Source organism: Acinonyx jubatus, chromosome E1 (assembly GCF_027475565.1).
Source record: "Acinonyx jubatus isolate Ajub_Pintada_27869175 chromosome E1, VMU_Ajub_asm_v1.0, whole genome shotgun sequence".
Classification (NCBI taxonomy): Eukaryota; Metazoa; Chordata; class Mammalia; order Carnivora; family Felidae; genus Acinonyx; species Acinonyx jubatus.
In genome coordinates, this window is record NC_069397.1 from 21,357,517 (window position 1) to 21,429,065 (window position 71,549).

The 71,549-nt window shown below is 49.1% G+C and overlaps 1 protein-coding gene and 1 long non-coding RNA gene across 3 annotated transcripts; both read right to left on the reverse strand.

Annotated features, from left to right (window-relative positions):
- Window positions 1-1,389: 1,389 nt before the first annotated feature.
- On the reverse strand, window positions 1,390-57,597 carry LOC128313506 (acid-sensing ion channel 2). 2 transcript variants are annotated; one of them, XM_053212465.1, is made up of 2 exons: window positions 56,501-57,597; window positions 1,390-5,362 (listed from the first exon to the last, which is right to left on the reverse strand). In XM_053212465.1, exons 1-2 carry the CDS (start codon window positions 57,053-57,055, stop codon window positions 5,354-5,356), a joined length of 564 nt encoding a protein of 187 aa, XP_053068440.1. In that variant the 5' UTR covers window positions 57,056-57,597; the 3' UTR covers window positions 1,390-5,353. The 2 variants fall into 2 exon arrangements, with proteins under 2 accessions (XP_053068440.1, XP_053068439.1); XM_053212464.1 differs by lacking the exon at window positions 1,390-5,362 and adding an exon at window positions 54,049-54,749.
- Window positions 57,598-67,375: 9,778 nt separating this feature from the next.
- Window positions 67,376-68,048, reverse strand: LOC128313507 (uncharacterized). Its single transcript, XR_008294327.1, has 2 exons — window positions 67,920-68,048; window positions 67,376-67,678 (listed from the first exon to the last, which is right to left on the reverse strand). It is a non-coding gene; the product is annotated as an uncharacterized LOC128313507 (long non-coding RNA).
- Window positions 68,049-71,549: the final 3,501 nt, after the last annotated feature.

Genomic DNA, 71,549 nt, shown 5'->3' on the forward strand with positions numbered 1-71,549 from the left:
TCACCCACTGTTACGTTTGTGCGACTCATCCGTGCTGACATGCGTAGCTGTGGTCTATTACTTTTCTCTGGTGAAACTTTTATTATTTGAGAACGCCATAATTTATTTACTCATTCCTGTTAATCGAGGCTTTTTCCGTAGTTTTTCTCTTAGAAAATGCTGCTGTGAACGTATCCTAGCCTGACTCCACGCACAAATGTGGACATGTTGCCTTCCATCCACGTCACTTTGTTTTCTAGGGCACCCCTTCACCCGGCCCCACACCCAAGCCACCCTGCTCGGGCTCTGGTCAGGTTCCTGTTATGAGACCAACGCTTGCCTGCTTCCTCGAGCTGGTCTGGGACGTGGCGCTCTGACTTTGCCCTTGGGAGTTCTTAGCCCTGCCCTCCATCTTCAGGAAGGAAGTGCTGGGTCAGTGACCTGCCACCAGCCCCACGAAGTCCTGTAGGACTTGTGCTAGCTGCATGAGCTCATCCCTGGTTCCTGTCTGGCTAGACTATAAGCTCCAAGAGGTAGGGGTTGAGTCTGACTCATCCAGTGCTATAGCCCCATCCCAGGCACGGGACCTAGAACACTGGAAAATGCCCTTTAAATATGTGTTGACTAGATGAAGGCGTGAACTGATGCTTTATGGAGAAGGGGTTCCAGGTAACCAGGATTACTTATACACCTAACTTGCATTTCCCTTTACCTAGATGTCCCCACCTACGGGTCCATGGCAATCCCAATGAATCCCATGCAGTCACTGGCCCCGGTGCAAAAACTGAGAGCCGCCTCTCACCTTTTAGTGAAGTCTTCTCAAAGAAGCAAAGCCGTCCAGTCTCTCCCACATGGGATGAATGCTAGCCCCCACCCACCCCAGTCATTTGGGCCATGTGACGGCAACCTCCTGCCATCTGTCGGCCTGAGGCACCCCATCATGCTAGATCCCTGGAACCCTCAGCCTGTAGAAGGCAGTGAAGTTGGCCTCCCTCTCCCTGGTTAAGGTCACTTTTTGATGTAAAACACATGCTAAGTTGAAGCCTCTGATAGTACTGCGTTCCTCAGAGCAGGTACTGACGGGAGGAGGGAGGAGCAGGTACCGACAAGAGGAAGAACAAAGCACAAAGCGCTCTTTGCAAAAGCGGGGGTGCGCCTGGATGGCTCCGTCGGTTAAGTGTCTGATTCTGATTTTGGCTCAGGTCACGATCTCACGAGTCATGAGATCGAGCCCCACGTGGGGCTCTGCGTTCACAGTGCAGAACCTGTCCAGGAGTCTCTCTCCATGTCTTTCTGCCCCTCCCTCACTCACATTCTCCCCTTCTCCTCTCTCTCTCTCTCTCAAAAATAAACAAACCTAAAAAAAATTTTATTTAAGGTGGGGGGAAGAATAAAGGAAAACTTTTGGTGTTCACCGGAAGGGGGATGGGACCAAGATGCAACCATGGGAAACTGAGGACACTCTCGTTACCAGGGTGCTGTAGTGCCATGAAAACCACAGAGTCTGCAGCAGGGGACCTGCCACCACTCCTGCCTCTGCCACTTGCTGACCTTCGACCTAGATGAGGTCAGCTAGTCTCATCCGGGAACAAATATGAGCCGACATTTACTTTGTGCCAACGACAGCCACGGACCAGAGGCATCGTATGGTGCCCCTGACCGAATCAGAGGATCACCCCACAGACCTCACAGCTGGGCAGGCCTGACCTCATGCACACACGGCCTCCTCATGGGGCATATGATCCAACGTGATCCCTGCAACGTCCCTGTTGGGCTGATGAGGATGATAAATGGAGAAACTGAGGCACACAGCTACCCAGTGAGTAAGGATGGTGCAATTCGAACCCAGCGTGGCCAGGTTGGGCCCAGCAGCACACATCACACAGGAATCATGAAGCAACTGCTAAAGCTTGGATACTCCAGCAAAAGCTTGAAAATTATCTCCAACGTTCGTGACCCCGGGCCTATCAGACTCAAATCCCTCCCTGAACCCATTTTATCATAGGCACATTAGAGGAAATTGCCATGTCATTGAGTTCATGCATTAGCAAACTAATTTAATAAATATTAAATCCCTGCTGTGTGCAAAGTACCGTCCTAGGCTCCACAAAGGCAGAGAACGAAAAAACACAGGGTCCCCGCTTTGGAGATTGCTCAGGCTGGGATATGCAAAGGTTCACAGTTCAACATAATAATGACTGGGAGGGATCTAGCCACAACGTGCGATGAGAACAATGAAGAAATTTCCTGAATTCGTCAGGGTCCTGGGTGAAGTCCCTGCTACGTGGCCTTGGACACGTTATAACGTGTGTCCCACCTCTGAGTCCTCAGTTTCCCCATACGTAAAAACTGTAACACAGGCTGATCGCCTGGTTCACCCAGTCCTGCTGCACTCTGGCTCCTGTTCCAGGGCCCTTTTCTACTGGTAGTGACCAAACCCTGGGTGCCATGAGGGAGGCCACCATGGAGTGAGGTTGAAGACTGAACAGGTGGACAGAGAAGCCCCAGACGGCACAGTGGACAGGGGATTCCACGCTGTCGGTCTCCTTGGCATGAGTCTACTCTCCTCTTGGCCTTTTTTTTGCAGGCACCTGGGATTTGAAGCTGGCAGCACCATCAAAGACAGGCTGGTGGCTGCATTATAAAAGGGTTGTATTCCCTCTTGTTGATAAATAAATCCTTTTTCTTCTAAATAGCCAAGCTGGCGGGTTTCACTGTAAGTGGTTTGCACTCAGTGGAGAGCCGGGACTGGCAACACGGCCTCCTTCATCTTTGCAATATTAATTAGTTTTCCAGGATGCTTTATTTTAATCACGAGGAAATGAGAAAAGCAGGAATCCCATCATCCAAGGGGCTGGGGGGAAGGGGGCAAACAAGACACAGAGTTAGAAAAGAAGGAGAGATGACAAGCAGGGGACGCAGGCAGGGACACAGAGGGGTTCACGAAAGGGAAGGCTCAACCTGGGAGGCGAGGAAGGGAACCGATGTTTCATAAACATCTACCATGTGCTGGGCATGACAGTAGGCTCTCGCCTGCCCTGTTTCAGTCAAGCTGAAATCAATATGCATTTACTTTCTTCATTTTATAGATGAGCAAACGGAAGCTCGGAAAAATCCAGTGTCTTTCCCAAAGTAACAAATCTAATATGTGGCAGATCTGGGGTCTGAACCTTAGTATTTCGTTTTGTTTTGTTGCTCCATGCCTGTATCTTTTTTTTAACTATATCCACTCAACCTCCCACAAATATTTAGCCATCAGTGTAGTGCCCAGGCACAGTACCCGGGATGTGCAACCTCCAGCCCTAAACACACACACACACACACACACACACACACACACACGAGAAGAACACTCGACTTCATGAAAATGATGCCATCATATCGGGGTGGGTTTTTTTTTTTTATTTCTTTAATGTTTATTTATTTTTGAGAAAGAGAGAGAGAGCAGGGGAAGGGCAGAGGCAGACACAGAATCCGAAGCAGGCCCCAGGCTCTGCGCTGTCAGCACAGAGCCCGACGCGGGGCTCCAACCCACAAACCGTGAGATCATGACCTGAGCCGAAGTCAGTCGCTTAACCGACTGAGCCACCCAGGTGCCCCCATCATATCTGTATTTTAAAAAGATCCCTCTGAGTGTTGGGCAAAGACTGGAAGCAGGACCATTACAACTGCCCAAGTGAGTGATCACAGAGGCCCCGGTTACAGGGGTGGCTGTCAAGATGCCTTAAGAAATATGGTCGGACCGCAAACTCTCTAAACTCATTTTCTCCTGGCAGCATCCTACAGGATGAGGCTACTTGAAACAAAACTGATAGCACCCCTCTAAGAACCCAGAGGAAGAGTTTTAGAGAGAAGGACAGTGCAGGAGAAAGTGTGGTCGATATTTTCTGCTCCTTTGCTACTAAACAATCCATAAATACACATGGAGACCTCAGGACAGGCCAAGCAGTCTCTCAGGTGCTAGAAGGCCATCTTTTACTGCTGTGCCTTCAAAAAGCTTCCCTCCTGGTTCGGAAAGGAGGGATTCTTTCCTAAAAAGATACCTGGCAGTTCGCATCAGAGAGGCAGGGGCAAGAAGTGAGAGGCAGGAAGGAGCAGGCTGAGTTGGCCTAACTGGGGGCGTAGGGGGTGGGAGGAAGTAATCATTCCCCAGAAAGTACTGTGTGTGCTATGGATTGAACTGTTTCCCAAACGGAAACTCAGAACGACCTTATTTGGAGATAGGGTCATTGTGGATGTAATTAGTTGAGCTGAAATGAGGTCAAACTGGGGCCTGGGTGGGCCCCTCATCCAATAGGACTGGTGTCCCTGTAAGAGAGAGAAGACGGCCACGTGAAGATAAAGCAGGGATTGTCACGTTCTGCTGTCACAGCTAAGAAACATCCAGGGCTACCGGAAGCTGGAAGAGACGATGAAGGATCGATCCTCCTTCAGAGGCTTTGAAGAAAGCATGGCCCTGCCAGCATGTGGATTTCAGACTTCTGGCCTCCAGAGCCTTGGGAGAATAAGTTTCTGGTGTTTTAGGCCACCCAGTCTGTGAAGACTTACACAGTGTTCGTCACACTTCCTCTTCCCCCAGAGCTGCACAAGGTGGGGGCCTGAGTGCCATGGGACAGGGATCAGAGCCCCCGGGATTGACACGGGCAGATCACCCCACCCGTGCTCAGCCATCCACTGTAGAGGTGAACTCGGAAAGACAGAGAAAGAGAAGTTGCCGGATCTGATCATGTGGAGAACCTGAGAGCTTCCCTCCATGATGTCATGCATCGTTTCAGTCCCCAAGAGAAATGAGTGCTCACTGGGTGTCAGGCACAGGTTCGAAGCTGAAGAAAAATCGTGGGCTGAACGGGACACGGTTGCCCTTGAGGAATTCACAGTCCAGTGAGGGAGAAAGATATGTGACCAGACACAATGAGGCGAGCGGCGCCTCTGCTGTGCAAACAAAGCACGCAGAAGCACAGGCCTCTGGAACTTCCTGCTTCCCTCACCAAGGAACACCGAGGTGGCGAGGCCCCTCCTGACTCGACACCAGCTTGCAGCAAAAGACAACCTGGCCGCATCACGCAAACACGTCACGGTCCACGCATCAGCACTGTAAATTAAATCCCCCGCGGAAAAAGCAAGTCAGGTGCGAGAGAGTGTGCATCTTACTGTAGGCAAATTCTATGACTTTGCCCCCGGCGCGGATGGGGAAGGTTCCCTCTAGACAATGGCATTTGAACTTGACACGGACTATGAGGGAAGATAGGCCAAGGAGAGGGCACTGGGAGACAAACTGCCCCTGGGCTGGTGATGCTTCTTTCCCTAAGAGTCCCTTAACCAAAATGCCAGCTCCACGAAAACAGGATTCAGGTTGCTTTGATTGCTGTTCTGCTCATAGCACCTGGAAGAGAACACAGTAGGTGCTCAATGTGTAGGCGGATTAATTAGTCCTATGAGGGTGAGACTGTACATGAATGTCTCATTTTTTTTTTAATGTTTATTTGTTTTTGAGAAAGAAAATGCACACGGGAGCAGAGGAGGGGCAGAGATGGGGCATGGGGGGGTGGGGCGTGGAGGATCCAAAGCAGACTGAGCTGTCAGCACAGAGCCCGACGCGGGGCTCGAATGCACAAACCACGAGATCATGACCCGAGCCGAAGTCGGACGTTCAACGGACTGAGCCACCCAGGCTCCCCTGCATATGAACATCTCTAAATGCTCCTTGAGTGTGGCCTCCACCATTTAGGAGCTCGTTGCTTCCTTGGTGAAGCACCCACTAGCCCGTGCCCCACCCTGGGTTGTTTTCTGGGAATACCAAGATGGGTAAGACAAGTGCTCCTAGGGCTCTGGGCCAGCCGAGATGATGGCAAATAAGCCATTTCCATATCCACTGTGTGCTGCAGGAGGCCGTTGGAAAGAACAGGGTGAGAGAGAGCAGGCAGGCGTTGGTGGAGGAAGTGACACGACACGGAGTTTTACAGGCTGAGCAGATTAGTCTGGCAGAGGAGGGGACGATGCTCTGGAAAGAACCTGTCAGCTCCTGGGGATGCCAAACAGTGCCCTGTGACCTAGAGTGTGACCTAGAAGCTTGGTCGGTGAGGCTGGCGGGCCATACTGGACCCCAACACATGCCTTGGAGGGGCCAGGATTGCATTAGGGAAGCAACTGGGGGCGGGGGGGGGGGCGGTAGAAGGCGCTAACAGATTCAAGTTCCCAGATATTTGCAGCCCGCTTTGCGAGGCTCCTCTGTCCAGAGCACCTTCTCTCACCCCGGCAACATGGAACACAGCCCCTGCAGGTTGTCCCAGGGCGGCGGCATCCCGCAGTGGCAGGATGAGGGAGAAGGCCTGCATGACATTACCTTAATTCAACAGCCTTCTTCTTCTTTTTATCAATTGGTGATTAATAGGTATTACATCTCCCTCCAATCCATTCTCAAGAGAGGTGTTATAATAACATGTCAGGGAGGTGTGGATACGCGGCATTACGGAGCCCGGTTTATAATGCAGTGTGTAACAGATGCTAACGTCCCGATTATGCATTCCGGCATCATTTATACTCAGCTGCATGGTACGGTAAGGCTCGTCACATCATAATTCTCCAAAGCAGTTGCTATTAATCACTCATTCATTATTAAAACGCATTGTATTCATTCCGCCTGGCAACAGGACCAGGGCAGGCTCTGTTTATCCAGGGAAGCCATCCCCAGACTTTGGCAGCCTCAGCCCAGAGGACCTCCGGCTCCCAGGATGGCTCAGGGCCTCGAAGAGATACCTCGAGGTAGCCTTGAACACGGGACTCAGAAGAGATGTATCTCAGGGCGCCTGGGTGTCTGAGTCAGTTAGGCGTCCAAGTTTTGATTGTGGCTCAGGCCATGATCTCACAGTTCCTGAGTTTGAGCCCTGCATCAGGCTCCATGCTGACAGCATGGAGCCTGCTTGGGATTCTCTCTTTCCCTCTCTCTCTCTGCCCCTTCCCTGCTCATTCTCTCTCTCTCTCTCTCTCTCTCTCTCTCTCAAAATAAATAAGTAAACTTGAGGAGAGGAGAGGAGAGGAGAGGAGAGGAGAGGAGAGGAGAGGAGAGGAGGAGAGGAGAGGAGAGGAGGAGAGGAGAGGAGAGGAGGGAGAGGGGAGAGAAGAGGAAAAGAAAGGAAAAGAAAGGAAAAGGAAGGGAAGGGAAGGGGAGGGGAGGGGAGGGGAGAGGAGGGGGAGGAGGGGAAGGGGAAGGGAGGGGAAGGGGAGGGGAAGGGGAGGGGAGGGAAAAAACATATGTCTCATCCAAAGGGATACACGTCCACAAGAAGGCTAGGGCTCCTGGACACCGAGACCATCTATTCCCCTGGACAGCATCTCCTATGCCCACCTTCCCCTCTACTTTGAAAGCCCCACTGCTTCCCTGGAAGACAACTGTGCTGGGCTCCTTCACGCTCACGTTGTCTCAATGTCACCTGGAGCCAGATCTGCCCCAGGACTGTCAGGACTCCACCTCCAAACTCACTTGATCATAAGAAGCCTTAGGGTCTCAGAGTCAATCAAAAGGTCTCTAGAGTCAAACCCAGTGTCCTCCACAGCTAGTTTGTGACCATGTGGCTTTGGAAAGAAATCTAACTTTTCTGTCCTTCCGCGTCATCAGCTGTGCAGCGGGGTGGATAATAATAGAACCAACCAATAGAATTGCTGTTAGGAGAAAATGAATTAATCTTGACGGAGCCTTTGTAAGATGCCTGAAATATAATTCACATCAGCCCTTGTTATCACTTATTAAAACAATCCTAGCCTCTCTTAGGTGTCCCCCACAGCTTTTGGGGGTGGGGGGGTGGGGACACCATCCATCCATTCATTCATTCCATGAATCTGGTGAGCACCCCAATTGTGCCAGAGACACGGAGACAGGTTAAGGCACAACCCCTCCTTCAAGGAGCTTTCAAGCTAGTAAATCGGTGTGCTAAAATAGTGCCTCGAGGTCTGCAAGCCCCTCCAGCTTTCCCCAAAAGTCTCTGCAATTGACTATGCTATACAGTTTACACAGTACTGTTTCTACTCAACATCCCATTGAGGGCTCATCCAAAAGGTGAGCAGGGCAAGGATTACATCTTTCACAGTAAACAAACATGCCCCCTCTCCATCGAAGGCTAGGATGCTGGATGGTTCCCACACTTTTCATGAAATATTGCAGTCTAACAATGTACAGATGATAATTTAATGAATAAATAGAATATTAGAAAGGCCTTTGAATCCTTCTTTTTGTGCCATCAAATGGTAACCACCAATCTCAAATCTGGTGTTAGAATTTCCATGACTTTTTTAAACCATTTACCACAAAAGTATATATAAACAAATGTATATTTCCGTATACATGCTTTCAAACTTGATATGAGTGATACTGTACTGTACATCTCCTACAGCCTGTTTTTTAAAGGATTTATTTATTGATTGATTGTGTGTATGTGGGTGTGAGAGAGAGAGACAGAGAGAGAGAGAGAGCATGAGCAGGGGAGGGACAGAAAGAGAGAGAGGGAGACAGAGAATCCCAAGCAGGCTCCACACTCAGCACAGATCCCGATTCAGGGCTCGAACTCACAAACCCTGAAATCATGACGTGAGCCAAAATCAAGAGTCAGATGCTTAACTGACTGAGCCATGCAGGTGCCCCATCCTGCAGCTTGTTTTTTTAAGGAAAGCATTTTTTTTTTACGGGAAAGTTCAAATGTATACAGGTAAGTGCAATCGCGTAATGTACCTATCACCCAGCTCACTCATGAGTACTCACTCAATGAGTACTCACTCAATGAGTACGTACTGATTCTTGATTCACCTGTACTGATGACACCCCTATCTCCCCTCACCCAATTATATTTTGCAATTCCATTTGGAAATAAATTCTACACACATTTGGATGCATAAATCTTAACTGTACACTTTCTAAAAATAGATCCATCTTGTATCGCTATTTCTATCAAGATGTAGAACGCTCTCATCTCTACAGGAAATTTCCTTCTTTTCCCAAAGTCTTTTTCCCCCTCCATCATCCCCGCATCCTAGGAAACCACTGTTTTGATCTTTCATCTTAGACTACATTTTTTCTAGAACTTCATATAAAGAGACCCACAGTATACGGCCATTTGTATCCCTTTGGGGGAAGGCACTACATCTCTGAGATTCATCTGCGTGTTCCCATGTATCAATAGATGGCTTTATTCTACTGCTAAGTAGTTTTCCACTGTCTGAATATCGTAGGTTGTTCATTCTCCTGTTGAAGAGCATTTGGACTATTTCCAGTTTCTGCCTATTGTGAATAAAGTTGCTATGAACATGTTTATGCAGTACTTTTTGTGAATACTTGTTTGCAATTCTCGGGGATAAAGGTGTGGAATTGCTGGGTCAGGGCATGGGTATTTTTTAACTTCATGAAAAATCACCAAACTGTTTTTCCAAGGTGCTTGCGCCACTTTCCTTTCCCCCCAGTGGTGTCGGAATGTTCCAATCTTTCCGCATCCTCACCAACTCCTGCTGTGAAGTGCATTTCATTGTTCAAGACTTTTGTCTCTTTCTGTCAAGCTGTCATTCCATTATTGAGTTGAAAGAGTTCTTTACATATTCTGAATAGAAGCTCTCTGTCAGAAATAGGTTTCAGAAACATTTTCCCCATGTCTGTCTATTCATTTTTCATAATGTTATATTTTGTTGACCGGAGTTTTTATGTTTTAATTTTTAAGAAGTCTTATGTATCATTTCTTTTTCTTTTACTGACCATGGGTTTTGCATTTGGTCTTAGAAATGTGTGTCTACCTTGTGAATCTAAAAGCTTTATAATTTCAACTTAAATACTTAAGTCTAAGATCCATCAAATATTAAATTCTGTGCGGTGTGAGGTAGGGGACTGAGTTCTTGTTTTTCAACACACAGATATCTGGGTATTTCAGCACCTTTTGTTGAAAAGACTTTCCTTTCCTCTTTGAGTTACTTTTGTTGTTTGTATCAACAATTAATCCACCACATATATGTGTGTGTAAGTATCTCTGATCTGTTGCACTGATCAATCTATGCATCTATCCCTATGCCAATACCACACTGTGTTAATTACTGTGGATTTAGATCAGTCCTGAAGACAAAGAGTGTGAGTCCTTCAGCTCTTCCTTTGCAAGAGTGTTTTGACAATTCAAGATCATTTGCATTTTTGCATTCCCATTTAGAGGTTAGAATCAGCTGATCTACCTCTATTTTTAAAAAGCCTCTTGGAATTGTGCTTTTAATTTTGTTGAACTACGGATCACAGTGGGAAATTCTGATATCTTAACAACTTTGGATATTCCACCTCACCAATATGGTATTTCTCCCCACTTATTTAGGTCTTCTTTAATTTTTCTTAGCAAAAGTTTTATAGTTTACAGCAGAGAGGGTTGGCATTGTTTTTGTTAAAATTTATTGCTCAGTATAATTTTCATACCATTGTGAATAAAATGTTAATTTTACTTCCCTGTTCTTTTCTGTCAATATATAGAAATATAATGCATGCTTATGCATCATGCAGCCTGAAATACAAGTAAATCCATTTCAATAGTTCAAAGTGTTTTCTTTGCTAATTCTTTAGGATTTTCTTGTAAAATAGTATGCTGTGAATTCAAATTCTTTAAATTATTAAATACAATCTTGCTTATCAATATAAATTAATAAGAAGAATTAAATTCTCCCTTTTGAATCTTTGCACTTTGTCTTTGTCTTGCATCATTGAACAGGCTAGAACCTTCATACAATATTGAAGAGAAGATTCAACATTCTTGCCTTTTTTCTAATCTTAAGGGAAAAGCACTCAGTGCTTCACCATTAAGTATTAACTGGATACTCTGTAGGATGCCCTTTATCAGACTGAGTATTGTGTAGTGCTAGAAGATATCTGTTCCAGTCTGCTGAGAATCTTTGACATGAATGAGTGTTGAATATTGTTAAATGCTTTCTTCCTCTATTTGTGAACATGATCATATAGTTTTTCTACTTTAGCCTATTAATCTGGCAGATTACACTGATTAATTTTTGAATATTTGAATCAAACAGGTATTTCTGAGATAGACTTTAATTGATCATGATATAGTATGCTTCTTATATATGGCAAAAGATCTATCACAATTTTGTTAAGGATTTTTTGCATCTAGTGGGGGATATTTCGTTCTCTTGCGATGTCTTTGCCAAGGCTTAACTTGTAAAATGAGTTCATACCTATTTCTTCCTCTGTTTTCTGGAAGAGTTTGTGTAAGATGTTTGACAGCATTCACCTGGGAAACCATCAGGGCCTGGAGTTTATTTGGTGAAAGGTTTTGAAATTCAATGTCATTCATAGGTATAGAGCTATTCAGAATTCTAGTACCATCTTGGATCAGTTTGGGTTTGCTCAGTTGAGTTTTTCAAGAAATTTATTCATTTCACCTGAACTGTAGAATTTGTTGGCATAATGCTTTTCATAATAGTTCACTTTTATCCTTTAAAAGCCTGTAGGATCTGTAATGATACTCACTCCTTAATTCCTGTGATGATATTAATAGGTAATTTGTGTTTTCTCTCTTTTTTTAGTGTGGTTAAGAGTTTATCAAATTTATTTTTTGAAATTTGACTTTTTCAGTTTTCTTTCTTGTTTTTCTGGTTTTCTTTAATTTTTTCAGACATCTGCTCTTATTTTTATTATTTCCTTCCATTTACTTACTTTAGGCTTCATTAGCTTGTGTTTCTTTTTGTCTTCCTATGGTGGAAATTTAGATAATTATATAACCATCTTCCTAATATAAACATTCAAAGCTACACCTGTTCCTCTAAACATTGGTTTAGCTGCATCTCTCACATATTTTTATTAATTAATAATAAAAATAAACAGTGACAAAGAGTTATGAAAATAAAGTAGTACAAAGAATATCCAAATATCCTTTATATAGATTCATCTTTATCAATATTTCTCTCCATTTGCTCTGTGTGTGTGTATAATTATTTTCTGAAACATTTGAGAGTAATTTACATTCATCATGGGCTTTATCCCTAAATACTTGAAAATGTGTTCTTCCACAAGTACAAATACTTGCTTACATAGCCACTGCAATTATCAAATTCATATATTTACATCCATGGGATGCTTCTAATACACCATGCATATTCCAATTGTGTCCATTTATCTAAAAATATCCTTTACAGGGGTGCCTGGGTGGCTCAGTCGGTTAAGCATCTGACTTCGGCTCAGGTCATGATCTCACGGTTCGTGGGTTCGAGCCCTACATCCGGTTCTGTGCTGACAGCTCAGAGCCTGGAGCCTGCTTCGGATTCTGTGTCTCCCTCTCTCTCTGCCCCTCCCCCACTCACGCTCTGTCTCCCTCTGGCTCAAAAATAAATAAACATTAAAAAAAATTTTTTAAATGTCCTTTACAGCATCATTCTCTTTTCCAGTACAAGATCCTGTCTAGTTGTCAAGTTTCTTTAGCTTCAGATAATCTGGAATGTTTCCTTATGTCTTATGACAATAACATTCTGAAGAATACAGCCCTTTTATCTTATAATAGAACGTTACCCACTTTGGGTTATGTGATGTTTCTTCATGATTAAATTAAGGTCATACACTCTCCTGGGATATCACATCTGGAGACACAATGTTCTTCATTGGTGATGTTAATTTTGATCACCCAGTCAAGGTGCTGCCAACTTTTTCAGTACATACTTACTGATTTTTTTCCTTTCCACTAATAATCAGTGTATGGGAGACATTTAAACATCATGTAAACATTGTTATCAAACCTGACCCCTAGATTTAATATCCACTGATGATTCTTCCCTACCCATCTTTAGTATGATGGTTGCAAAATAATGATTTCCAAACTCCGGCACTCTCTCCAGATGGACCAGCCTGCCCACAGTTTTCTTTCCTTTTTTTAATTTGTTTCTAATGTTTATTTATTTTGAGAGAGAGAGACAGAGTGTGAGTGGAGAAGAGGCAGAGACAGAAGAAGACACAGAATCCGAAGCAGGCTCCAGGCTCTGAGCTGTCAGCACAGAGCCCGACGCAGGGCTCGAACCCACAAACTGCAGGTTCATGACTTGAGCTGAAGTTGGGTGCCCAACCCACTGAGCCACCCAGGCGCCCCCTGTCCCCCCCACCCCCACAGTTTTCTAATGTAAGCAATTGGCCTCCCTTCCCATGCATAGATGTATGTACATATATATGTGTTAACCTGCGTATTGAATCCATTTGTCTATCTATCTATCATCACTTAAGAATGCAGATTCATGAATTCTTTTTTTTCCCCAAAGTTTATCCTTAATTATCTCAGTGCTCAACTTGTCTCAGATTTGGCCAATGGGACCTCATTCAAGCTGCCTCCAGGTCATTCAGTAACTCTGCTGTGTCATACATCAGTGTAGGAATATACCAGAATTATTTATGCATTCTGTTATTGATTGCCATTAGGTTCTTTACAATTTTTCACATGGACAAACAATACCAGAGTATGAATTTCTCTGCAGGTGTCCTAAATACATATATGTTCCAGGAAAGAGCTAAGCATAAAACTTCTGGCTCTCTCAGGATGTGAGAACCATCTATTTTTACCATGTAACTATTCACTCACATGACTGCGAAATAAGTAGTTTTGCCAGTGAACACTTTCATCAACCGTGAATGAGAGTTCATGTTGATCGACACCCTAACACACACACACACACACACACACACACACACACACACATATTTGCCATTTAATAGGTTTCAAGTTAATCTCACAGTTGTATGAATCTGCATCTCTCCATGTGCACATTGGCCACTAAGACTTCCTCTGTGGGCACTTAACCATTCATATACATCATTGTCATTTTTTAAGTTGAGCAATGAAAAATCAGATGCATTAGGTGAAGTACCCTACAAGACAGAGCTGTCATGGATGAGACAAGAATCCCCAGGTATTCTAACACTGAAAAAAAATTCTGTCTATCTATTCTGCTACTATATAGATTTATGACATAGTAGATATATCAGGGTGCGAGAGAGAGAGAGAGAGAGAGAGAGAGAGAGAGAGAGAGAGAAGGAGAGAGATAGGTTGGGATAGTGGTTTTTTTAATGTTTATTTTTTGAGAGACAGAAACAGAGCCCGAGTGGAGAAGGGGCAGAGAGAGGGAGACAGAGAATCCAAAGCAGGCTCCAGGCTCTGAGCTGTCAGCAAAGACCCCAAAGCAGGGCTCGAACCCACAGACCGTGAGATCAGCACCTGAGCCGAAGTCAGATGCCCAACCGACTGAGCCACCCAGGCACCTTCGGGATAGTGTTGTTTAAAAATGACATTCTGGCTTGAGGTTTTCAAAGCCATCCCTGGATAAATATAACATCCAAGGCAAACCACTCCAAATGTACCCTTTGCCTCCGATCTTTTTCCTGAATCAAATCAAATCGAAATGGATAAAAATCAAAACAACCCCAAAGAGATGTTCTAAGAAGACAGGCCCCCAGTACTGACCATCTTTCTATGTGGGTTTATAGACTGAACAAATGAACGTGGGCACCAAGTCAGCCTCAGAAACTGTCTCTTTGTCTCTCTCTGGCATCCTGTCTAGGATGCTGCCCAGGTGAAGATAGGACCTGAAGCGCTGGCCCGATTTATATCCAGGAACAACTCTGGGCCAGCTGCATTCTTTGACTGCCTTAGGAAACAACTCTTCTAGCCTGTGGCCCAGGCCACTCTAGTGGCCCGCAATGCCCCTGCCCTCTCCCCCAGCCTCACCGCCACCTCTGCCCCAGGACCGCGCATTAGCCTGGGATCAACAGCTGTGTCAGTAGCAGGCAGGGCAGAGCCCTCCTGCCCTGGGCTGTCGCTGCAGAGAATCGTCTGGGGAGGGAGGGCTCAGCCGCCCGAGTGCCAGGCACATGTCAAATCCAATTTGGAAGAGGATCTTGTTAAGCCTCCTTATCTGATGACAAGTCCTCCTTTAAAAAAAAAATCATCAGTTAAGAAGGTTTTGCAATGTCTCCCAGTCACCCGTGCTCAGGTCAGATAATGCTTCCTGTCAAGAATACATTCCTTATATCGCATCAGCCCCTTGATTCAAGGGGATTTGATTAGTCATATGGGACTTACCTATAAGCTTTGCCGGCCACTCATCAGTCTCTGCCCTTCAGAAGCTTTGGGACTCATTTTTGTGACTATAGAGCCCAGCATCTTGACTGAGCACATGGTTGGTTTTTATTCCTATCTTATTACCCTTTCAAGACTATGGGCACCGACAATCATCCAACCAATTGCTTGTGAGCCTGTGGTGAAAGAGTACACATTGCTGGTGACAGCCAAAGTTGTTCTGACCCCGCCGAGAAGAAATGTTGCACCAGGTACAAAGCTCACAAAAGCACATGGACTCAAACACCCCCCCTTAGGGGGTTTCCCAAACAGGAGAGTAGGGCTCATATTGATTAGATATCTGTCACGGGTTGGGAAGGTTTACTGTCACTGTGCTATCCATTTTGCATATCAGTCTTCTGACATGTCCTCTTACGCGCATTTTATAAAAGAGGAACACTAAATTTAATTCACTTTATTTACATATTTAACAGTCCTGAAGTATTTACTTCTTGCTTTGACCAAAAATGAAAGATATAGGAGTGTTGACTGACTCCTCTTTAGGAGAGAAGGGTTATATGTACAGCTACGGAGAGGTATGGTCCCTCCTTCACATACAAAGAAAAGTATTAATAAAAAAGTGTTTCATTGATCAGCAAGGGCTAAGAGCTGCAAGCATTTATTCACACTGTACATCCGACCCAAGAAACCCGGATCATAACCTCTTGGCACCTGTCACTTACTTGTCACCTGCCACTCTTACACCCATTTTATAGATGAGGAAGTTAGAACAATGGCTGATGATTTCTCCAGTGCTGCAGCATCATTCTGATGAAGAACCTTGCATTCAAACTCAGTCTGCCTGAGTCTCATCCCCTGTCCCTTCCTCTATAAAATACCGCTTCGGGAGGAGGAGTTTTATGCATGGACATCTTCAGTACAGCATTGTTCAAAAGAGAAAAAAGTGAGAAAAAGTGGCTCATAAGAGGAAAATGTTTTAGCAAACCATGGGAAATTAACCCAATGGGTTATTTTGCCTTCTTACAAATGATAATTTTCAATTTTAAAGATTATTTAGCAATACCAGGAAACACGTATCATATAACATCAAGACAAGAGAATAGAATACAAAAGTATTCCTATGTAATGATTATAACTATATTAAAATGCATATCCATATGGGAAAAAATGCTCCTGGGAACTTGGAAAACACACGACTTTTTTTTTTTAAGATATTAGTAACTTCATGTAATTTCTCAAAGAATCCATTATTGATATGAAGTTGTATTTGAAGAGAGGCACTCATCTGGTTGGAAAGAATAATATGTTCAGAAAAGAAAAGACTAGAATTTGACTACTTGCTCTTTCATATACTAAATTTGGGGAACAGAGCAATTTATGTATAATCTCCGAGTCTTTTTCATTTGTCAAATGGTGCTCTCACCATTAACTTCATGATGACATAATGCAAATTAAAGAAGGTAAAACGCACACAAACACTGAGCCCACTGTGATAAATTCATTAATGAAAACATCACCCATGATAAATTAACAAAACAAGAAAAATAAAGTTAAAGGATGGCACTTCTCAAGCCTCCGCCACCCCCAAGCTCTACTCTAGGTTTTCCAAAGCTGATCGAGAAGCAACATTAGCCCACACACATATACACGCTCCCAGGGAAGCCAAGGGAAGTGGGTAAATAGGGGGATTCACTCCTTGCCGGTGTCATCCTCAGCTCAACCCAGCCCCAGATCACCAACCCTGAACGCATTATATATTAATCCCTGGGCTCTCCAGTGAAGCCAGCCTGTGAAACTAAGCCTTCTTTGGTCCTCGGGGCATTTACAAGATAAGGCCATGTTACAGGCTGGGCACTGATGGTCCCTGAAGCCTCTTAGAATGAATGTCCTCATTCTCTGAGACCTTGTGAACTCTCGTCCACAGGGATGTTGTGGGAAGATTCCCCTAGCTTCACTACTGCTAGGCGCACAGGAGACACTTGACAAGATGGACCTACAAATGTTCCTACATGGTCTTCTGGTTGGGCTTCTGTGCTCTCTCGGCTTGAGGTTGCTCTGTCAGGTCCTCACTTCCCCAAGTCAAGTGCAGAGTCAAGTAGACTGGAGAATGGGAGAGAGGGGGGAGGCATCAGAAGTGAAATGCACATCCCCAGGAGCTAAGCAAGCACTGACAGGTTTCCAGTGATCAATGATGCTCTGGCCCACAGCATCTTGCCTGCGGAACCTCCACCTGGGCTCCGAGCAGCAGGCCCTAAGTGCACAGTGGCTGGTGAACCCTTGGCTGCAGCCAGCAATCTGCTCTCCCCAGGAGAGGCACTCCCTGCTTCCCGCCCAGGCCCAAAGAGGAGGGGTGAGGGGAGCGGAAAGTGGTGGTGGGGGAGGGAGGGAGACTAATATTAGCAAAGATTTAGAAAGTACCAATCACAGAAGAATAACACGAGCTTGCTGATTGTGTGCTCAACCACCCGCCAGGAAGATACCGTTACCCCCATTGTTTTAAAGATGAGGAAATTGAGGCTCCAGACTTGCATTTAATCATTCTTCACCTATTGGTTGAGCACTGACTACAGTCAAGCAACTGTGGCCCCAGAGGAGACATGAAAGATAGTCAGAAGGTAGAATTTCTCATTCGGCAGTGATGCTTGTTCAGAAGCCTCCTCAGAACACACTGTTCCCTTGGGCAGATGCTCTCGGATCAAGAAGAAATTGGCAGAGCAGTTGTCCAAGCTGTCTGCTCCGTCTTGCCTGCACCAAGTTGAATGAAACAGACCTGGTGCCAGGACCGGGGAACAGTGCTTTAAATGGCTGCACTTGAAGCTGTTCCTTAGAACAGCTCTTGGCTCACAGCAAAGGGAGGCACACCTGGCATTCACCCATCGGGAAGGCAGCGTGTTGGGCCCCGCTCGAAACTCAGGCAGGGAAGCCTGGGGAACTATGACAGCAAGGAGACGGGCTGCCGCAAGGGGCTGTCCCTTCTTCCCATGGAATAGGAAGAGCACCAGATTTGGAGTCCAGAAAACACACACACCCTGAACTGAACCTGACTCTGCCACCTGCCTGCTGTGTTTTTGTGGGCCACCTTCCTAAGCTCTTAGATCCCCGTCTACAGAAAAGATTTGGGGGGGGGGACAGAAAGTGAGCCAGGCACGTACAACAAGTGGCCCAGTGCCTGGCACACAGGCATCTTTCTTTCCCTCTGAACGATGTTTCTGTGTGAAGGACAGGGAGGGGGAGGGGAGGTGAAAACCAGGAGGCAGGCATCCTGAGAAGTGGGTGACAGGCTCGCCCTATAACCCCCAGGGTGGTGGCACAGACACGGACACTGCCGTTCCCCAGAGCTCCTGGGACAACTGCCAGGTAGGGCTGAGAGCTGTCAGCAGGAGGCAGAGGGAAGTGCAGGAGGCTGGACACCAGTTAAGACTGCGACGTCCAACAGTCATCAGGGCAATGTGAATAATTCTGTCCAACGTTAATTCTATAGCCTCAGGCTATGTCTAACGAGCACACCGTCCTCCCGATGATATGGCCTTACAGGCTCGGACACATAAGAGATTTCAAGGAACCACTTGGGACAGAGCGACAACTTTCTCTCAGATGCTCATTTCAGCAACCAGTCCCCCTTGTGGGTCAACACATTACTTCAAGCCAAATCCATTCTGTTTTCATTTCAGCCCTCTTCCCGTTGAGTTCTCTTGGGGCACGAGAAACAGCTAGCTTGGTCACCCCATTACGTGCCCTGGCCACGTTGCTAACAGAGAGCATAGCCACACATCGCATTTGCCCATCATCCAACAGTAAGAGCGTGCAGCGTCCTGCATTTGGTATTCTGGATGGCACGCAGGACAGGGCTGTACCTCTCCTTAGGGAGGTTTTAGACGTTTGAATTACAGTACGCTAGAACTCATCTTTTCCAATCATCCATTTAGTACTGGAACCCCTTGAATATTACTCATCGCAGGAAGCCATTCAAACTCCTGCTTGGGCTCTTCCCTTGATCGGAAGCTGGCCACCCAAAGCAGCCACTTCATTCAGGCTCTAGTGCTGAGTGTAGAGATGAGTCATTTCCCAATATGTGTTGAATATATGAAGGCCATTAATTGATGGCTCAAATGCTTTTTCATTTACTCATCAATCCATTCGTGAGACATCTTTCTCTCCTTGGGGTGCCTGGATGGCCCAGTCAGTTGAGCGTCCAACTCTTGATTGGGCTCAGGTCATGATCCGGGAGTCATGGGATCGAGCCCCACATTGGGCTCCACATGAGCGTGGAGTCTGCTTAAGACTCTCTCTCTCCCTCTATTTCTGCTCCTCTCCCACTCATACACACTCTCTCTCTCCTTCTCTCTCTCAAAAAAAATTTTTTAATTAAAAAAAAAGAAATCTTTCTCTCCTTAACCTCTATATTTTCACTCCAATATCTGCAAGTCTCTCCAGGCTTAATACTTCCAATTCCTTCAAATATTCCTCATACAGTTTTGTTTCTAGCCCCACCCTACCTCCACGATCTCAGTTTCTCTCCTCTGGACGGTGCTCCTTGCAAAACATGTCGTCTCGAAATTTCACAAGTTGAAAACACCATTATTTCGAAGGTGACCTGCGCCAACATCCCCCTATCCATGTATCTGTGTTTTCACTAATGTGGCCCAAACAGCACATCCAGGTATATACGTGGAAATATGTTCCATACACACAGAACGATTTTGCAGGAGAGCATGAGGAGCATTCCTCCCATGGATTCTGCGGCCCCGCACTAGAGACACAGGCCGAGAAGGGGGGAGAGGGGGCGGCAAGTCGTGTGAGGCAGAAACAAGCAACATAATAAGGTCAGCACCAAAACCACTTAGTTGGAGGTCACGTTGAAAGTCCAGGTCGCTCTCTGGCGAAGTCACGGAGAGAGCTGTTTGACTTGGAGGCCCCTAAGCCCCTGCGTCCCTCCTGATTCAGCAAAGTGGAGAACGGACCGACTTTCGATCCACACTGGCTTGGGCTTGAATCCTTGTCCTCCTCAGCTATGTGGTGTCAGACAAACGCCTTTCTCTCGCTGAGCCTCTGTTTCATTACCTGCGTAATGGGACAATGATGTCTCCCTCCCTAGGCAGCTATGATGATTAAGGAAAGCCACGGATAGGGTCTGGCACAGTGTGGGGAGCACATGGGGCTCAGAAGGGGTTGCGTACTCCCCAATGGGAGGGCTCTCCATCCTCCTTAGAGAAGTCTGCTTTGAGCAAAGGCCTGACATCAGCGACTTACACCTCAGTGTGGGCTAGTAAGGCAGTGCGATTCCTCCTGTGGGGGAGTTTGTCTGCTAAGGTGTTAAAGAAATCTTACGCTCTAGTCAGGGGGTGGCCGTGATGCTGGTGGTGGCATTTTATTTTATTTCTTACCAAGCAGCATTCATGAAGGCTCTGAAATAGCTTCTTCCCCCTCTCCCTCCCTATACCACCTGCTTTCTCCTTGGCTGGGATGGGGGTGGGGGAGTGTACATAAAAGATGCCATCTACAAGCTCATGAGTATTATCAGCATGTCTTACCTACTGGGCAGCGTTTTCCATGGCATAATCTGGTTAGAGACACAGACCTCTGAGCAATAACCAGAATTGCTGATTTACTAAGCCAATTTCAAGAAATTTCAATCCTTTGGTGTGTGTGTGTGTGTGTGTGTGTGTGTGTGTGTGTGTACCAACTGTATGCACTGTGAACCATCAATCTGCCAGCATGTTTTCAACCATTTATTCAACAACCCTTTACTTAGCATATATTATGGCCTAAGCACTATTCTAGTGGTGGAGAGAAAGGTGAATAAGGTCCTGTCTCTAGCGGAAGAGAAAGATGTAATCAGGTAAAGTATGGAACAGCCCGGTTTGTATTAGCCAGATACACAAAGTCAGTGAATTCAGAGCACAGAGCAAGGATCAGGGAGCATTCCCAGGGGAGGAGGAATTCAGAGAATGTACAGAGGAAGTGGCAAATGGGTAGGGCCTTGACGGATGAATAGGAGTTTTTCCAGCACTGAAATGACAAAAAGGACATTTGAAGCAAGAGAAACAGCTTGTGAAAGACTGAGAGTTGGGGCTAGGTGTATCAGGTAGGGGGAACGAGAGTGCCTGAAGCTTGGGGCTGGTGGAGTGTAATGGCAGAAGAGGTGACCTGAGGAATCTGGGTCTGGTGTGTGAAGGACTTCAGGGAAGGAACTTTCGCCAGAGAGAGGTGACAGTACTCACCCTGACCAAAGATGCTAAAGTCCTGTACTCAGACAGTGGTTGTGGGGTGGAGACAAGAAATGCCGGATTTGAGACACGTGTGTTAGATAGAATTGCAGGGCTGGTGACGGATGTCGGGGGGAGGGGGGAGATGAGGATGACTCTGAGGTTTCTGGGTTTGCCAATCGACTGGATAACGTCATCAGTAACCAAGATTGAGGACGCAGGAGGAGCAGGTTCCGGGGAAGGGGGGCGAGGGCGAGGTTAGGTAAATAACATCGAGGGGCACATCTTCCATCAGCTTCAAGGACATTACTCTGCCTGGGCCTTGGGATGAACATCAGCTCTACTGTGCCTTTAAATGACATCCTCAAATGCCACCTCTTAGCCAGACCATGGAGAGTTCCGCTGGAGAGGCTTTAGGGCACCTCGCAGAAGCCCATGTGGGTCATTTGGGGAGGGCCACACCAGCAAGCACAGAATAGAGCTTAAGAGCACATACTCGGGGACCAGGCAGCCCTGGGTCCGAATCTTCTCTCCTGCCACTAACAGGTTATGTCGGGCCTGTTACTTAATCTCAGGCCATTTACTTAATCTCTCTCAAGCCCTGGTTATTATCTATAAAATGGGAATACTGATAGTATCTACCTCATAGGTTACCAAGAGATTAAATGAGTTAAGTGTAATATAAGAAGCTCACAAGAACGTCAGGCACGTGGCAAGAACACTGTTGTCACTGTTAGGAGTATACTTTTCTTCTTCAAACATTTATTTGCGCGTTCGCTTTTGGTGTGAAGAACTCTTCCACAGACAAGGACCGAGTCCCCACAATTCCCTATGTCTAAGCTTCTTCCAGAAGATCTTGTTAAGGCTGACGCAATGCAGTCCTAAAGTGTGCCCTTTAGACGTGTAGACCACACTCCCAGCCACTGTCAGCAGGATGTGCATCTGGCCACGTTCCCGGATGTGGGACTCTGACCAGGTCCTCTGTCCTGGAGACAATGCTGGTTGAGGTCTGGAAACAGAGCAAGACTATCTGACCCTGAAGGCTGAGGCTTCCTGGGCACTGTGCTCCGGCCAGCTGGGCCAACTCTTCCCTGGAATGCAAGTGAGCATGTCCTTGCTTCTCTGGATCCTGGTCTTCTCTACAGGTCTCATGAGAAATGGAGACGGTCTGCTTCCATCCAGGGAATGGGTGCTCCAGGGCTGTGCTGCCCAAGCCCAAAATTATGGAGCAGCCTGATGTGACCTTGAGCATGGACAGGCATTGATCTTGCCCTGGCTGTGTCCACTGTGAGGACAGCTGGCTAATCTCTCATGAAAGTGTATTAGGTAGAAATGTTCTCTTGCCCATTCCACAATCTTCATGTTGGGGGCCACAGGAGCTGAGGCAGGAAAGATGTTTAGCCTGGAATCAGAGAAAAGGCTCACCCTATAGGCTGCTTCCAGCAGCTTCCTCGGCTGGGTCCGGCCAGTCACCCCGATAGCATTCCTCCTGGTTCTACTGAGAAGGCAAGTGTTCAGCCCAGGGCTGAAGAAAGGGAGAAGAATAATAAAGGAGACACAGTAGAGGGGCCATGGGCTTTGGAGTCAAAAGACACCGGATTGAGCCCCAGCTCCACCTTTCACTAACTGTGTAAGCTTGACATGTTACCAAACTGTCCAGAGTCTGTTTTCTCATCCGGAAATGAGAATAACAAGATCTCGTCTACATCGTGTTATCGCAAGTATCAAGCAGGATGATGTGAAGAGAAACACCGCTTTGTTAGCCTGATTTTTTTATACCAAAATATATGTAGTTCAACTTCTATATGTACTTCCAAAATGTATTGCAGTCCCAGAACAATGCTTAGGTCATCTCTCCATATCTTTTCTTCTGTGTGCCTGCAAAGCCAGCCTCCATGACCCCGTCTCCACAAGCTCAAATATGACTCATTCTTCAAAGCCCAGCTCCAAAATCTAATCCTCTGTGAACCTCCCTCCCCCTACACACACACACACACACACACACACACACACACACACACACACGAAGACATCTGGGGATGTTACGGTAGGGTGAATGTATTTTTCATGTGGAAAGGACATGAATTTAGGGGGTCCAGAGGGTAGATTGGTATGGATTGAATTGTGTCCTCCCCAAAAGGCATGTTGAAGTTCTAAACCCCAGCGCCTCTGAAGGTGACCTCATCTGGAGTCGCTACAGATTTAACTAGCTAAGACAAGGTCATCCTGGAGTAGGGTGGGCTCCTGACCCAGTAGGACTGGTATCCATAAAAGAAGCGGAGGAATACACAGGGAGAAGATGGCCATGTGATGAGGGAGGCAGAGACGGGAGGAGCGTGCAGGCAAACCGGGCAATGCCAAGGATTTCTGGCAAACCCCAGACGCTGGAAGAAGCAAGGGAAGATTCTTCCCTACAGGTTTTCCTCACAGGTTGGCCCTTCTGACACTTTGATTTGGGCCTTCCAACCTCGAGAACTCAGACAATCAATTTCTGTTGTTTCAGACCACCCAGTCTATGTACTTTCCAACAGCAGCCCTAGGAAACGAACATATCCGCCATCCTTCCCACCACTGGACGGTGACTTGGCCTCCTCTCTCCTCAGCCTCCACAGCCAGTCTCATCCCAGTGACACCCCTCCTTCTTGCCTCTCCTGTCTGCCTCATCTGACTCATCCCCCGCATCACACCCTTAGTTTCATGTCTCCTCTCCTCACACTGGGATTATTACAAATGCTTTCAAGTAAGTGTTCCCGCTACAAGTTCCTTCAGGTGAGTGTCCCTCCATCCACCCACACGGTGGCTGGAAGAATCTTTCCAAAATATCAGTTTGATCATGCTTTCCCCTATAAAACCCTGAATGGCTCCCCTGAGTCTTTAGGACATTGACAAAGGTATGTAAGCATCTCTGTCTCATTCAAGACCCTAGACAATGAGGGCTACAACCATCATCCAGGAATCATCTGCCACTCCCACATTCCCACACACCCTTTGTGCCAAGCCTACTAGAGTATTCCAGCCTCCAACGATGGTCTCCATCTAAGGATCTTCACATACAATTGCCCCCGCCTTCAACCTTGCTTCTCTCCTCCGCCTAAGAAGGATTTCTTCAAAATTAGCTCTGATATCACTTCCTTCAGGAAGTCCTGAACCTTTCCCCTCCCAGCCTAAATACGGTGCCCCTCTCTGGGCTACCATAGGGTCACCTTGACCCAGCACATTTCCACCACTAGGCTGAGCTCCTTGGGGACAGGAACCATCTCCACCACTTGTTTCACCAAAGCCAACATGGCCACAGAGCAGGTACCCAACAAGTAATTCATTCATTTTATTTTATTGTCCCCATGATATTTATTGACGCTCAGCAGTCTCCATTACGGGTTGGGGCCAGGCAACATGCTAAAAACTTACGCGCACTGTTTCATTTCCCCCTTCCGCCAACCCTATCAGCTTGGCATCATTATCTTCCCATGATTACTAAAGCGGCTGGTCCCCAAGACATGCCCGGCACACACAGCCAAAAAGTGGCAGAGGGCAGGGTCTAGTCCGGGCACACAGATGTCACCACACTGCCAGAATGATGAAGGGATGAGCCAATGAACGTTGAAGAAGTCTCACAATTAAAAGTTATTCCCTGTTGCTCATTGGAATGCAAATGGACACCTCCCTAGTTTGAGCTGCCACTTCCATATCGACTGGCCTCTCGTCTAGAGAGGTAGAGAGAGAGAGACAGAAAGAGAGAGAGCCATTCTCCCATGGCTGAGGGAGTTATGGTCCTCATCCGTCACACCCAACTATGTGTGTCTGCGTCAGGGGAGGGGACGAATGAACACAAATGGTATAAACACTAGCAGAGGCAAATGAGGAGCTGTTTTATCTCCTTGGCACAGAACATAAAACCGGGGCCAGGGTTGCGCTCTGACCTTTATTTACGGTGTGGGGTGGTGAGTGGTCCTGATAGGGGAGGCGCCCTCCTCGCGCACCCCCCACCCCACCCCACGCCTTGTTGGAGGCAAAGACGAATTAAAAACACAAGCTGCTCAGAGAGAGATAAATCAATTTTCATCAGAGCAGAGCCTCTGACGCCACCCTGACAAATCAATATATTTCTCCATAATGGAGTCACTAAAGCTGCAACCAAGTCACCGAGAAACACAAAGCAGCCTCATAAAGAATATCGCGAAGTAATAGAATATCCAAATATGAATTTCAATTATCTGCCTTCAAGGGCACACTAATATCTTCAGGAGGGGAGTCCATCAAAAATTGATGGAGCCTGGCTTCACTGCCCCCAGTCAATGCCTCTGTGGGCTCCCAGGGTTCCCACTGCCCCAAGCCAGCAGACGAGTCTCCCCCAGCCTAGAAGAAGAATCTAGAATCCCTTGTCATGTGGCCTTCTCCGAGGGAGACGGGAAAGCTCTGAGCAGAGGACCCTGCCCATTGAGAAACTCCCTGCTGGCCCTGAACCGGGGAGAGGGCTTTCACCAGCCTGCACAGAGTCTAGGCTGGCCCAGTGGCCCCACCACCTAGACAGGGCTACTGAGATCAAGCCGAGCTGGTGCCATCACCCAGATACCCAAGGGGAACCCACCCAGGCCAGGTGGGACGAAGCCTTAGCTCTGCTGCCTCCTGGCCTCCCCCCTTCCCTTAGCAGGCTCTCAGGGAGGGGGAGGGGGAGGGGGCCGGCTGCTGGGAATGGCGGCCAGCTCCCTGCAGGTATCCCCTGCCCAGTCGTGAGGGTGGCCCTGGGAGTCACTTTGTTGACACACCTGCCTCTCGCTCAGATCCCTGAGTCACCACGACAGCGACAACGACCACACGGGTAGGAAGGATACTGGCTCAGAAGCTGGAGTTGGCTTCCGGACAGTCTAGGGCTGAACCCTGGAGCTGCCTTGTGTAGTCTGAGTAGTCTTGCAAACCTCAGTTTCCTGAGCTACAAAATGGAATGAGGCCATCCATCCCACCTGTTCATAAGTTTGTGTGACCACCAGTCTTTACTGAAGGCCTGATCTGAGCTGGGATCCTTGGAAGCTCTTTATACTACGTATAAATGACTACGTATCGAGTCATTTTATCTTCAGAACAACTCAGTGAAGTTGCTACTATTTTTCTCATCATTTTAGATAAGAAAGTTGAGGAACAGAGGTTAAGCTCGAGGACTGCTATCACTTGTATTACTATAATATTTAATATACTTTCCAAGAGTGTTCTGAAAGCTGCTTCATGCACCGAAGCATGATTGATCTGTACAATAGCATTTTTTAAACTCCGATTACTACCAGAGTCTTCTAAGTGGTCTTTTGACCCTCCAACCCATGCTCCTCAACGCTGCGAGGGAGATCTTTCTAAAACACGAATATGGTGATACTGCTTCCTCATCTAGATTCCTTCCATGGATTCTCTGTCCTTTTTGATAAAGTCCAAGCCCCTTTTAACTTTGCAGCCAAAGATCTCCTTCATGTGGCCTTGATTCGCCTGTTCAGCCTCCATTCTCAATGCCCCCGTGTCATGGTTTATTCTGATTCTCCCCCAGTTCTTTCCAGAATATGCTCTGTTCGCTCATACCCTGGGAGTTTTGTGTATCTCATCTCCTTTGCTCGTAACGCCTATCCTTCCCTATTCTGGAAAACACCCTCCCTTCCCATTACAATCACCTCCTCTGTGAAGCTTTCCCTGCACCCGCAGGCAAGTCTGCACATGAGCCTCATGTGCCCCGATCCTAGATCCTGGCTTCCCTGCTACACAGCTCACTTCTGCACGCTTCTGCCCTCCCTTTGCCTCCCTGTTCAGCCAGGGTGTGCTGGATGGCCAGGCCATCCAGGTCTCGGCACACAGCAGGTGCCTACGTGTGTGGTTTATATTGTCTTTATTTTGAACTACGGTGGGGTGGGGATGATGAGGCGCACAGTCTTATGCCTGACAAGGACACAGCTGGTCTCAATGCCGTCCTGGGACAACGTCAACCCAAGAGGACCGATCTCGCTAGTTTAATCAGAACAGAAATTTATTTAAGGGCGTCAGGTGGCTCTTGAAATCTCCAGAAGGCCAGAGAGCCAGTGTCAGAAGGGAGAAGCCTGAAGTAACACTCAAATCTTAAGTACCCAGCTGCTCCAGTGGGGACCCTGCCACCACCATGTCTGGACGCCTCAGCCCCTACTCAGTGTGAGTTAATAAATGAATGGCGGTGAGTTGTCGGGATAGTTACTGCTCTTACCGGGGAGGAAACAGGTGTAATGAGGTGGTAAGTCTTCCTCACAGCCCCACACATAGCAGGCTGTGGAGGTGTGTTGTCGTCTGCAGAGGTCTCTGCTGTGCTGCGGCCACCTGCGCATGGGTGGGGGCGGGCAGGTGCTTCTGGAGCTGAGGAGCCTGGTGGGAGCTGAGACACATGGTCGCGGGGAGCCAGGAGGAGACAGTGTGACAGAGGCAGCCAGCCCTCCCCATCTCCCCATGCAAGCTTCCTGCCCGCTCCGGGCACACCGCTGGCCCATGTGGCTCAGCCCCCACTGTGGCGGAGGGGGGCCCTGGGATGGAGTTTTCTGCTCAGCGGAGTGTGAATGCATGAGAAGTGGGTCAGCTCCGGGCTGGAGCATCTGAGGGCTGGCATGTCTCCTCCACCGTCTCATGGCAAGATGCAGAGGACCCGGGGGAGGACAAGAGGCCCTGGAGGGGGCAGAGCCACCGTCTAGAAAGAGCCTCGGCCCTGACCCATCACGAGGAGGGCTGCCCTCCAAAGCACCAACCAGCCTGCAGCGCGGGCAAGAACTGAGGTCTACGATGCTTGACGCTGAGCCACTGAGATGCAGGGATCACTTGTTAGAGTCGTCAGCTTGGCTTCCCCAGGACACACGGGGAGGGGAGTCTTCTGCCTCGCACCCCGAACTGGGGAGCCACAGCCGCAACTGTGCACCCACAGCCTGGCAGGCCCACAAGGATGAATGGGGACCCCAGAGGGGGCAGCCGTCCAGGCTGGTGTGCCTGGACAGGACCTGGTGGCCCTGCACCCTTCCCCCAGACCTTGCCCCCCTGCATCTCTACCATTTGCCTGTTCCTGAGTTTTAGCCTTTATAATAACCTGGTAAAAGTGCTGAGTTCTGTGAGCCATTCTGGCACAGTGGGAACCCTGAAACCCTGAGCTACAGCCAACTGGTCAGAAGCATGGGAGGCCGGGACTCTCATGGGCGTCTGAAGCAGGGGACAGTCTCCTGGGATGAAGCTCTTAACCCGCTCTGCACCAACTCTGGTAGCTAGTGTCACAGTTGAATTGCAGGCCACCCAAGCTGGTGTCCCAAGAGGTGGACAATGGGTTGCTGTGAGGAATAACCCCACACATTTGGAGCCAGAGGATTATAAGTAAAGACCGATCAGACAGGCGTCAGATTCGAGGCTTCTCCGGCTAGAAATGGGGACTGACTACCACCGGACTTGGACCTCCCTGTGTCCTCTGCCTGCCTCCCCACCCCCACTGGCTGATGACCACTCTCACATCTGCTGGTCTCTCCCTAGCTTCATTCTGAACTTGGGAAAGCAAAGAACAGGATGGTCTCTGGGGATCTCCTCCAACTATAATAATCTCGAATTAATTCTGGGCAAACTGAGACGCCAAGCCACAGCCACTGTGGGTGGCCATGGCCAGCAGTTTGGGTCCAGTTGGGGGTGCAATCCCTTCCTCTCTTCCAACCTCACCCTAAACCTCGTTCCCAAGCCCGTCATGTAGCAATGAGTTTTGCCTGCGATGAAGTAGCTAGAAACGAAAGACATGGGGCGCCAGGACCCCTCTTCTTATAGTCTTTCCCCTTCCGTGGGGTCAATCAGATGCCTCTGCTCCCTCTGTTCTTCCTCCACCTGGTCGATGATGATGAGGGTTCCCACGAGGAGCCCGATGTCACCTGAGTCCCCCACAGGAAGACGCAGCTGGCCTCCAGAGCATGGGGACCTGCCCCGTTCTAGGAAAGGAGCACAGTGAATGAGAAGCAGGGTGGGGTGGTGATCAAAGTGCCCACTCGGGGACCTAGGTCTCAAAGTGGTCTGCAACTGAGCTGGCTTTCCTTGTGCTAAGCATCCCAGGCTTCGGGCAGAGGAGGCTGGGGCCCCTAGACCTCCATTCCAGCTCTGCCTTGTCCTAGCTGTGTGACCAGCTGGAACCTCTCTGAACCTCAGGTTTCTTCATGTTCTAAGGGGATTCCAAGGACAAGGCTGCTGTAAGAATTAAATGAGGGACTGCATGGGGCGTGACGCGCATGCCGGCACCGTGAGCACGTCCTGTAGCGAAGACGGTCAGCACCGCTCCCTGTGCCTCACACGGTGCCGGGCGCCTTGTACGGTGTTAGTAAAGGTCTGAGAACGGGAAGATGGAGACAAGAGAGAAAAGAAAGAAGGCGGGAAAGGAGGACACGCGTGGTAAGAGGCCGGGACCATGGCTGTGAACAGTGAACACACCTGACCTGCGTGAGTGTCTGCGGAGGTGGGGGTGGGTCACAGTCTGCTCAGAGCACCCCACGGGGTTCCACTCTGCCCCACTCCTTGTCCCCACTGAGAAGCCCCACTTGCCAAGCTCCCACTGACCCCTGGTTTAAGGAGCCTTAGGGCCTGGCACCAGCAGGTGAAGCTGTCCTCATGAGGGAGCCAAGGGGACACGTGGCCTCCCTGGGCTTCAGGGAGACTGCCGACAGCCACCTGCTGCATGCCACACACATTCCCCTGCAATCTACATGTATTCAACCTGATAGAGAGGCGCCTATTTATGTCACTGCATGACCGGAGGCAGGTCACCTGTCAGAGCCGGTTTCCTGACCTGTAAACTGGGGAGGGCGAACAGCCCCTGCCCTGATGACCTCGCAAGTGGGGGTGGTTCTAACTCTAGAGGACAGAGGGCTAGAAAAAGGAGTTACTATTGGGGTTGCCTCCAGCACTCTCTTTGGGCAAAGCATCGCTTGGTGTCCTGCAGATGCAAAATAGAGTCCGTTTCTTTCCTGGGGAAGGCAGCGGGGAGGAAGGTGATGTCAGGAGAGGGGGTGCTCCAGGTCCCTTTCAGCTCTGGCTGCAGGTTAGACCCTCCCGGCCCCCGCCCTGCTCTGCTCTGGGTGGGGGCTGGGCTAGTGCCTCCCAAATACCCACCCGCGCTTCCTCGGCTTGAGAACTCCTACAGGCTCCTCCATAAAGTGAACATAGATAGATAAACCGAAGGAAAATAATCTTAACATCAGTCTGCACGGCGATGTATACCCCTCCCCCAGAGTTCAAGGGCCTGTGAACTATGAGATGAAACATTTATGAACCTGGTTTTTAATAGCTCGCATTTATCAAACACGGATTACACGTCAAGCGCTATGCGAAGCACGTGATAGGCTTTATCCCAGCGAGGGCTCACAGCACCCTATGAAGTGGGGCCCGCCACCACCCCGTTCTCAGCGGGGGAAACGGGCAGAGCTATTTATGGCGAACCAACACCCCGGCTCTGCCTGATTTCAGGGCCAAGCGCTGTGCTCCAGGCCACTGACTGGGGCTGGACAGACAGCCTGAGAGCCTCCTCTGCCTTGCACCTTGGGCAAGTCACTGCCCTCTCTGGGCCTTTTTCCTTACCTGCAAAGTGAGGTCACCAGGCTGCCAGCTCTGTCGCTCTCAGACCTACAGTCCCATGACCTCTTCTTGCTTAAATCCTCCAGCCTCTTACTTTTCTTCTATTTTCAACTTCCCAATACCCACAAAATGCATTTGAAACCAGGGCAACTAGCCTGGAGACCTGCTCTTAAGAGGAGTTATCAACGGGGCGCCTGGGTGGCACAGTCGGTTAAGCGTCCGACTTCAGCCAGGTCACAATCTTGCGGTCCATGAGTTCGAGCCCCGCGTCGGGCTCTGGGCTTATGGCTCAGAGCCTGGAGCCTGTTTCCGATTCTGTGTTTCCCTCTCTCTCTGCCCCTCCCCCATTCATGCTCTGTCTCTCTCGGTCCCAAAAATAAATAAAACGTTGGGGGAAAAAAAAAAAAAGACGAGTTATCACAAGATTTTGTCCACTCCATTGCTTGAAGCAGAGAATCTTTTTCCTGATTTTCTTTTTCCCTATAAATCCAAAAACTCTAGAGAGTCGTTGTTGGATGGAATCAGCTTTGGAAATCATGGCATCACATGACTACATTTGATATACACATTGGTCATGGGCTAGGAACCCATCCCGCCGCCCTAGAAGCCCACATCTCATGCTTCACCTGGGACAGATAATTCCCGAAAGTTTGCTCTGGAGTATTAAAACGTTCTTGGCTAAGAAGGACTATCACCATTTATTACGCACCCTCCTAGAGATCCACAGTGAATGTAAAAGATTCCCAGTAAAGGTGCTGATAAGTCCTGCAGTAAAGAAATCTTGGCAGTTTTGTTTCATCTAGATTCTTCCCAAGCTTCCTTGGCCACAGAACCCTTTTAGTGAATACCCAAACCGAATGCTTACAACGGGGCATACTAGTCCCTGCCAAAGCCACATGCCATCTTCTTGGGACCCCATGTCAATGCTTCTTGAAATCCAGAAGATGGGCTATGAGTGAACCAGGTACAGAATGCAGGGTAATGCTAGGTGTCACGGTACCAGACGCACTGCTTCTTGCCTCACAGGGGCTCTGATGAGCTGGGAGGCCTGCAATTAACTAGGCAGCTGGCCCAGTGGGGCAGGAAGCACTGTCATCCAACAGCCAGGTGGGCCCAACTGGGTGACAATAAAGCCACGGCAGAAAGCCACACCTTTTTATTTTAAGGGTTGCTCTGAACCCTTCGGCTGTCTGTGGGGTTGGGGAATTCATTCATTAGCACATTGTGAAAGGATGAAAACAGACACATTAGGAAAGACAGAATGATCTCACCCTACCTCTCATATACTTTCCAAAACAGGATCAGTTAGAGCAAAGTCACTGCCACCCATTACTCCACCTAGTAAAGCTCCATTAAACTCTTACTCTGTGCAGACTCTGAAGATAATGCGGTGATGAATTAGATTCAGCCAGTGCCTTCCAGGGGTTCACAGTTCATGTGGAGACAGGCGTGCAAACAGTTACAATACTGTTGTAACGTGGGCAAGAGAGAACCTACATCTGTCTCTTCCCAAAGCAACATCCACATCCTGAGCACCTTCTGTGTCCCAGAGGCTGCTCTAGGCACGGAGGGAATAGACAAAAAGGACACGGCCCGCGTCCAAGAGATGTTTCTGGCCTCTGGGATGCTTCCCCGCCCAAACTGCTCCTCGAACACAGTCAAACATGTCCTCCTCTCAACTTTGGACTTCCCCATCATGGTGCTCATCACATCATCACAAATTTATTAGAATGCTTGCTTTTTCCCCACCCAGGCTGCAAGCTCCCGCAAGGGGTGGGCCCTGCATTACTGATGTTTGTATAATAAGTGTATCTCTTAGCAACTGCCCGAAGATAATAAATGCTCAGCAAATACCTTTTGAACTAAAGAGATGCATGTCAGGGTAAGGGAAGTTTGTAAATCAGTATATTATAAGGCGACTCTGATGCATGCCCCGGAAAAGGAAGAAGCGTTCAACCAAGAGATAACAGGGATCCCTCTGGGTGACTATGGGAGAAAGGAGAGCTCACGAGGGCTCGTGGAAAACGTGCATCGAAATGGACGCTGGAAGACGAGTAGACTTTCAACAAATGAATACTAGGGGACTTAAAAGGAGTAAATTCTGGAAACAAACAGGAAGAGGGGCACCTGGGTGGCTCAGTGGGTTAAGCATCGACTACGGCTCAGGTCACGATCTCGCAGTTTGTGAGTTCGAGCCCCACATCCAGCTCCGTGCTCGCAGGGTGGGGCCTGCTCCGGATTTTCTCTCCCTTTCTCTCCCTGCCCCTCCCCCACTTGTGTGTGCACACACACTCTCTCTCTCTCTCAGAATAAATAAATAAATAAAGAGTTAATTTTTTTTTTTTTTAATAAAACCAAACAGGATAAGCAAAGGTGAGGAGCTGACTGGGAAAAGAAAGCATTCTGGAAAGAGCACGCCGTGTGTCTGACCAGAGTTTAGGGCGTGTGTCACCAAGAGCTGGAAACTGAGGCTTCCCACCTCTTGGGAAGGCAACGGGACCCCACCGACTGATGAGAGCAAAGCAGTGATATAGTAGCTGAGTCTTAGATGGGGCTGTGTGACAGTGGTGAATAGGGGAGGGGAGGAAGAAAAGCTGGCAACGGATGGATTAGAAACATCCATTTTGAATCGGCCGTCCTACCCACTAAAGAAATTGCCAGCCCCACCGTCCCCCCCCACACACCGGCCCCACAGCCCAGGCCTCAGAAGAATCATCCTTGCACTGATCAAGTCTCCTCCCTTTCAACCACCGGGTCACATAAAGGTCTCTATCCCCAGCTCCACTCCAGTCCTGAGCTGTCACCAGCCAGAACCTGATCATAGCCAGCCCTGACTCAGCCCTGCCTGGTCACCCCACTGCCCCTCCGGGGATGCCGGCCTGAGGTCCCCTGACAGCGCAAGCAGTGGTCAGGACTGCCAGCTGATGGCATCATCCTAAGCTTGAATCCTGTCCCCAGAACACCAAGAGGCCTTTCACGTTTTATCAAAAACAAGAGGGAAAAATATTTCAGAAGGGGATTCCACAGGTCTTTCTTTTAATCTCTCTTGGGGTCTGCTGGGCAGGGGCCATTGCTGAGGACCACTGCTCACGGGGTGGGGGCCAGGGGAGGGGAGAGGCCTCTGGAAGGTTTGAGAATCTGGAACAAGGCATCTGAGTGCTGGCCCTTTGCTGAGTTACCTTGGGTCAAACCCCTCCCTTACTGGGGGAAGTTAGGATCCCCAGCTGTCTGGGAGAACTTTTGTGACAATTGTGGGTGCTGTCCTGGAATCCGAGGTACCTTGCTCTGCACCCCAGAGCTTGATGCTGTGCGATGTCTGAGGAAGGAGGGTCCTAATGCCTCTTCAGGGAACAAACGTCACGATGAAGAAGAGGGAAGACAAGTCTGGCTAATCCGGCCTGGGGGCCTTGCGAGAGCATGACTTTGGAAGAGCCCCCCAACTTCCTGGAGCTTGAATTTCCTCAGCTATAACGTCCGCCGGCCTTGCCACGGTGGGCTGTTGAATCAGATGGCGAGTGTACACGTGAATGTTCCCTAAAAGCTGTGAGGGCTCAGAAAAGCGGATCATGCCTCAACCACGCACCCGGAAGCCTGTGCCTAGCTGGCCTGTTCAGTCGGCAGAGGGAACCCAAGGCCTCGCTAGAAACACATTCTCCTTCAGAGAGAGGCCTAAGCCCCAGTCTAACTCATCAGAGGCCTGACTCCAGTCACCCCAATTTAATGCCTGCCTCCCCCCTTCACTGTGAGCATGAACTGAGATCATCTGTGTAAAGGAAGATGATAAATACCAAACATTTAGAGGCGCCTGGCTGGCTCAGTCAGTTGAGTGCCTGACTCTGGATTCCGGCTCAGGTCATGATCCCAGGGTCTTGGGATCAAGCCCCATGTTGGGCTCTATGCTGAGTGTGGAGATTAATTAAGATTCTTAACAATTTAATGGGGCGCCTGGGTGGCTCAGTCGGTTAAGCATCCGACTTCGGCTCAGGTCATGATCTCACAGTTTGTGGGTTCGAGCCCTGCACTGGGCTCCGTGCTGACAGCTCGGAGCCTGAAGCCTGAGTCGAATTCTATGTCTTCCTCTCTCTCTGCTCCTTCCCCGTTCATGCTCTGTCTCTCTCTCTCTCCTTCAAAAATAAAGACATTTAAAAAAATTAAGATTCTTAAGAATCTAAGAAAAATCAAGAGAAATCTTAAGATTATCTCTCTCTATATTACTAATATATATTTACTATTTATTATATACCAGACCGTATGCTGGGCTTCTATTATCTGATTTAGTTAAATGTTCATACTAACTCTTTCATACATATGTGATATAATGCATGAGATATATCTCATAAGATATGTGATCTACATACATATGTGAGAGACGATATGGATACAGATATATTTTCTCATCTTAGAGGCAATGAGAGGATATGAACTCAGGTCTCTCTGCCTCCAAGGATCTTGCCTTTCTCTTAGCGATTTCCTACTCTTCTCTACGTGGTACAGGGCAAGGGGCGAATTTCTCTGGCTGGGGGGTGGTAGTGCCATGGTAATGCTCAGTAAATGTGCGTTCTTTCCCCTTCCCTTCTAAAGAAGGTGCCGGGAGGAACCACACTGTTGAGAATCCCCAGGGCCCTGGAATGGACCAGGGTGGCCTGGTCCTGTTGGGCAGGCTACACAACAACAGCCGTGGCTCCGGGATGCTGGACAGAAGCCCAGGATGCAGACACACACATGCATGGCCACAGGCCAGGGGACTGAGCGTGCCAGTGAGGCTGGTGCCCACCTGGCTTGGGAAGCCTGGAAGGGCCTGGCATCAACAAGGGGAAGCTGCTCTTGGGAGGGAGCCAAGGGAACCCACAGCCTCCCTGGGCCTCACTATGCCTGTTGAGGCCACCTGCTATGTGCCAAGTGCTGTCTCCTGCAAAGCACATTTATTTACATCTGAGGACAACCCTTTGACAGATTGGGTTTCATCCCAATCTACAGATAAACCAGTAGTTCTCAACCAGGGACAATTTTGCCCCCCAGGAGGCACTGGGCAGAGAAAAATTGAGGAGAGGGGAGGTACTACCGGCCAGAAATACTGCTAAACACCCTACGGTGAACAGGACAGCCTCTCCTCACAAAGAAGTATCTGGTCCAAAATGTCAATAGTCCCAAGGTCGAGAAATCCTGAGATAAAGAAACGGTTTCTCTGAGAAGCTTACCAAGTTCACATAGCTGATGAGTGCTGGAATCAGCTTCCAGGTCCTGATCCTCTGATTCTGAAACCAATGCTCTTTCTTTATATCTGTGATGGGGAGACTAGTGCCCACCAAGGCCAAGGAAACTGAAGAACAGAGAAGCCTACATTCCTTCCGGCAGACAGAGTCAAGTGCATCCTGATGAAAGGTCCCCCTGAAGTCTGAAATGCCCCAACAGGAAACACCCCGAAGCTTCCCAAGATGATGTTGTCGTTGGTACCAAAGGTTTGGGACTTGTAAATGATGATCTCTTCGCATTTGGAATTTTGTAAGTGGTCGGTTCCCTCTGTGACCGCCCCACCGCCACCCGCAGGCACAGCATCTGTCCTTAAGTGCTCATGGCCTGGGTGAGCTCCCCAAAGTCCAGACAGGAACCACACTGCCCTCAGTCACCTCAACCAGGCCCCTAGGGGTGGGCCGTACAGTTCATGCCACCTAGGTCAAGAGCCTGACACACAGTAAGTGCATAATAGGGAAGGAGAGAGTCAGGCAGATGAGTGTGAGGACAGCCATGGCAGGCATGAGCCAACGAGGCCAACACAAGCACCATGACAGCTCAGAAGCAAGACTCTGCACTGAGTCCTGTGAAAAGGCACGATAAGGCTTCAGGTCAGCAAATGGCCCCTCCTCTCAACGCCAGTTGGCACCATGTATCCCAGAAACCAAGTCTCTACTCACGATGGTCCCATGATTAGTTAGGTCTGATGCCAGGAAGGAAGCCCTGCATGTCACCATTTTGGTGGGCAGACAGGCAGCCAATCCTTCCTAAGAGTGGGCAGCTGAGCCCTGACTCTGGCCCTGGCCGCCTCACCCCACAACCAGGCAGTAATTTCTGGGCCCCTACAGTCCATACCCCTCACTTGGGCAGAAAGAACAGCATCCCAATCTTTGGAATCCTACTTTACTGGACAGCTACAGCCAGCCACAGGCGTCACTGAGAGTCTGGCAACCAGAGAGTGAAGCTTGAGACCCCACAGGCCTGTCACAGCTCCAAAGCCAAATGGGATACTTTGCCTGAAATAAAGGCTCTTCCTGCTGGGGAAGTTGGAAAGCCCTTGATTAATAATTCCAAGAGCAGAACCTCCCAGCTTCTCTGACTTCTGGCCAGGAAGGCCTCAGCCAGCTATGGCCTGGCCAGCCTAGGCAGGCTGAGAACCACATTTGTTGCCTATGGCCAAGCGGTGACAAACAGGCCTGCCCATTGGTCGCTGGCATCCTGAGAACAAGAACATGGCAGGCACACAAGTTGGGCTACGGAGAGAGAGGGCTAAAGGACCAGGGCAAGCACTAGCACCTTGGTGGGAGAAGACCACTCAACAAACCTAGCACTGAGATTTGCTACCGACACTCCAGCTTGCTGCTTCTCTGACTAGTAGTGTTCAACCTTGGCCGCGCATCTGAATGAACCCGGTGAGCTTTGAAAAATCCCGTTGCCCAGACTTCAACCCAGACGTCTCTGGAGGGGGACCCAGACATCCGTAATGTTTAAAGCTCCCCAGGTAATTCCAATGGGCAGCCAAGGCTGAGGATCATAGACTTTCATCTTCCCTTTCGGCCTTGGTTAGTTCTCCTGGTACATGATGATTCTGTTTTTCAGTGCCCGAGTATTGTTTACACTCTAACGTTAGTAATTCACACCAAGGACCTGAGCTCCACAAAGAAAGGATTGAAAGGGACGAGTCCAAAAAGGCAAGACTCTTACGTTTTAAATAATCACAAAACAATCGAACAGTAATCATATTTTTTGCAACATCTTTCTTATGGAAACCATGCTCGACCAGGGTGTGGCCAAGCACAATTCTTAAAAAAACAGAAAATGTGATGGCGTCACTCAGAACACTCAATAGCTCCCCATGACCTATGACACTCAGACAGGCTGGGGTCCTTCCCGGGGAGTTTCTGGCCTACACTTGAAGCACTGCCCTCCTGCTTCTGACTTTACCCAAGCACACACCTTGCACACCCCAGGCCCACCTGTCCGGAAACTTCAAAGGCACCGCTCCTAGCCCTTCCCCGTATCAAAATTCTACTCCTGAAGGCCGAGCTAAAATGCAACCTTCTTCACGAAGTTATTCCAGTCCCCCCAGTTGGAACGAATCCCTCCCTCCTCTGCCACACGCCACCCCCGCCATGCACAGTATAGATAATTCTCTCATGACAGTTCTAATTAAAAGTATATATTTATGTATCTGCAGCCCTCTAAAAATACGACATTCGCCTGAGGGCAGGGAATGTGCCTTATCCATCTTGGCACAAAGTAGGCCCTCAGGGAATGCAGAATGAATGAATGAATGAATGAATGAACAAACAGCAGGTTGAATAAACTACACATTATAGATATGTGCTAGGTTCTCCACGACTGAGACCTTAGTCATCATGTGCTGTTCAGTTGTGAGATGCTTTCCCAGCAAACAGACGGAAGTATTTTCCCAGGAAGGTAGCCTTGAATCCATCAAGTGAAATCATCATTACCCATGTTCCGTGTTAATCCTCTGGGCTCATAAGCATGCCAGATAATTAGCGCCCCTGTGCAGGCAAGGCAGGGAGCAGGCTGTGTGAAGGAAATGCTGTCTCTGCTTGTGGACTATTAGGCAGAGGATGCAGGGTAAGGGACAGAGAGCCACAACGCCAAGGGCTCCCGGGGACAGTCGTGCTTGTGTCTACTGGGTGCCTCTCCCCTCATGAGCGCATCCCCGCTCCACCCCTGTTGCACCCAGAAGTGCCCCCTGCAGGCATTATAGCCAGATAGCTGTTGAATTATCCAGTTCCGCAGGGAAATACAGGCTGGAGACAGGTGAATGTGACTCTGCCACTCTTACCCCATGACCTGTGCCCCCTCCCAGCAGAAGCTCTACTTCGCGTACTGCCTAGAAAGGCAGAATGGGGGAGTGCATGAGAACAGGAACTTTGAGACCTTGGCGATTTCCTAAATCTCTTGTGCCTCAGTCATATACACAAAATGGATGGAACAAAGGACCTCCCCCATCACATCGTTGGAAGATGCTTTCAACACTGCCCGGCCAGTAGCAAAATGCTCAGTAGATGATCTGCTCGCTTCATTTACCTCGACAGTTCAAGGGAATGGAATCTCCATGTGAGACTTCCCTTTCTGCCCCACCTCTTCTGCTCCCACTGAGTGGGGGGAGCTGCTCCACGAACCCCCTGGAGACAGGTGCCAGGCAGCACAAGTATCAGGCCATCTAGCTGGGGAAGCTCCAGGGAAGTGACGAGACACAAAGGGACCAGCCAAATAATTCGGATCCCTATGGCTCACACCTCGTGACCTGCCTTATGCCCTGTGGTCAGTGTCGTCACAGCCTGCTCTACCAACCCTAGCTCCTGTCACCTCCGCCCTGGGCCTGCCTGGGCTCTGGACCAATGAGAACCGTGTTGAAAAGATGAGCAGCCCTATCTTGGGATACCATGGCATCTGGAAGGAGTCTGTGGTTGCCTTGACTACTGCTGAGTAGAGTCCTACTGTCCTTCTGGCTCCCTTCCCACCCATAAACATTCTCTGGTGAACACCTTATTATCTGTGGTCCATCTGGGAACTCGCCATCCAGCATCCACCATCCATCCAAAGGGTAACAGTTCTTGCCTTTACAGGAAGAACTGTACCTGGTCCCCAGTTGACTAGCGGATGCTCTTCTTTACAAAGGAATGTCAGCTAACACATGTAGAAAGAACGATAGAATTGGGGACTCACTATTTCACAACCTCCAGTGAAACTGTTAGTTCCAGTTCAAATACCACGGTAAACAGAATGTTTGCAGGGTACCACAGCATCTATCATCCCACAGATGATGGGGATAATCTGATCGTGGGAGAGGACGCAACAGGGAGATCCAGAGGGTGCCACCTTAACCACGTGATCAAAACTAGCATCTCTAAGACTGGGACAACCACAGACTAGGCTCATCCTGTTTTGAGATGACAGGAAGTACGCAGCTTCATCCAAGGAGTCCTCTTGCCAAAATCATTACCCTAAATCTCATCAAGTCCTTAAACCTAACTCCCCGTTTTCAAGAAATGCAGGGCAGGGAGGAACGGGTTGAGTGAAACCACAAGGAAAGAATCCGATTGTCGAAAACAATCGGTCTGTTTTCTTCCAAAAGTCAATACTAAAAGAAGTGTGAATAGCAGCATTATTCAGAACCACCCAAAATGGAAATGACTCAAATGTCCATCAACTGATAGAGATAAATAAAATGAGGCATAGTCATACAATGGACCATCATTTGGTAATAAAAAGGAATGAAGTATGATGCACGCTACAACATGGACGGACCTTGAACACAAAAGGTCTATCACAAAAGACCACAAACTGTAGCGTATGATTGCATTTGTAGAAATGTCCAGGATAGGCAAATCTACAGGGACAGACAGCAGACTGGTAATTACCCGAGACTAAAGTAGAAGAGTTTGGGAGAAAGGGGAGAACAAGTGGCAACTGCTAATGGGCAGAGCTTTTTTTTTTGGAGTAATGAACATGTTCTACAATTCACAATACTGTGCATGCACTAAATCCACCGACTTTAACACTTTCTATGGATAAACTGTAGGATATAAGAATTGTATCCTAATACAGCTATTTTTTTTAAAACTCTGCATGTATGTGTGTTAGGCTGGGGGAGAGCTTTTCGATTAAGGAGACAGAATAACCAAATGCAGCCCATGAATCTTGATTACATCTCGAATGGATCCTGAATGTTTCAAGTTAAATGGTGTAAAAAATGTTTGGGGGACAACTGAGGAAATGTGAAGACGAACGGGAGGCAGCCTGTTTACAGTCAGAGAACACACAAGGAGGGCACAAGAGCCTGGCAGGATAGGACAGGACCATGTGAAGAGGCATCCAAACAGAGCAGCAGCCCACAGGAAAGGGAGATGTTCTCCATTCAAGAGAATGGGAGCAAAACAGTAGATAAGATAATGGGAGGCTGATTTCCTACTGCTGGAGAAAGGAGAGGCTGATATGAAAAGAGGAAAAATCTAGAATGAACCCTGTGGTAGTAGACAGGAATTGACAGTATTGGTGTGAGGGGCACCTGGCTGGCTCAGTCAGTGGAGCCTGTGACTTTTGATCTCAAGGTCGTGAGTTCGAGCCCCACTTTGGCTTTGGAAGTATTGGTGTGGGATCAAGGTTTTCACTGTAGATGTAAATGTATGTGTAAATACCCTAGTTCCGTCCACTGAGCCAGGGAGTAGGGGAACCCTAGTTGTGATGATCATACCCAGAACCCAGATCAGAGCTCTAAGCAGCATTTCCCACTAAAAGGACCCAGTCTTCACTGGAGATGACTAACCACAGGACTGAATAAGGAAAAGAAAGAGATGGGCCAGAAACTCTAAAAGTGCTCAAAAGTTGCCAGGAAATGTCAAAAGAACACAAAAGTCAGCCGGAAGAGGTTCCCAAGTACAGGAAAACTGGAGTTTTGAACTAAATAATGATACAACCAGATTATAACCCATTGAATAAAACAGAGATCTGAACCTACATTGATACAAATATATAAATGAATAAAAAAGGGAGACGAGAGAGCTCTTCTGTGTTTTAGAAAGTCAATTAACAAATGTGGATGAAATGATGGAATTAGAAAATCACCATTTGGTGAGTATCACGGCAGTAACTCAGGCAAGAAAAATCAATGATGATAAAACCAGCGGGTGAGAGAGAGTTGAGAAGTGGGGTTTTACATGGTCTCAAAGTATCTCCCCAGAGGACACCGTGGTAATCAAGTGACAAAAGTGAACACCGTAAGTACTGGGACAAATGGGGACAAACTGGGACCTCTGGGCAGAAGGCAGTGGGAAGAAGCCTGGATCAGTTCTGTGAAACTCAGCCAAAAATTCACCACCTGGGTCTAATCAAGAGGGAAACCCAAACTGGAAATCAAGATGGCTGCCCTTGAATTATAAGAAGTGTCAAGGTCATGGGGCACCTGGGTGGCTCAGCCGGTTAAGCATCCAACTTCAGCTCAGGTTAGGATCTCACAGTTCGTGGGTTCAAGCCCTGTGTCCGGCTCTGTGCTGACAGCTCAGAGCCCGGAGCCTGCTTCAGATTCTGTGTCTCCCTCTCTCTCTGCCCCTCCCCTGCTCATGCTCTGTCTCTGTCTCTCAATAATAAATAAAAGTTAAAAAAAAAAGTTTTAAGAAATGTCAAGGTCATGAAAGTCAGGGAGAGACTAAGAAACAGTGGCAGAGTAAAGGAGGCTTGGGGGGATCTGACAACGGAGTGACCCGGCATGAGGTCCTCTGGCCAGAGATGACATCAGTGGGACATGGGGGAACAGACACACAGGAGGTCTTTGGACTAGTCTTGCAACATTTATATGTTCAAAATTGTTTCAAAAAATAATAAAAAGAATTATGCACATCATCTCTTCTTGAAAGATCTTCGGAGCCTACCCAGTGTTGCCTCTGGGCCTGGTGCAAACTCTGCCTGTTTAGTGTCAAGCAATCTTACTGTGCGGCCTGGGCCTTACTCATTTCTATTTCTCTAGAGCTTAGCCCAGAACATAGGAAGCACTCAGCAGACGTCTGCAGAATCGGTGTTCTGATTCTGAGACTGGCCGGCGTATCCCCGGACATGCTGACTGTTGGTAAATTCCTGCAGATACTAAGTTCGAATACGCCTCTCTGCAAACCCGAGAGCATCTGTCTGCCCTGGCAGCAATGAGCTGTGTGTCCTGGACAGCGTCCTGCTTCTGAGGGGCACACTGCCTTGAGATCACAGGCTCCAAGGAGCAGCGCTCTTGCCTCATTGCTTTAGAGAGAACAATGGCTCCTGTTTGTTTAATCCCAGCCCATTGTGGCAGCCTTGACTGCACAGAGCTCACTCGTGATTCATGTGAATGTCACTTGAGCTCCCAGAGGTTTGCAGCCATAATTCAACATTTGTTAATAGCCACTTAAAATGTCCCTGAAATAGCTAACAGGCCCAGGGGATGGGAGGTGTTCTGCTAAGAAATCATTCCAGGAAGGCAGAAGCAGCCTTGGCCCAAACTTTAGAAGACACTGTTACTTCCAGTTCATGGAGATACTTCTCTCTCAGCACGCCGCCTCCTCACACTCCACGAAGAGAGGGACAGACACCAGGGAGAAGGAAGGAACCTGGAATCCCTACATCACAGAGCCCTGTTGCAGCCACTTCTGCTCTAGAGAGATGTCCCTCGACTGCCGTATCTGGTGGGGGGTGGGGAACACAAGAGAACACAGTGCAGAGGATCGCACTGGAAAGCCTTAGTTTAAAGAACAGACAGGAATGGGATGCCTGGGTGGTTCAGTCGGTTGAGCGTCCGACTTCGGCTCAGGTCACGATCTCGCGGTCTGTGAGTTCGAGCCCCGCGTCGGGCTCTGTGCTGACCGCTCAGAGCCTGGAGCCTGCTTCGGATTCTGTGTCTCCCTCGCTCTCTGCCCCTCCCCTGCTCATGCTCTGTCTCTCTCTGTCTCAAAAATAAAGACGTTAAAAAAATTTTTAAAAAATTACAGAAAGGAAGAAACAGAAGAACAGAGTCCTGGAGGAGCAGTCAGCAGGTTTCCACGTAGGTGGAAATGGCAAGAGGAAGAAACTCACATGGGTTGAGGTCTACCGTGCCATACTCCACAAATGACTGAAGTCTCCCCAAACCAAACTGAGTATTTGTCCAACTCGTGTGCGATTGCAGGATCTGAATCCAGACGGTCTCGCTCCGGAGCCCGGTTCTTCACCACCGTACTATTCTGCCACCTGCAAATGTGTCCATCACAGCACACCCAGCCTGGATGTTCAAGTTTAGGTCACTGGTTCGGAGGCAGAAGCTGCAGCCCCCAGAGCTCTAGCCACCCGGTTCCTTAAACACAGCTGTGTGTCCTGAAGCTGTCATTTCTGCCCCCCGGAGTAGGATTTCAAGCGGGGAGGTGGGGGCAGAAAGAGCGGGCAGGGCAGAGTCACATCACATCCGATAACTGCCACTCGCTTCCTAGGGTCAGACCCCTGAGCTCCTCCTTTGGCAACTTGGACAGATCCCAAGTGTCACCCTGGCAAGAGGAGACTTTTCAGGCTTCTAGACTTTCCTGAAGAGGGTGCTGTGGGATCGCTTGGCACCTCCACCTGTGCGTGCCGAACCAAGAGCCAGGCGGCCTTCCTGCTCTGCTTCAGCTCTGGCAGCGACCAAGCTTCTGGCTCCCAGGGGAGGATGCAGGTAAGTTGAGGCACCTTGCGCCTAAATCCAACTCTTTTGAGCTGGGGAACTGCTGATGAACGGCCTGACTTCACTCGGTCCGGCCCAGTGCAAATAAGCTTGATGCTTCACAGAAAACACCCCAAGGAAATCAAAAGGCATGACTCCCATCCCCAGTGGTGACACCTTCCTGCTGAGTGACCCCGTGCCCGTCACTAAACTTCTCTGAGCCTTATTTATGTTCAACGGTGAGACAGACACACTGTTACCTTATCCAGTTTCAGCATTCTGGTGAAGATCAAATAGCATCTTCTAAAGAAAGCATCAAGGATCTAGATTATCTGGTTCAAATCTCAATTCTCCCAATTCTTAGCTAAGTGACATCAGTCTTACCATTTAACCTTTCTGAGCCCCCATTTTTTCCATACAAAAAAAAAGAGCTACGAATATCATATAATTCACAGAGCTCTGGCGAAGTACTTAAGTTAGAACAGCACCTGGATATATGATGTGCTCAGAAAATGGTAGCCACTAACAGGCTCTGTAAACAACACGGGGTGACCCAGTGAGGAATTCTATCTCTGACATAGTTTTAAGTGTCTCCGGTAGCTTACAGCCAACAGTAATGGCAGGCACTGGGTGCCTGGCTTGACTACAGACTCATTCCCCGTACTCTTGACACCTGCTGATGTCAGTATGGGCTTCCCAAAAAATCTTTTCGCTCTTGGATTCTCCCATCACTATGCTTTACCCCTGGCTCGTCGTAGTAATAATGAAAATAACAACAGCAACAAAGTAGATGGTGCCGTGCATCTGGCCCAGAGCTAAAGTTTCCTTTCTATCACTTCATTCAATGACTGCGAGCAACCCTTTAAGGCAAGTGCCAGGATTATTGTTACTGAAGACAGGGGGAAACTGAGGTCTGGAGAGGGTAAATACTTTGCCCAAGGTCGTTACTAAGCTCTGTTTTTGACTCCCGGAACCCTTCACTTCTGACACCAAATGCGTGGGTTTCCCCTCACACCAAGCAATTCTGATACCGATTCCCCAAAGTTTATGCAGGACCCCACGGGTTAAGGGCTCAGTCCCATGAGACTGCCCCCCACTTCAGGTGCCAGTTATGAGTCCAAGTCACCCACACTTCTGACCAGTTAGCTATACATCAGAGACTCCCACAATCCCCTCCTCGGGTTCATAAATTTGTTAGAATGGCTCACAGAAACTCAGAAAAAGTGTATTTACTGGTACTGCTTTATTTATAGGATACAATTCAGGTTGTATCCAAGATATGGAGGAGGGGCACAGAGCTTCCACGCCCCTCCCCCAGGCACGCCACCCTCCCAGCACCTCCCAGAAGCACTCGGAATCCCCTCATTTGGAGATTTCTGTGGAGGTTCCATTACACCGGCACGCTGGATTAAATCACTGGTCACTGGTGATTGACTCAACCTCCAGCTCTCTCTCTTCTCACTCACATGGATGGTCCCTCTGGCAACCAGCCTCCAACCTAAAAGCTATCTGGGGGGCCCCCAAGAGTCACTTCATCAGCATAACATCAGGTATGGTTGAAAAGCTCTTCATATGCATAGGCAAAGATGTGCCTCTCACCCAACCCCTCAGGAAATTCCAAGGGCTTTCAAAGCTCTTGTACCAGGAACCAGGAATGAAGACCAAATACATATTTCTTATTAATCAAGAAATCACAGTCACACGAGCCTCGTGCATACACCTACCTGACACGCAATTCCATGATTATACCACAGAGCTAAGATATCTCATTATGTCATTATCTCAGGTGCCAAAGCCCCTTCATCTTTCCAACATTTGCCACAGTCCCCTGGTGCTCTTGGGCAGGGCATCCTCTGGGCCCTGCCCTGGCATCAGCCTCCTTCCCAGCCCCTGTAGCTGGGTCTATCTCTACCCCCCAGCCACCCCAGAGTCACCTCTAATCCGTATACCTCCCAGTCTCCCCAGACTCCACATGGAACCAGGCCAGACCAAACCACCCCAAGATCTGCTCTCTAGGTTTGGATCTAGAGCCTAGAACTTATGACAAATTCCTCTGGGAACTGCTTCTCAAGGAAGGCATGCACACTCACTTTGGGAGGCCAGCTCTTTGAACAGCCACCCCAAGCCCTGGCTACCAGCACCCACAGACTTCCTGTCTGAAGGAACTGCGTATCCGCTCTCTCCTCTATAAGGACTGTCCCCCAGCACCCTCTTATTCCCGGCTTCAGAAACACTTAGCATCAGCACTACACAGTATTGGGAAATAGAGTGGTTCTGCAGGCTGTGTGAGCTGGCTTGCATCTATTATCCATTCTTTCCAAAGCCAAAGGCCAATGGTCCTCACCTCTGACTTCAAATATCTGTTCAGGAAGGAAATAAATCAAAGATGCTCAGCTTTGGAAGTAACTTTAGAGGCCAGTAAATCCAACTCTTCACTTGACATTGATCTACCTCCACAGCACTGCCAATAAGCAATTGTGTGGCCTCGGCTGGGGCTGATGACAGGGCACAGGTACTCTAACCTCCCAGGAGAGCTCCCTCCAATCAGCAGGTAGCCACCTCTCTGAACTTCTGTCCCCCACCCCCAACTGCTGTTAGCTCTGCCCTTGGCCTTGCACAGAGAAAGCTTTATTCCTGTTCCCTAGGCCTGCCTTCCAAGGGTTTGGGGAAAGCAACTGCCTTGCCTTGGGTCACCTACTTCCCTCTTCAGGCTACTGGTCTCAGTTCTTTCCTTCACTCCTCATCACTCATGGGTTCTGTGACCTACGAGAAGCATCACCCTTGGTCAGCCAAACATCGCTCACCACCTCCTGCTTTAGAGATGGGCCCGAGCCACTGCCACCACGGAAGGCTCCTCCCTGTGGCTCAAAGCCAGGCTGATGCACATCCAGGAAGAAATGGCAGCAAGGGCTGGCTAGGGGAGGGGCATGGGAAAGGGAGGTTTTCAGAGAGAGCAGAACAGGGAAAAGATGAGAATTCAGGTGTTGGTGAAGGTGTGAGCTAGAATGTGAGCAGCTGGGGGTATGCAACAGCTGAGAGACTAGGGATAGCTCAGCTCTTAGGATATGGGCAGCTTTGGGAAGGGCTTTCCTTGGACCAGAAGGTCCAAAGAAGAACAAACCAGCTGCACCCAGTGGTATGAATCCTGATTGGACAGATGCTCATTTGAATTATAAATATATAAATACATAAACATATATATATATATATATGTATGTGTGTGTACATATATATATACTTATATATAAGTAAATATAAATATAAATATAAATGTAAATATAAATACAAATGTAAATGTAAATGTAAATATAAATGTAAATATAAATATAAATATAAATGTAAATGTAAATATAAATGTAAATGTAAATATAAATATATATCCCCTGGAAATTGTTACAGGCCCCAGCTGAGGACACAGATCCAGAAAGTTCAAGTCTTAAAAGACTTTCGAAACTGATACTTCCTTCTTTCCAAGCCAGACATAGGTCAATATGCCTGGGTGGTTCTCCATGTTACCAAACAGATGGAGAAGCTAAAACTCACCAACACATAGGTCATAGTCCCTGGCGGGGACTGAGATGGGGTTTCTCCTCCAGGGGATTTACTGGGGGAATGACGTCAGGAAGAGCCTGGAAGGGAGGGAGGCGTGCAGGATACCGGCAAGGGAGAAAAGGTAAGCAAGGATGTTGAAACCACAGGAAAATTCCAGCTCAGCCTGATCCCATGGGAAGCTCTGGAGTGTCAACCATCAACCATAATTGGTTCCATCTTGAGGCAAGATGGCTGGCAATTTGTACTCCTGGGTCAATTAGTCGCTGGCCGTCGGCTGCCCCCAGGCGGCGGGGAGGTGAATAACTTCCCAGAGATCTCCAGGAGTGGCAGTGCCATTGGTACAGATATGAGTGGTCAGGAGTTGTACTGCTCACATCAGCAAAGGGGATTTGGGCAGCATCTTCCAAGGGTGCCCTTGCTAATTCATACATGCACCGCCGCTCACAAGCACAGGACTAGTGGGATGGAAACTTCCAGTCACACCTACAAGCTGCAGCCAGACACATAATGGCTCATGGACAGGATTTTGAGAGTAGGGTTCTGTGCCTCCCTTTACCCCATACAGCCAGTCAGTGTTTCAGCTTCCACTTGCAGATCTATCTAAATAAAACAAACAAATAAATGGATAAATGTGTCTGTTTGAAGAAAAAAGCACCAGCTCCCTCCTCCAAATATAAAAGTCGTAGCTTCAGGTAACAAATGTGGGATCAGAAAAATAAATGTTGGCTATGTTTTATTGCATTTAGACTTCTACAGGTTGGCAAGTCCTTTGGAATCACCGGGTTCAACCCCCTGATTTTATAGACGAGGAAACTGAGGCCCACAGAGGCTAATTACCTTGCCCAAGGTTGTACAACTCAATCAACAGAAGTCAATTAAATCCAAATACATTCCTTCTGTGTTTCATGCTTTATTTCTTGAGTATAAATTTCCATGATCACTAAGGTAATCAATACGGAATGTACCTGAGTCATGAGAAAATAAGTACTGGGAAATAGAAAGATGCTTTAGCACCCAGGGGATGTGACTTTTTGGAATGTTCTTCCCCAATAAAGCCCAACATGATCAACAGGCTTCTATCACATGCTTCAGATTTCTCAAATAATAAACATGCGTGTCTGGAAGCATCTGCTACCCAGTAACCACTCAGGCCAGGCGGCATGGACTAGTTTTCAGTCCACAGCAAGGGAGAAATGTGATATACGGAATTTCACACTTGCAGGGGCTATGATGTAGGCCATCCGCTTCAGGTTATAATAGATTGTGAGTCCAATGACCCTGCAGTCCGGCTTGCTATTTCAACCCAGTTCCATCAAACATAAACACGCAGACAAAAAAAGAGAAAACACCCAGCATACTTTCAGGTATCACTAGACCTGGGTGGTATATTTTTGGTCTGATGGAGAACACGGGATTCTTGCTTGGCACTTTGAAATATGAACTGTTCTACGGAGCAATAGCTCTGACAGCAAACTTGATGCTAAAAGCTGCCAATTCAGTCTTCGGGGGATTTTTTTCAATGGGATCCCATGTCAGCTCTTCTTCTAGGCATCCGCGGCAAACTAGGATTCACTTTGCAGAAAATTTTCTAGAACTCATCTCTTCATTAAGGGAAGGACTTTCTGTAGAGAGGAAAAGGGAAGCCTTGTAGAGAGGGGGAAAGGACCAATTACCAATTCAATAAGCTCTCGGGTAGCCTTCCTTCATCAGCCACTCTGGAGGTCTAAGAGCTCCCAGGGACAGAGGCACAGACACACAGACTCTCCCCCACCAGCAGCTAAGCACTAAGTGGCCTGTGCAGTAACATCAGCTTTTCTCTGCAAGTAGATGGTGTTGGTCATTATCACAGTCAGCTCCTGGTCACTGCCCCAGCCATCCAATACATCAGAGAGAATTCAGTACACCCCTGAAAACTTGTTTTCCAGGGAGCCACAACCTAAAGTAATACAGACCGGAACCAGCTCCACGGAAAACCACTCACTTAGCTTGGCAGGGGTCGCCTCTCCAAGGACACGGCAAATGCTCACAAAACTTCCAGGCATCTTAAGGAGTAAAAGTGCAATTTAGACGTAGTGCCCAGAGACTTTACAGGTGATGGGGAGTTAGGCTCCACACGGTGGACTGAGGCAAGCAGGAATGTTCTAAGCAAAGAGAACCTCATGGTCTCCGTGGTCCATGGTCCATGGTCCTCATGGTTCCTCATAGTCCTAAAGTTGTGCCGCATCTAGGAACAGGGTCAGGCCTCAGTCGGGAGATCTAATTTAGTGTCAGTGAACACATCTGTGGTTCATCCTAGCAAACATGCAACAAACAGTGGGGTCAAGATGGCTTCAGGTAAATGCACAGCTAGACTGTCAATAAAGTGCCATCGAAAGAGAGTATGTGGTGTTCAGTTGTGAACCTAAAATCCAAGAAGGCTGAATTAAGAGGGGTGGTTTCCACTCGCTCCCACAAATTATCCCTGGTGCTTCTGGCAGATAAGACAAAACACATCTCACAAGAGGGGTATTGATTGGACATCTCTTTGGATTTTTTTGTTTACTTTTGAGAGAAAGAGAGAGAGAGAAAGCAGGGAAGGGGCAGAGAGAGGGAGACACAGTGTCTCAAGCAGGCTCCAGGCTCTGAGCTGTCATCACAGAGACCGAGGAGGGGCTCAAACCCACAAACTGTGAGATCATACAGACCCCGATGCAGAGCTTGAACTCAAGGAGTGCGAGATCACGACCAGAGCTGAAGTCGGACACTTAACTGACTGAACCACCCAGGTGCCTCAACATACCTTTGGATTTTACTTTCACTCTGAATGGACCTTTAAGGGCATCTTTAACACCCCAGATGCTACCCTGGGGACCCAAGAAGAAGAGAGCTAGCTGACACTGATCGGAAGTGTGCTGCACATCAGACAAGGCACCACATGTACAGAAGGTGTGATCCCAGGCACGAGGGTACACAAACACGCACACATTATGTGACCGGATGGAGCTATTCCCAAATGCCAAAGTAATACATGTAATTATGTCCGGGATGCTACCATAGGCAATTTTTTTGTTCCTTCCTTACTCCTCCCCCACACTGCCCAAGTTTTCTCCAATGAGCATGAACTGTTTCTGTCATCAGAAAGTGCGGTATGATAATAATTTTCAACAATGAGACATGCCATCCTGGTGTAGGTGGGATCCTAGATACCTACACCAAAAAAGGAAGCTGAGAAAAATGGCCATATCAGCTATAGTGTCACCTTAGCTTCCAATAACTTTAATCCCCCTTAACATACTCTGAAGACACACTTTGAGAGCTTACCATGTGCTAAGCAGTTCCAAGTCTTGAGAATAGAAGGTCAGTAAAGACATCATGTCTTACAGGGAAGAGAGACAGAAATAGGCAATGTCTAAAAATTATCACTGGTTAAGGAATTCAGGTATTAAATTAAATCATCTCTGAGGTCTCTTCTAGCGTAAACACTTTCTGCGTGTAATGCTAGGAAAGGCACAGTGAGCGCTCTGACAGAGGAATATGAGCCAAGATGCTTTTTCAAAGACAGAGGAGGAAGAGATTCATTTAGATTACGGTCATGGGGAGAGGGACCGGCAATGATTTCCTGGAGAAGACTACAGAGATATTAGAGCTGGATTTTAAAGGACGAGTAGGATTTAAATGAATAGACGTGGAGAAAGAGGTGGGAGAGCAAAAAGTAAGTAAGGCCCACGAGCAAAGGATTCTGGGTCCGTTTGGGAAACAGAAGGCAACTGTTTAATCAGCAACTGTCGGCAGGATGTATGCAGAGAACGTGTTTGAGGAGACAAGATGCCTGCTCTCAACTAGCTCCCCATCTAGAAGGGGTTGGGAAACGAGCTGTGAGCTCTCAGATGGCAAGGAACTGGTCTGGCTTTATAACCGCTGCATAGCAGGTGTCCTCTCTGATGAATAAAGGGACGACTGAAGGAACACGCGGTAACATGCCACACTGTGATAAAAACACTACGCCTCGTATGGAGGTCACTCCACGCCTCTCGGGGCTTGGGGGGCACGAGCTCCCCGGGGTGAGATTAGTAGCCATGAGCTGGTTCGTGGAAGCCAAGATGGTGCCTAGGCAGCAGAACTGATATGGACCAAAGCGCTGAAAAATGTGAAGGTTTGACTACTGTGAAAATTACAAATCCCACCATCACAGCAGTCGCCTGTGCTCTAAAGCTGGTGGTGAGTCACGGTAAGGAGGAGTGGGAAGAACACTGGCCTGGAGTCAAGAGAGCCAACATCTAGCACAGGCTCAGTCGTACTCCTGTGGGACACGAAGCAAAGCAAAGGGCCTGCCCTGTACGCACCAGGCTTGGGCCACTCACTGGCTCCTGTCGCACTTTACCTCCCTGAATGGGTGCAACTCCCAGTGGCAGGTATTACTGTTTCTATTTTAAAGTTGGGGAGGGGCGCCTGGGTGACTCAGTAGGGTTAGGTGCCTGACTTTTTATTTTGGCTCAGGTCATGATCTCACGGTTTGTGGGATCGAGCCCTGCATCAGGATCTGTGCTGACAGTGCGGAGCCTGCTTGGGATTCTCAATTCTCTCTCTCCCTCTCTTCCTAACCCACTCACGCTCTCACTCTCTCTCTCTCTCTCTCTCTCTCTCTCAATAAATAAATAAATAAGCGGAAAGTGAGGTTAGGGAACTTGCCTACGATTACACACAGCAAATGGGGGTACAGTTAGAACTCCAACTCTTCTCTCCCCAAAGCTCACCATCTTCGTGCACCTGCTGCTCATGTAATAAGAAATATTGAGAGGTTGGGTGCGGATCCGCCAGCCTTGGGCAGGAATTCCAGTGAGAGTCCTAAACCCTCACCTCTACACCTCTGTAATGCTATGTGATGTAGATGAAGAAGATCTAACAAGATCTCGTTGTGGAGAGACCTTTCTTTCAGTAAGGAAAGGTCAATGAAAGAAATCTCAAATTTAAAGCGCAAACACATACCATTACGGACATCAAATTAAAAGTGCCAACTGAAGGGTCATTTGCATTCCTGAACCTGGAGGCAGATGAACCCCAATGTGATGAGCAGAGAAACAGCGTGAAACAGTCACGTGCTAGTCACAAACAATGGAATTGCCACCTGTCTGTCACAATTAGCTATTGAACCCAGCTGTGACCTCCGCTCCAAGCAATCCCATTTCCACAAGGCTGGGCTTTAACCCTGGGCTCCAAACACCTTGCGGCCACCTCCACCCCCCTGGTTTCTGCTCACAGCATTACTCATCAGCTGACTCCTACAGTGGGCTGCGAACAGGGCAGGGGGGCTGGACAATAATCACCCCCTGCTAACACGGAGAGCGGCCCCGCCTTACATCTGCACAATGTACAAAAGGACATTTACATGCATTGTCTCACATTCCTCATCCCCCAACAACCCTGTGAGTTACAAAGTCACGTATTACTACCAGATGTTACAGCGAGCAAGTTGAGGCCTAGAGAGGACATAAAATATGACCCAGGGAATAAGCTAGAAAATGATAGAGCTGTGATTCAAACCTCCTCAAGCCAAGAGGTTGTTCCTAACCTTATCCTTAGATCACCCACCACCATGGCCAGAGACCCCCATCCAGATCTCCCTCCTTCCACCTGAGGTCAGCACGGCAAACGCCCCCCCACCCCCCGTCCCCGCCCCAAGCAGGCACTGCGGAAGTAAGTCCCATTCGGCTTTCCCAGGAAGGACAAATACATGCCTATCTGCATTCAGATTGTCCCAGGTGAGGGCTAAGAATGTACCTGCATGAGCATGGAACACACCTGTATACATGGCAGTGAGAATTCCACACCTGGCTTCTTGGGACTTTTAACCTCCACAAACAGCCTTCCCCTCTGCTAGAATCATGGCTCATTCATTAATTAAAGGGTATTACGCACTTCATTGCACACCAGCTAAGAACTTGGAATAAGAGCTTATGCAAAAGCATTAGCCCTGGAGACAGCACTAGGTATGTTTTACAGAAAAAGAAAAATGGAAAAAGTGATCCACCTGGGACATCCCCTCCCCCATACTTAACTTCTCTAGTAAGTCAGCCACCGCACGTAAAGAAAGAAGCCACTCAGCATGGGAAAAACCCAGGCAGGGCCTAATAAATAAGCCAAATGGAGAGGGATGAGCAGCAGAGAGATGGAATGGGCAAGAAGGCCAGTGAACTGACTTCCCCCATCAGCAAGGTTCCCTGCCCTCTTCCGGTGCAAGAACCCCAGAATCAGCACACTATACCCCAGACTAAAAGGTACAGGGGTATAAAGGGGGAGTGGGAAGGATTACCCCTCACTGCAAGGTCTTGGAACAAACCTGGTGCCATGTCCCCTCTCACAGAGGCTCAGCATGGCTTCCCACTGTGATCAGAGGGTGAGAAAGGTCAGCCATCCACTTGGGGCCTCCTCCAGGTTTCCTGGAGTGGGTGCCCTTTTTGACACCGCCCAAACAGCTGGAAGATCCAGCCCCGAGGCTCATCCCCCTTTCGGTGCTGGGGGAGGTCACACATTGAGGGTCAGTCCAAGGAGGGACACCCGGCCAGATGAGCCTTGGACTTGCTGAGGACGGCAGATAATGACATACCACTTACGATTTCATAAACCATATCCACAAGCACCTTTACTATTTGAGAGACATCTTGGAGAGGTCAAAGGCTCAGGTAAGGCTTTAAGGCCTGATCTTTGGTCTCCTGGGACTCTGGGGCCTCCAATTATGGGCTAAGTGCAAAACGTCAGCTGTGGGCCAAAGAACCTTTACTTGGAAATGGAACTTGATCATGAACTGAGAGGAAACCACTAGTTGGACACGCAGTGACGAGGGTGCTTGAGATCTCGGTCCGGGGTCTGCTACCGCAGTTTCTCTGAGTGTGTTCCAGGTACGTTCAGGCAGACAGAGGAACAGCTGAGTGCATTTCTGAGCTGCAAGGTGCAGTGGTGAAGCTGAGCGTTGCCACGGCACTAGAAAGCACGGGGTGGGATACAGGGATGGTTTCAGCCTCTGAGAATGAGGCATCGTCCCCTCCTCTCTCAAGCCACCTAGACCATCGTTTGTGCATGAAATGTATGAGAGTCATTTGCTCCATTCAGAAGGGCTTCCAGTACGGCCGGTCCCTTCCTCCAGTTCAGACCCCCTTCCCCTTTCGTACAAATGCACTGCCACTGCTTTTGCTGTGCTCTTCCTCACAGTGTTTGAAACGGATGGTAAAAACAGCTCCCCCAGGAAACAGAGCTCTATGGGATGCCCCCCACCCCCGGCACTGTGGGCTTTTCCAGAATCACAGACAGCTAACTGCAAGCACAGAGGCTGCAGACAGAAACTGGTTATGGCATTAACTGGTTATGGCAGAAACTCAGAGCAAGAGGCCAGCAGGCAGTGGACCTGAGAGCGGGTGGAGAATGGGTGCACTACCAGCAAGGTGGGGCATGTCTTAATTAGGCAGAGGGCCCCGGACAAGTGCTGGTGACAGAGCCCATCCAGTTCCTTTGCAACTGCTGCACCTGTCATCCAGAACCTACCATTGCAGTTTGGCTCAAGGCTCGGAGACTCAAAAGCTCTGGCTTCTCCCTAAGACAGCTATGGGAGAAGCAGCCACCCTGGGCTTCTGGAGGGTCCCACAGCCCCTGAGGCCCCAGACCCGCCTGGAAGCAAGGAGGCGTGCGTAGCTGCAGTCTCACCCCCTTATGCCAAGTTATGCCTAGCAGCCCACTAACTGGGCAAACGGAGAACCGTGGCAGCGACAGCTCTCCTCCCATCCTTTCTCTGCCCCTCCAGGAAGCCCCATCCTGAACGTGAGCCACATCCCCCTCCGCCTTTCCTCTTTACTCAGCTCCACACTCCTCCTCCAGGCTTTCCAATCCCACAGCTGCTCGCCCCCTCCCCACACCACTCCTCTGGCATCCACGTTGTTAAGCGACTGCACAGGCAGCAGCCCGAGCCTTTGAGTTTCAAGCCGAAGCTCCCAGCCAAGCCAGCCTGGACCGCTTCGCCCTCACAGGCATCTCCCTGACCGTCCTCCTACACACAGGCCTCCACTTACACGCTCCTCTTGGGCCCAAGCACCCTGGACATCTCTTTGCTTCCGACCTGCCAGCAGACCAGATGGAGACCGGGGGGTCCCCCGCCCCCGACTCTCCTCTCCCCACACGGAGCTCGGAATCCACGCAAGAAAAGGAAGCACAGAGACTTCCACCCCTGTGAGTATCACCTGCTCCAGCAAGCTCCCAAAGCCACTGATACCACCCAGGCTGTCTGGGGCCCCACACCCCCTTCTCTGGCAGCTTCAGCTCCAGCCCAGCCCACAGGATGCAGTGCCTGATGCCACTTCCGAGCACAGAAAGAGACAGAGAGGGGGAAAAAATGCCACCTCGTCAATGACAAGCTGTTCCAATCACACAGCTCAGCGATCAAGTGCGCCGGACAGCGAACAGCTCAGGCCTCCTCCCTCTAGTTGGAAGGAAGCCAGCTCAGCACATCTGGGGAAGCGATCCCCCACCGCAGGCCCCCTGCTCGCCCTCCACGCCCGACCAGACCAACTGCCCCATCCTGGCAGGCACACCGCTCCAACCAGTTCCAACAACTCTGGCCAACTACCCTCCTGGCCTTCGACTCAGGCACCACGCTCTCTCCTGCGCTGGGGAACGCGGAGACCCCAGCGTGGCACTTCTCGAGAGAACCACGCGCAAAAGTGAGCTGAAAGCCAAGTACTCACGGTGGTGAAGTCCTGGTGGCCGCACTCCTGCCCTTTGAACTTGCAGTAGAGCATCATATCCTTCAGGTCGTGGCCCACGCGATGCAGGAACTCCAGCATGCTGAACTGCTTGGGTTTGTAGTGTTTGAAGTTGGCCTTCTGCCGCAGGGCCTCCAGGACCGTGGGGTCTGCCAGGTGCGGGTCCGGGATCTGCAGGTTGACGTCGAGCAGGGCCAGCAGCTCCCCGGCGTGGTACAGGTCATTGGTGGTCAGCCTGGAGAACCGGAAGCCGTTGAGGTTGCAGAGGGTCACGGCTGGGAAGACCAGGCTTTGGGCCACCACCTCATCCACCTTGGTGACGTGCTGGTAGGAGAGGTAGTACGACACTCTCTCGGAGCTCTCCACCAGCAGCAGGCCCAGGGAGCCCACGAAGGCCACGGCCCAGAGCACACGCCGGATGGTCATCGGCCCATACACGAAGATGTGGCGGATGCCATGGAGGGTGGAGGTGTTGGCGAAGATGTGGATGCTAGAGGGCTGCAGGCTGCCCTCGCTAGGGCTCTCCTTGAGGTCCATGGGGACCCTGTGCAGTTCCGCAACTGGCTTCAGGTTGATCCAATTTCGGAGAAGAGTTCCCAGTCCTCGGGCTCTGCTTAAACCTTGACGTTCAAGGGAGAGAACACGGCAAGGCAAGCATCAGGCCAGACGCCTGGAGTTTATCCTGGGAGCCCAGCCGCACGCTGCCAGGGGTGAGTGTTTATATAAACCCATTCAAACTCTAGCTCCTGATTTTTTCCAGGCGATAAGGAGGGCTGGTTTTATTTAGGGAGACACCAAGGTGATGTGGAAGAGATGTGGGTGGGAAGGGAGAGCTTAGCCAATGGAAATAAAGTCCTCCCCCCTACACACGCCACTAGAGACAAGATTAAAAGCGAGAGCGAGGGAGAAAATGCTTCAAACAAGTCGCTCGGCAGCCCGGAGCCTGTTAGGCAGCGCATAATGCCCCGCGGTGAGCATCCCGGGGATGTCGCGCGGCCACGCTGATGCACTGCGGGCGGGCGCAGCGCGAGCCTCCCGAGCCGCCGCCGCGCCGCTCCGGACCCCGGATTCCGCTTCTCGCCGCCGGCCGCCGGCCGTCCTCGCCGCCTCCTCCGGGCCCCCTCTTTCGGGCGGAATTCCAAATGCCGGCGGGCAGCGGCCAGCGCCCCGGAGAGGGGGCAGCGCGCCACCGCGGACAGGCGCGGACCCGGAGGCCGGCAGGACGCGGGGGCTCCACGGGCCTCGCCTCTCCCCCGCCTCCCGGAAGTAAGGCGAGACCCAGAGGCCGCCGAGCAAGCCGGCCTCCTCCCCTCCCCCGCCGCCCCCTATCCCGGGCTGCGAGGTGGGGGAGGCGGGGGAGACGGGGTGGGGGGGGGAGGGGGGCAGGGAGGCACGGGGGCGAGAGGCCCGGGGGGAGGGGGGAAACCCCGCGAAAGTTTCTTTTTGGCCGTTTTGGGAGGAGCTAGTGGGGGGGGGGCGGCCTTAGCCGAAGGTGGAGTGAGGACGTGACACCCCTCCCCGTAGATAGATGGCAGGGAGGCACTGGATAAACTCCGGAGAGCCAGGTGTGGGGGTGGAGGCAGAATTCCTTTGCTCGGATTCTGCTCCCGGGTCACACTCAGCCCGGGGCCCTCAGAAGGGAGATGCTGAATGTGGAGAAGGTAAGAAGCAACCCAGAAACCACAGTGCCTCTGCCACCGGCCGGCGGGAGGGGGACATTCCAGGGAGCGAGGAAGCCCCTCCGGAGACCCGGATAAGGAGCAACAAGTAGCCCCCACCCCACAGAGCCGCTGTGCTATCCCGAGGTTCTGTATCTGCAAAAGAAAGACAGCTGGGGTTCCAGGTAGGGCTGGCTGGCCCCCTTTGGGCTGTGTGTGTTCTGGCCCCGGATTTGCCAGATGGAATCACAGCTGGAGATAGAGGTGGGGAGCATAGGACTGGGGTTTGAGCAGCCTACCTCCTTTTCCTGAAAATCCACTGGAAGTCAGCCCCTGCTAGGAGGTGGGTGTGGCTTGCCCCGCGCCAGGGATCAAATTGGTTGGAACCTATGGAGTCAGGGATGCTAAATCCTCATCAGGAGGAAAGGAACAGAAAGTTCCAGTGGCCAACCCAGTGCACACAGCCAAGCTGGGGCAGAGCCACATGGAGGCGCCTTGTTGAGCCAACCTGGTGTCCCCAGGGCACGCCAAGCTTAAATACTCCTTGGAAGGCATTTGAGAAGAAGGCAGCCTAGGGAATGTCCCTCCTGGATTGTATCTACTTCAAAATATTTCTCCATCCCATCTGCCCTAAACCAGACCCAAACAGAACAGAATCCGGATGCTGTCTGAGGCAATAAGCATGTGGCATTGAATTACTGATGTATTGATCCTGGGAGCTTACGGTGCGGAAGCATCGCAAGGAAGCACAAATGCCAGAGGGTACCCAACCTCATCCGTGTGCCACCTCTGAGGTCCCAGACCCCTGCCTAGACAGGCAGAGGGTCTTCAAAACAAGGGTGCCAAAATTAAGAACCTGTCATATGTCAAGACCTGTGTGAGCGTGTCTTATCTCACTTAACCCTTCCAACCGCCGTGGCAGGTATATGCTGCAATATCACCTCCAGTATACAGATGAGAAACTGAGACTCACAGAAGATGCCCCCACCAAGTTACACAGCTAATAAGTTCCAGAGCTGGGCCTTGAACTCAGGCATGCTTGCCTCCAAAACACAGGCTCAAAAAGCAAATCCAAACACTCCCTCCCAAACGTAGGAAGGGGCAAGAATTTCTATCCCACTTCCCAAATTACACACACACACACACACACACACACACACACACACACACACACACTATGAACCACTTCCTCCTTCCACATACAGAAAGCAGCCCTATCCCTCCTCCCCACCAGGCCAATCAATCCCTGTTGTCCATTTTTTAGCTCAAGTCCCTCCTCCTACAGGAAGACTTCCCCCATGAATCTAATCTTGGCTCATCAGTTTGGTTAACAAGTGTGTTGAACTCCATCTGCACCACACCTGTATTGGTTTGGGGGAAATGAGGAGGAATCCAACGCATTTCTTACCCTTGACAATTCAGGATTCAATGGGGGCAGAGGCGGTGTTGGTTTGCAAACTGGCCCCTGGACACAGACGGCAAGGAGAGACCAAGAAAGAAGCAGACCTCTGCAGATGGGTAGGTGGCGGGCTACATAAGCCGGAAACTAAACTAACAAGGCTTGTCTTGGGCACCACAAGAAGTGTCGATTTCCATGCCTGCTTGCTAGAACATTAAACGTTTATGTAGAGGCCTTAACTGGCCTCAGTCACATGTGCCACCCAGATGTTCTCAACAACACCTTGCTCTGCAAAGCTGTGTCCTTGGGCAGTGTGGGGAAGGCAAGCAGAATGCACATTTCAAGAGGGACTGAGGAGCCTCCGACTGCCCTGGGTCAAGCTCGGGGTTAACCAGCGGTCTCGTCCTCTCGATCACCTCCTTCAACATTCCACCCCTCTTGACCGGCTCTTCTAATCTCACATGCCCCCTTCCTCCACTGCGTGCCTGAGGGGTCAGCAAGGGGAAACCCCTTGCTGCTTCAAGGTGGCTCATTTGGGGCAGCTCTTCAGCCTCCCTGAGACAGCTACCATAGCAACAGCCTAGGCACAGTTAAGAGAAAACACAGATTAAGATCATTCTCCCCCAAACAATATTCCCCATGAAGAGCCCCATCGTCTGAACCACTGATATATTAAAACCTGTAGGTTTGGGATCAGATCACTCAGGATGTTCCCTTGTGTCCTCGCGTGATTTTAAAAAGATGGTACATGGGGCGCCTGGGTGGCGCAGTCGGTTAAGCGTCCGACTTCAGCCAGGTCGCGATCTCGCGGTCCGTGAGTTCGAGCCCTGCGTCAGGCTCTGGGCTGATGGCTCAGAGCCTGGAGCCTGTTTCCGATTCTGTGTCTCCCTCTCTCTCTGCCCCTCCCCTGTTCATGCTCTGTCTCTCTCTGCCCCAAAAATAAATAAACGTTGGTGTGGTCCATTTAAAAAATAATAATAATAAAAATAAAAAAGATGGTACATCAGCAGACTCACCAGGTATGAACACACAACATTCTGTTGGGATAATGGCACAGGTGCCTCCTTGCAAGGCAGTCATAACATCCAAGGCCATCTTACTTTGGAGGACAGCTTTTCCCATTAGACACGTCAGTGTTCGGTAAAGACAGGCCTTGCCGGGTGAATTCAGTAAGGGCTTCTGTGTGTGCTGTCTTCTAGGCCAATGGGGGAGACACAGACGAGCCAAATGATTGTAGCAGTGGAAAACAGAGCGTGTGCACCTGGCCTTGAGGAGAGGGAGCTTGGCAGCTTTAGGAACGTAGCCTTGTTGTATTTTCCATACATGTTAGCCGGGGAGGCAGCACTCTTGGGTGTGAGGAGATGCACTGGGGGGTGGGCCAGACCAAGACCCCCACCTTCTCCCCTCTCTTATTGGTGCATGTACCATTCCATGTATGGCGTTTTCAACAGGTTCAGCCTGCAGCAGGACAGCCAGATCCCCAGGGAGATTGGAGCGATTCCCCCTCCCCCCACAGAGAGATGCAAAGTAATTCACCCATCCTGGTGAGATGTCTAACTGCAAATTCCAGTAGATGATGCATGATGGGGGCTTGGTGTTTTCAGCAGTATAGCACATCGATCCACGGTAAGAGTCTGGGCAATGGCTATTTCCAGAAACTTCCGCGCCTAATGGCATGGAGTGTCTCAGTAGGGGTCCCCGTTGTAGCATATAGAACAACAGACCCTATTGGCGGATGATTCAAATGCATTAAAGCCTGGGATAGCACTTTAGTCTGCCTGGCCACAGTGGTTTTACTGGTTAGTAATTTAGGCTTCTGCTTTAGTACTCTTTTTTTCCTTTCCACTAAGCCTGCTGCGTGCAGGTGTGAGGGGAGGTGAAACTTCCACTCAATGTCATGTTCTTTTGCCCAGTCTCGGAATGTGACCCCTGATCACTGTTTATATGGCATGCGTATCCATACGTGGTACTCAGCTTCTCTAATCCTCTAATGGTGGCGGCCTGGTTTACGTGGTGATAAGGAAAAGCTTGAGTAAGGCCAAGTGTCCACACAAACCGGGCATATTTAGAATCCTCACTCAGAAGGAGGGGGCCAATATAATCAATTTTCCCATCTCTTACCAGATGGGAATTCCTGAGGTTGACTCCAGACCCCTTTGGCAGTTGCCCTGGGTATTGTTTGTTTATTTAAGATTTTTATTTTTAAGTAATCTCTATACCCAATGGGAGGGTTTCATGACTTTCATGTCTCTAATATCAAGACTCATGACTCTAATATCAAGAACCGCACACTCTACCAACTGAGCCAACCAGATGCCCCAACCCGGGGCGTTGGAGAACACACAGAACATGTAGTTAACCAAGTCACTGTATTTCAAGGGCAATCCAGCATCCTTGGTAATATGCCAGCCTGCCCCGGCACAACAGTGGCCACTCTTCCTAGGCACCTAATTCAGCTGTATCAACTGACGGGGCACTTGCTAAGAGTAGGGAATCAGTTTCCTGATTGCCACGGGTGTCCGAGCTAGGACGTGGAACACAGGATTGCAGGTGAACCCAAATGTCTTTTCCACCTTTTCTGAGACATGAAGGCTTACTCATGATCATCCGCCTCTCAGCTTCCCATTGTCCAAGCCATAGAGCTAATCCCTTTAGAATAGTCCACTGTCAGTGCAAAGAGCTAGTGGCCAGGACTCATGAATAATCACAAGCCAAACCCCTCTGAATTCAGCCTACTGGCTGCCATGGTTCCTTTCTGTTTCCAGGCATCAGCAGGAATTTCCCCCACCCCCTCCCCATAGACCATAGGGGCCACCATGAGAACGGAGAGGCGCTCCACATTCTACAGGACCTAGGAGCCCCTGCATTTCTAGAAACAGTAGGCTGGTGGACAGAGTGCCCCTCTGCTGCAAATAGGCATGGCCCTTTGGTCACAATGGGGGTTTGAGCCGTGGTGGAAGTGAGTGGATGGTACACGTTCTCAGCCCATCCCCTGATAGAAAAGCGGAGCGCTTACCAGGATATGCTGTTCCTTGGTGAGAGGCTCCACCTGGAGGAGCGTGCTGTGCACTGCCAGGAGCTGGTGCTCTATGGGGCCATGTCAGTTTCTTGCCCCTTCCAGAGCCAAGACCAAAATCCTAGGGGTATTTTCTCCTTCTGCCCTCTCCGCCACAGTGCGTGACCCCCACCTTCTGCAGTCACAGACACGTCTAACTCAGAAGGTAGCCCTGCTTGGGAGATGCCCAGGCTTTAATCGGCTTCATTAGTATTTTTGCGTTCCCTTACCCTATGTCCACGCCTGCCCTTTCTTTACCAGGCAGCATAAGGGATGGAGGTACTGTGCCAGGTGGGGAACGAAAGTCCTCCAAAACCCCCAAATGCCTGCAAAGGTTTGTACCTCCCTCGTGTTCCTAGGGGTAGGATGGGCTTGCACCTCACCAGCCACAGCTTCTGAGACAACATGGGGCTTATCTGACCAGGTGACTCACCAAAACTTTACACTGGTGCCTGAGCCTCGAATTTCTGTGGGTTCACCAGCCACCGTCTCCCTCGAAACAAAGTCTGCAGGATGTCCCGCAGCAGAGACAAGTCTTCCCATGTTAACGTTATATCATCAATGTAACGGGCCCAGTTTACTGATGTGTGGGAGGAGAACAGGGACAGGTCTGGAGTGACCATCCTGTGACATATTGTGAGGCTGAGCAGGGAGCCCTGGGGAGGCACTGGAAAGGTCCACTATTGCCCCTCCCACATAAGCGAATTGATCTTAAGTCGTCAGACACCTGCACTTGCCAATCTGTCCATGATTCCTTGTATATGTAAGGAAACGGGCATATATAGCAATTCAACCTGACAGTGAATAAAATGTTTCTACACAGCTCTTCTTAAGGGCCCTTTTTATTAGGTAAGACTCATTTGCAATTCGCAGTATGGCTTATGCATGAACATCATATATTCCAGGATCCTTAAAAGTGTTTTTGTGGTATTCTATTGGTTAAACATCTTCCTCTTCAATCAGATTTACAACACTTATCCCCTTGGCCCTGTGGGTATGTATGGGGGCAAAGGGGACTGGATTTAGATTGGGGCCATTTGGCCCAAACTTTCAGGCTCTGCCCTAATTTGTGGTCTTTTTGATGAAAGCAAAATATTAAGTGTCTGGCTAAACATTAAGGAAATTTCCAGATAAATTCATTTGCAAATAAGGCAGTTTAACTCCCTACTTAGACAATGTGCCGCGATTTTTGCTCTGGCAAATTTATTCGCTTATGAATACATGAAAGCTTGGATGAATTCATGTTCTCTGACACTGATTCTGCTTTTCTGAGAAGCAACAAGCCGGGGGGACCCTCTTCCAACCCTGGGGGATCTGAGGTCTGCCCAGAACCCAGAGCCTGCTGCCCAGGGAAGGTGAGGGCACAGAGGGCAGCCTGCCATCTCAAGCAAGTGGTGACAGGTAGGAGAGTCAGGAAGCTGAGACCTACAATGACCTCGGATGCTAATTTGCTATTTAACATATGCTAGATACATGCTACTGTCACAATAACTCCCTAATTAAAAAAAAAAAAGACATCCTTTTCTAATATACAGGTGGCATTGTTACTTCATTACTACTTCTTAGTACATTACGTTACTATTGGAGTCGATATTGTCATTGAGTAATATACATTACTATATCGTCAATATACAACTTTTTCTCCTGACCTCTCATTGACCTAAAGAAAGGTTAAAGGGGCGCCTGGATGGCTCAGTCTGGTAAGCACTCAATTTCAGTTGGGTTCAGGATCTCGAAGTTTGTGAGTTTCAGCCCCGCCCAGGCCTTGCTGCTGCTTTCAGCTCAGAGCCAGCTTTGGATCCTCTGGCTCTGTCTCCCTCTCTCTCTGCCCACCCCCCACTCTCATGTGCTCTCTGTATCTCCCTCTCAAAAATAAATAATAAACATTTATGGGGTGCCTGAGTGACTCAGTCAGTAAAGCATCCGACTCTTGATTTCAGCTCAGGTCATGATCTCACGGTTTGTGAGTTCGAGCCCCATGCCAGTGTGGAGGCTGCTTGGGATTCTCCCTCTCCCTCTCTTTCTTTGCTGCCCCCCTGCTTGTACTCTCCCTCCTCCCTTTCTCTCTCTCTCTCTCTCTCTCTCTCTCTCTCTCTCTCCCTCTCTCAAAATAAATAAACACTTTTTAAAAAGAAGAAAAAAGGTTGAAGATCAACTATTGTAAATCAAAGTGTTTCCTGTTGTTGGCTGGTTTTTATTTTTTTTTAATTTTTTTAACTTTTTATTTATTTTTGAGACAGAGAGAGACAGAGCATGAACGGGGGAGGGTCAGAGAGAGGAAGACACAGAATCTGAGACAGGCTCCAGGCTCTGAGCTGTCAGCACAGAGCCCGACGTGGGGCTCGAACTCACGGACCTCGAGATCATGACCTGAGCTGAAATCAGCCACTTAACCAACCTAGCCACCCAGGCGCCCCAAGCTGGTTTTTAAATAAACACCTTATACAGCAGCTAATCCCATCTGGTTTTGTTACCTCAGCATATGCTTAGCAAATAATTTGTCATAAAGCAAATAATCTGTCACCAGGGAGGGACAATCAGCAAAGGCATTTAATGTGTGACTTATTGAGATCTTATTTATAGTTGTTTTATTTTTGCCTTCCAGGAGAAAACTACAGAAACCAGTCCACACAGAGAGGACTTTTAGGGTTCAGCTGCCCATTGATCTGAGCCCCGGAACGGATATAACTTGCTGCACAGCCTTTGGAAAGCCATGTAACATCTCTGCGCCGTTTCCTTGTTTGTGCTAAATTATTGCTGAGGCCTCTTCCTGCACCAGCTTTCTATGCCACTGCAATTTGACACAATCCTTGACCAAATCATAAATACCTTGTTAATGGGATAAAAATGAGTTCGAATCTGGGATTCTGGTCATTAACCCCATGTCACCATCTGTTAGAGCGCTGCGATGACAGGGTCAGGTGAATTCAAATCACATGTTAAACATGCAGGTGTCTGTTCCATCCTCTCTCCACACCCTACGCCCTCACTGAATCAGAATCTCTAGGGGTGGGGCCTGGAAGGCTCTCTTTCCTTTATGAGATTACAGAGGGCAGTATGGGGACCCCACCCGAACCAGCCAGGTTCCAGGAGCTCCTCCTATCTATGAGGCACGCCAAGCTATTTTCCAGAGTTTTGCACTTGGCATTTCCCTCGGCCCGGAAAGGTTTCCCCCATGGCTGGCTTCTTCTCATGTGTCACCTGCTCACAGAGGGTCTTGGCTGGCCTCCCTCTCTCCACCCTCCACCCCACTCGCTAACCCATCACTTGTTTCCTTTTCTTCTCAGCACTAGTCACTTTTTGAAATTCATCTCCCCTCCTTGTGCATTATCTATTACCCCTACTGGAATAGGAGGCCCTACTCCACCCACACCCTACCCTCCGGGGGCAGAGACCCTGCCCGGCTTGTTGGAAGCTGGACCCCCGCATGAGAGACCCAGGAGGTGCTCTGTGATGTAAGAATTCTCTTAGCCTCAAGGTTGAGGCTGCTTGTCTGAGATGCAGGAATGGGGACCCTCTTCCGACCCTGAGAAACCTGGGCCTTGTCCTGAAACCAGTTCCTGAGGGTGGTGAGGGGCATCTCTTACCCCCCAGCCCTGTCCACGGCACTGAGGAAGACCCGAGTGGCACCAGCAGGCGGCCAGGTGCCCGGAGAACCTCAGCTGGGGTATTTGATGGAAAATCCTAACTCAGAGGCTGTTGACAAGGTTCTCCTCTCTTCGCGGTCTAGCAAAAAAATGGGTGCTGGTGGAAGCTGAGGTCAGGTGTGAATGGAGTACTGCTTACCTACCCCATAAAAGGGCCGTTCCATTTTCACTCCCCCTGACCAAAGACAGCTGACCTTGACATTTCCCATACCAGCTTTTCTCTACTTTCCTAATCTGATGGGATAATGATGTCATAAAGAAATAACTTAAACAGTAGGTGTTTAATAAATGCTCGCTGATGTAAAATTAGGAAGACAATCGCAAGAGGACCTCCAAACTCTCCCTTACCCTCAATCAGTTTTTTGATAGCCAAAAATTAGTTTGTAATATGAGCACTCACCCCCCTAGTACAGAATCAATGGCTTCTTTCTCTTGTTTGCTTTCAATGAGACACATAAACCTGTAGCCCCTTAGTCGCCTAAGGCTCCAGGTAGGCTCAGGAGGGGCTCCAGGACCACACCCGACCTCTCCAGTCCCTCTGTTTAAAGACACAGAAGTCCCATCTCGAACAAAGCAGGTGTGCTTCAAATCTACCCCATGCATAAAACGAGGTACCCAGGGCCCTGAGGCGCTGGCTCCTGATTTAATGTTGTCATTTCCCTTCTCCACGGGGTGTGAAAGTCCCCTGACCCTACCGCTCCCTGTCCAACCTCTGTATTATGTTTGCCTTCTCTAAATATTCTTTTTTGCGTGTGTCCGTCTTTATGCGCCTTCCTCTTTGAGTCTGCCTCTGCTCCTCTTTCCCCTGGGATAGAAGTAGGAGAAAGAACCCATCGCTGTTTTCTCTGTCTCTCACCCCCCAGAGCCAACTGTTTCACGCATGAAGACAAATGAAGTCAATCAGCTATAGACAGGCTTTCAACAAAAATTTTATGGGCACCACCTTGGCCATAGGTGAGCTAGTGGCAACAGGAATGCCAGGGAAAGCCCACCAGTGCCTAAGGGTTAGTCCTGCCCTGATTCCAAGGGGAACTTCCTCCCACTACTGGTTAGAACTGCTTCTTTTTTTCTTTTTTTAATGTTTATTTATTTTTGAGAGAGAGAGAGAGCATGAGCAGGGGCAGGGCAGAGAAGGAGGGAGAGAGAGAGAATCCCAAGCAGGCTCTGTGCTGTCAGCACAGAGCCCATGAGGGGCTAGAAATCACAAGTTGTGAGACCATGACCTGAGCCAAAACCAAGAATCAGGTGCTTGACCAACTGAGCCACTCAAGCACCCCTAGAACTGATTCTGAACTTTGGGAACAAGTGGTTGGCGGAGGTGATATTTTATTCCTACCTATTCAATTTGCTTATTACAACCTCCTTGAACCCTCATGAACCCTCCCTCGCCCATCCACCCACCTTCTTTTTTTTTTTTTTAATTTTTTTTTCAACGTTTTTTATTTATTTTTGGGACAGAGAGAGACAGAGCATGAACGGGGGAGGGGCAGAGAGAGGGAGACACAGAATCGGAAACAGGCTCCAGGCTCCGAGCCATCAGCCCAGAGCCTGACGCGGGGCTCGAACTCACGGACCGCGAGATCGTGACCTGGCTGAAGTCGGACGCTTAACCGACTGCGCCACCCAGGCGCCCCGCAACCACCTTCTTATATGAGTCCTCCCTCCCCCCTGCTCCCCTCTCTCTTCACCCATCCCCACATCTTCTAAGAAGTGGCTCAGTGTGTATGGATCGGAGTGTGCCTCATCTGTGTACCCCTTTGCGTGGGATGACTTTTCTGTATCTCCGGCATTCATTTTAAGTCAGTTTACTCCTTTACCTCTGTCATAAAGCAATGAGAAATAAAAGTAATGAAATGAGAATAAGAAAGAGAAAAGGCAGGATTGAGAAAAAAGGAGCAAGGCATTGTTGTTATAATCACGTTCATCTTTTTCTTGCATTTATACACGTTCGACTATAAATTCATTACATACATGTTCACGCAGGCAACCCAGTGGCAGGCACTACAGGGGAATAAGGAAGTCATGAAACGCACAGTCCCTTCTCTCATGGAGCTTTGTGTCTCCCTGCTGAGGCACTAATAATAATTTGTATCAATACCACACTTGATGTGACGTGTCCAGCAGGCTTTATCTTACATGATTTCCATGAGCAGAAGAGGGGTCGTGGTCTCTGTGGCATGAAAGAGGAAACTGAGGCTCTGAGAGTTGGAGGACATTGAGAAGACAGTAGGAGCATCTGGGGCTCACGTTCTGGCTCCCTGACTCCAGAGTTTCTGTCCTTTCCACTCTGCCATCATTCTAAGCAAGCATCCTCTGCAGACATGTCACAGAGCTAGGACACAGTGAAGCCGGGCAGAGTCCACTGACCGTGACAAGAGGAGCAGGCTCCAGGGAAAAGAAAACCAGTGAGGACTGGAGAGAGAGAGGCAAGGAACGATGGGTGGGAGGTGGAGGCTGGAAGAAGGTCCAGAACCTGGCCAGGGGGTGATACCGCGGAGGTCTCTTCAGCCCCTGTGTGTACCCATGTGTTATCCAGAAGGCCACTGAAGAGCCACCGGAGGCAGATTTTCAAGAGCTTTTGTAGAAGGAGTGAGATGGAGGTGTCTTTTCACTCTCTCTGTGTATATATAAATATAAACATATACATATGTATACACGTCTCCTCTTTCTGTGTCTGATTATGCATTCAATTCAGCATGGATTTAAGGACTGCTAATTTTGGTCTGGGCGCTTTGATAAAACAATCTGGAGAACACCAGGAAGGAAGAGACATCATTTTCCTGTTGTTGGAGGAGGTGATCAAGGGAACGTGACCCCCCCCCCCCCACAGTTGACCAGTGAACTGGTCCCAGGCAATCAAAAGCTCCTCACTCCCTCCTCTGTCCTTGGAAGTCATGCTCTGCCCACCATTCCTATGATGGGAGCTGCTTTCAAGGACGCAGCCTTGAGAGTAAGGTGCTGTTGAGGACATCTAAATGGTATACGTAACCGAATCTAATTAAGGCCTCTGCATAAACATTTAAGATAATGGGAGATTAAGTATGGAGGTCTACTCATCTCTCAATGCCTAAGACGAGTCTGGTTAGTAAGTTCCCTTGCTTATTAAAACTGCCACCTACCAACCTGGAGAGGTCTGCCTCTTTCCTAGGTCTCTCCTTGCCCTCTGTGTACAGGCACCCGTGTGCAAACCAACAGTTGTTCCCAGGGTGTGGCCAAGGCAAGGGTCTGTGCATACTACAGAGAGAGCTCTGGATTATGGGATAGCAGGGGATGTGGCATCGAAATGTCCCGAAGTTCTCTGTGCAGACTGCATTTTCATGGAGGGAAGGGAATTGGCATGTACTGAGAGCCAAACTCTCGTTCCATCTGCGAGGTTTTTTGCCCATTTTACAGACAAGGAGACTGAGGCTTCAGGAGGTATGTAAATTGCCCATGAGCCCACATCAAGTGTGGGGATGCGCTTCTGGTAAGAGTTCAGGGTCACTGAATCACACTGCTGCCGATGCACCTAATGAGGCCGTGAGGGCTGTGGTCCAGGCTTCAGGTGCTGGTGCCAGACGGCTGGATCCACCGCATGCTAGCTCTGTTATGTGAAGCACGCTATGTACCTTGTCTAAACCTTGGTTTGCTCATCTGTAAAATGGGGATAGTGTGAAAGCACCTGCCTCGTAGGGAGAATGTGAGGAGTTAAAATGTGTGAAGCACTAATGAGTGTCTAAGAAAAGCCCAGTAACTATAGCTGCCATTATAAGTGCCATCATTATCATTACTGCTGTTGTCAATAGGGGAGCTAGGTGACACGAAGCCACCCCTGTGGGCTTGTGATCTTTCTCTGGCCCCCATACCCCAACCTATCCCCATGCAAAATGGTGGGTATGCAGTCACGACCCAGGGCTTGAACGTGAGGGCAGACGAGCAGTGCAGGTGTAATAGCCATACGCTGGAGTCCAGCTAGGGCCCTTGGACAAGGAGAGGACTCTCCCAGCTGGGGTTCAGGGCCTTTCCCCTGAGATGGGCGGGGACACTCTGATCAGGTCACTTGCCCCCTATTAAGCATCTCTGGTGTGTCAAGCTCTACACTAGACTGTGAAGATATAATACTCAATAAGATGTATCCCCTTGAGCTCTGGTGCAGCTTTGGCAGATATGTTTTGCTGGATCTGTTTCCTCTTTGGGGAAACAGAGAGGCCGGAGGACTGCCGTGGTCCCTTGCAGACCTACCCCCTGAGTAGTGCTGTGAATAAACACTCTTCCAGCTTCTGTCCCCAGAGAAGAGCCTTTGGTCTTCCCAAGGCTGAAGACCTGAAGACTTCTGCTCCTTCTTCCTGTCAAGTGTATTTTTTTTGTGTGAGATTTGAGGAGTGAGGATCATCCCCCAACAAGGCCAGTTGTCCTTGAACTTCCTGACCCCATTCATCCACCAGCACTCCCTACATCCACCAGCCCCGCCTTCTTTCTTAATAAATGACTCCTACATCCACATATCTCTACAATACCTGCCAACCAAACTCCAAAAGCAAATTGCCAACCATGTCTAAGGCAGCTGTTGATTTTACTGACCATAGCAAAGCATGTTCTGTGAGTCAGGTCACAGCAATAAATGTCAGGAAGGACTGAAAGAGGCATCAAGATTTGCTCTGTCACCCACAGAGCTTAAGGTGGATGAATAGGACTGCTGTATACACATTTGGCACAAGGGAAGAGATGTGTGATGGAGCCAGGTATATGCCAGGGACCTAGAATGGAATTTGTGTGAAGGTTCCCATCTCAGTGCTGCAGCTGACATTAAATCCTTCTGGGACTCTCCTCAGGAATAGCCAATGTTACTCAAGACAGACACTTATTGTATGCCAGTTGACGATGCCAAGGGTTTACCTGGATTGTGTCAATTAGTGAGAGTTTCTCAACTTTGGCACTGTTAACACTTGGGGCTGGGTAATTCTATGCTGTGCAGGTGCTTTCCTGTGCACTGTATGGTAATTAGCCTCATCCCTGACCTCTACCCACCAGATGCCAGCCGCATCCCACCGCCACCAATTATGACAACCAAAAATGTCCCCAGACTCCTAGGAAGCAGAATCATTCCTTGTTGAGAACCACTGAGTGAATCTTTTTTTTTTTTAAGTTTATTTATTTATTTTGAGAGAGAGAGAGAGAGCATGCGCACGCACACGAGTTGGGGACGGGCAAAGAAAGAAGGAGAGAGAGAATCCCAAGCAGCCTCCGCGGTCTCAGCATGGAGCCCTACACGGTTTCCATCTCACGAGCCATG

Bases quoted from the DNA above. Each gene is read 5' to 3' on its own strand.
- LOC128313506 (XM_053212464.1), bottom strand. From the start codon at position 57,055: ATGGACCTCAAGGAGAGCCCTAGCGAGGGCAGCCTGCAGCCCTCTAGC. The intron at 54,750-56,500 runs GTGAGTACTTGG...CGTGCTTTCTAG, and splicing joins GCCACCAGGACTTCACCACC to TGCCGTGGCAACGCTCAGCT.